The sequence below is a fragment of the Acomys minous genome, assembly GCF_964271855.1.
Source record: "Acomys minous genome assembly, chromosome: 1".
Classification (NCBI taxonomy): domain Eukaryota; kingdom Metazoa; phylum Chordata; class Mammalia; order Rodentia; family Muridae; genus Acomys; species Acomys minous.
This window is the reverse complement of record NC_140483.1, coordinates 14,478,858-14,539,805: the sequence shown is the minus strand read 5'-3', so window position 1 is coordinate 14,539,805 and position 60,948 is coordinate 14,478,858. Positions and strand designations below refer to the sequence as shown.

General features: G+C 49.9%; 1 protein-coding gene across 1 annotated transcript; it reads right to left on the bottom strand.

Moving 5' to 3' along the window:
• Nucleotides 1-1,204: 1,204 nt before the first annotated feature.
• On the bottom strand, nt 1,205-56,019 carry STUM (stum, mechanosensory transduction mediator homolog). Its single transcript, XM_084793218.1, has 3 exons — nt 55,648-56,019; nt 11,883-12,062; nt 1,205-7,479 (listed from the first exon to the last, which is right to left on the bottom strand). Exons 1-3 carry the CDS (start codon nt 55,847-55,849, stop codon nt 7,445-7,447), a joined length of 417 nt encoding a protein of 138 aa, XP_084649344.1. The 5' UTR covers nt 55,850-56,019; the 3' UTR covers nt 1,205-7,444.
• Between the last annotated feature and the right edge of the window lie 4,929 nt (nt 56,020-60,948).

Below are 60,948 nucleotides of genomic sequence, written 5' to 3'. Positions count from 1 at the left end.
AACAGTAGCAAAATTACAGTTATGAAGTACCAATGAAAATAATTCTATGGTTGGGGTCACCACAACATGAGGAACTGTATTAAAGGGTCGCAGCATTAGGAAGGTTAAGGCTATCCCATGGGTGTGGGAAGCTCAGAGGCTAAGTAGCTCCCCCAAGCATTGGTCTTTTGCTAACCCAAATGGGTTCCATTTTATTAGATTTTTTTTTCTGCCTATCCAAAACTTTCTAGATTCTTCGTATTTATTTGTATGTGTTCTGGAGTTTCTCTTGCTGTCAATTTGTAGTCTTATAGGATTGTAATCAGTTAGGATAGAGAAATTATTTTAATTTTTCCTGTATTTGTTGAGAGTTGCTTTGTGTTCTAATACAGGAAGATGTTCCATTGGCTGCTGAGAAGAATGTGTATTCTGCAGCATTTGAGTGGAGTGCTTGTAGAGCTCTGTTAAGTCCACTTGATGTACAATGTCATTTAATGTGAGAATTTCTGTTTATTTCTTGTGGGGATGACCTAGGTGAAAGTGTGGTATTGAAGACACCCAGTACTATCATGCTAAGATTAATCTGAGTTTCCCATCACATAGAATTTGTTTTATGAAACTGTGCGCACCTGTTTTCAGGGTGGATACATTTAGAATCATAATGTCCCCTTGATGGATTCTTGTTCTGGTTTGAAGTCTATTTTGCCACATTTTAGAACACTTTCTGGATTCTCCTGCGTTCATCTGTAATGTATTTATTTCGCTTCATCAGTACATTTGGTAAGCTCCCTAGGTCAGCCAGTGAAGATGTTGGCTGGGCTGTAGACAGCACCTGCCATCCCCTCCTCGTTTCAGAAGATCCCTCACGATGGCCAACAGCTGCAGGCGGGCTAAGTTCTGATTGCTCAAACCCAGATGGTCACTTAGGGTCGGACAGCGTCATTTCAACATGCACCTCACAGCCGTTTTCCACATCAGTGCCCCCTGTGCACCATTCGGGCCCTGGCTGGCGCATCTTCCAGAGTATACATCCCTGCTGGCTACAAGGGATCCAGTGAGCAGAGAGAACTCTGGATCAGTCCCTCAGGAAAGAGGGAGGTGTCCTTCCGAGTGGAAAGGCCAGTGGCCGAGGTTGTCGGAAGGAGAGGGGGATGGACACATTTAGGGAGGTTGGAAATCTGTCTGATTATAGACATGGAAGAAAAGGAATTTGAGAAGCCACCAGAAATGTCACAAGAATGTTTATTACATAGAAAAGAGGAAAAAAGAAGAAAGGATTGCCAAAAGTATATTTCCAAGGATTAAAAAAAAACCAAAAAAACAAAAACTCACGAACTGGAATGCCAGAGAAATGCCATGCTTTGTAGCTGTATAACAGGGGCACGCGTGTATGTACACATATGTATATAGAGATATGTACACAGGCTTTGTTGTGGGGTGCTGTTCCTCATCACATGTACAGCAGCACTGCTAGAAGGAAGGGGCTCAAAGCTGGAGGTAGGCTGGAGAGGCAGGAGCCCAGCTCTGCTCCTGTGGAGGCCAGAGGACTCTGGGACAAGGCTTGGGGTTCAAGCCTGAGGACACTGGGAAAGTTTAGCCAAAGTCAAACCGGGGCCCCAACTTCAGTGTCAGCCAGGCAAGTCTAGAATCTTCCCTAGGGCTGAGATATTCCAAATAGTCTCCAAGAATAGTTGCAATTGTTGGAATGGGCTGGCGATGCCTCCCTGGCTGGACTGGGGCATGTGGGCCCCTGTGAGTTTGGAGTGAGGAAAGAAAGCCCTGGGTATTCTCAGAGAACATGAAACTGTACAGCAATTAAACAAAGAAAAGAGACCCAAACAAAGCCAATGGCAACACCAAAACAGTAATTCACAACACACTTGCCAGTAATTCAGTGGTACAGTCAGTGTCTTCCTTTTATGTGTTGTTGAAAACAAAACAGCACCCTGTGCAACAGTATCCAATGGTGCCTGGAGGGGGCCAGCCATAGTGCCACAGGAGCCTGCAGACATTTGTCACATGTCCCACCATCACCTGTCTCTGCTCGAAACTTTCCTTCTCATTTACTCCTTGCTGGGTCCTGGGCTGGGGCAGGCAGTGTAGAAGCTCAGAAATAGAAGCCCTGCCCAACGCCCCAGAAAAACATCAATAAGAGGTCGCCGTCCCTCCCACCTCACTCCCCCATAAGAGGATCGCTCGGGGCCCCTGGAGCGTCAGCAGATCTGAACTTGGTGCGGTGGGGATACTGACCCCACAGACCTCAGGAGAGATGGCAACCGGTGTGCATTGTGGGCAGAGTTGGGGAGGGGTAATTGACTGCTGGGAAGACAGCGACCCACCCTAGGGTGGGGCTTTTCAGGGACATAGTTTACCAAGAGTCTAACCCCATAAACTCATTTAACTTTGGTGAAATAATTTCTTTAGTCTTTGATGACCTAGCTGGGGCAAAGAGGCACTTCTCTGTGTCTCCCCCCAGGAAAGGTCACTCGCCTTGGGGGATTGTGGCATGCTGGACCAGTGTTTTACCTGGAAGACTCTGGGCTCTCCCAGCTCTGGGGCTGACAGCCCATGAGGTCATTGTACCTCCCTTGCCTGGTTGGGCCTGGGCTTTCCAAACTACCTTGGCTTTGGCAGGACTCAGGGGAAATGACTAACTGGCTTTATTTCTATACTGTAGATGGTTAAATGGAGGACAAGGCAGCTGAAGGAGCATGGGTGAAACTAGACCATAGTCACCCTGAGACACGGAGAGCACTCAGGACCGCTCTGGTTGGGATTCCTTCTTCCGTGGTGGATCATGGGATTGAGGCTGGGTGATGCTCCGAGTGGAAGGACACATTGCCTCGGGGAACCCAATAATATTCAGGAGCTCTCAAAAGAGGATAGGAAGAAAGGCGAGGAAGAAGGTAGGCTCTGAGCCTCTCGCCCACCACTCAGCTGACCTCTTCACAACACGCTGTCACTGCCACTGTCCAAGACAACTTCTGCATCCTCTACAACCTGGGCACAGAACTCTCGGGAAGGTGCCTATGCTACTGGTCCTTGCTGTCGTTGGTGGAGGCTAGGTACTGCAGGGATGTAGCCGGGGGCGGCAGGGGCATCTTTCGTCTGAGCTCAGGACCCGAGCATTTTAGAACTGAAGGAACGCTTAGAGTAAGTCCCTCACAGCAGGGGCAGCGAACCCCACCCGCAAGCCCACAGATGGCGCCCTGGCTTCCTGCTTCCGCTAGGGGGAAACCTTGGTCTGCGTCAGGTGCTCTGGCGTCAGAGATGCTGTGACAGTTTCTCCTCCAAACCCAAAGGCCTCTCAAACCACCTATGAGCTGTGACTAATGAGGTTGGGGGGTCCCTTTGATCCCCACATCGGAGCTTGGTGTGAGAAAGACCTGCCGGGGCCATTACCACTACAGAGCACGGCAGCACTCTGTACCTGGCCCCAGCTTTCCTTGGTCATTAGCCATGAAGCACATCTCTAAGGCCTGGGTGGCTTATTCCTACCCTACATCGGCTGGAGGCCTGTCTTAAAGGTCACCACCCACCCAGGCAGGAAGAGACTAGCTAAAGAAGGGGACTTAGAGTAAAACGGTTGTGTTTTGCATCTTAAGGTAGAAGGAATACTCTCACCCTCACTTTCCACGTTCTGGGACCCTTAGGACTTTGGGAGATTTTCCTGGTCTTGGGGTTCCAGCGCACTGTATAATAGCCTTTGACCCGGCATTTGGGGTGTATGAATGACTTTTCTTTTGCATGTCTTGATTTTTTCTGTCCAGGAGACAGTCTAGCCATGTGGCTCTTTTTCTTTTCATGTTTCTTTTTTCTTTCTTTCTTTCTTTCTTTCTTTCTTTCTTTCTTTCTTTCTTTCTGTGTCTCCTTTAGCTGAGTTCTCCCACCCCCAACCTCCGCTCAGCCCCCAGCATCCTATGCCCCATGATTTTATCACACATCAGTGCAGCCTTGGTCCTGTGAGGGAATACAGGAACTGGATCCCACGAGCCAGGCAGCTCTCAGCACCAACTCTGTCTCTAGCTGCCATCTGCTTCCACCCTCTCTAAGGGATTTGCAGAAGCCAGCGGCATGGCTTTGAGGGCAGGTGATCTGAAGGGTCCAGGAAGGCAGCTGGGGAAACACTGCCCCATAGATTCGCTATTCCTCCCTATAACTTCTGAGGGGTGTGTATCTCAGGGAGAAAACGCCACATTCTGTATGAAAGCTTAAACACACACACACACACACACACACACACACACACACACACACACACACACACACACACGCCGCTCTGGGCAGCACCAGGACCAGGCCTATTGCAGGGGCTGTTGGCTGGGCCTGGACACAGGTCTGGGGCCATGGAGGCAGGGAGCAAACCATACCCACGTCACTTCCTTAGCTTCTCTCCAGTGCATCTGGAGACTAGGCCCAGGCAAGGGCAGCAGATTTGTCAATCTGAGGCTGGGGCACAGATAGGACCATCATGGCCTCCCGGCCACAGTCCGAGGTCTCCAGTGGTCTGCACAACACACTGAACACTACTGATTAGTTTCGGCCTGACCAAACCTAGAATCACCTGGAAAAAGTCTTAAGGAGGAGTTACTTAGATCAGCTTGGCCTGTGCGCGTGTCTGTGGAGGAACTGTCTCGATTCTTAACTGAAGTGGGACTATCCACCCACCCTGAATGTGGGCGGCACGGTTTCATGGGCTGGATCCTGGACCTTATTAAGTTCACATGGAGCTAGCTGAGGCACAAAACGAACACACAAAAAATAAAGACAAACCCAGCGTGGATGCATTGGTTTCTCTCTGCTGTTGACTGTGACTGTGGTACGACTTATCGGCTTCAAGTCCCTGCCATTCTGACGCCTCTGCTGCAACTGACTACATATAACCCGGATTATAAACCAAAACCAAAACCAAACCAGAAAACCATTCCTCTTTCCACCTGCCTGTTGCTTTTTTGTCAGGCTATTTTGTCACAGCAACAGAAATGACACTGGGACACTCAGGCCTCATTCTTGCTCCAGGCTCTCACTTTGGTGGAACGAATGACCACCCTGATCACGATGCTACATTAGGTCTTGGCAGTGTCACATTCGCCAGGATACTCTCTGGCCCCTGGCACTCACAGCCAGGAAACATCCTTCACAAGGTTGGAACAGCAGCCCTGAACTATGGTCATTCAGGCAGCTTTGTCACTTAACGGGTCCTGTAGCCACTAAGCACTTCCTGGGCTGATGGCCTTGCTTTCTAGATAGCGGATGTTTAGTAAATAAGCTCTGGTCACCTGGATCCAGCGACCAGCGTGGGCTACAAGGAGTGAGCTAGCCACTGTCCAGCATCTGAGAATGATTGTGTTAAAGTCATGCCTCACCCAGGGGTTGCTGTTTGGAGATAGTGACAACCCTCAGACTCACTATTCCGGAGGCTCCTAAAGTCTACCCACGCCAGCCACCTGGAGCGAGGGCGAGGGGGTGCCAAGGAGACAGCTCTCCAAGCTCACAAACCCCTGTATTAAGCCATCCCACACTGGAACTCATGGTGACACTTGTCACTCAGGAAAAAAAAAATCCCACTCGAGTCTGGCTCGTGTCACTAAACAAGCAATACAAATTGCTATCTCCTTTCAACTCCCCCAGCCCAAGCCCGGGAAATAGACTTCTCCCTCACTGTGGGGGCCGCTCCTGCCAAGGCCTGTCATCGCTGCCTATGTGGGATAAATGGCTGTGGGCTGGCAGCATGGGAGGGCACACTGACCCATCATTCCCCTCCGCCACGGCTGTCTGGTGTAGCTTTGATACCCGATGTAACCTCTTGAAGAGCAGTAATCATCCAGAGCGATGGCTTTGTGGAGAGAACTAAGCCAGGACCCATATCCCAAGACAGGGCCACGTGAACACACAGAAGCAACAGAAGGAAACACAGGAAGAGACAGGCCCCTGGCAGGTGTTCAAAGAGCGAAACTCAGTCCCACACAGCCATGGAAGAAACTAATGGGTGGGCACAGGGTAGGACAGGCAAGCTAGCCCACAGTCAGAGAGGCAGGATGAGCACTTCCCAGAACTCCATGTCTTCATGACGTCAAGGGCTAGCCAGGTTGGGGGGACTGCTCCCAAGGAAATGGGAGCTGCTTCCCAAGAGCCTCCATCCACCAAGAAGACAGGCAGCGAACAGCTTAGCCCCGGTCACAAAAGGGACTGATGGCTCGAGGCCACTGAGCTCTGGGCCTGTCCCACATGCAAACAGCCACCACATCACTGTCATTTTGGATCGCCTTTTTCTTAGTTTCAGATCGGTGCCCTCCCACCTTCTGTTGGTTTCTCTCTCTAGTGAGAACCTAGCTCTATGCTATCGCCCCCCCCCCACCCAAGTTTGCTGCCTAAAGGGGCACAGAAGTCCACGTGTCATGCCAACAAGTTCAGCCTCGCAGTCCATCTTCTTGAGGCATGTGTGAATTTCTGGTTGAAGTCCCCAACCCCAGGATGTTACTCTGCAGTTCTCACCCTTCAAACGCAGGCCAGTCTCCAATGTCCCCCCAGGACTCGCTCAGGTAAGGATATTTACACTTCGTGGTCCCAAGGCATCTGGCTATTCACAGGATTCTCTAGAGACCTGCACGAGTGTTTGCAGGTGGGTGGGCAGCCCAGGCTCAGCTGGGGTATTAGGAAATCGCAATGAATGGGTTCCAGCATCTTCCTCAGAACAAGCCATCTGGATTCAGAAACATGTGGATGTCGGGAAAAGGAGAGGGTACCAGAAACAGTAGTAAAGCTAAACCAAGAAGGCTGCCGGCCTGCGGCCATTCACCACCCGGTCTGGTCATTTGACATATAAACATCTGGCTTCTAGCAGAGGTGGAGCCGGCACCACCCTCAGGTTGGGTCGCAAAGGTCACATGCACACGCAGCAGCTAGAAGGCTGGCATGTCAGCAGACACCTGTGGGGACCCAAGTACCTTTCCACACTGGGCTATCACCTGGCCACCTCGCAATCCCCAGCCTGATACTGGCCCCTGGGAGAACGCAGAGCAGATACAGGGAGCCACATGGTTGAGCAGGGGGTGAGGACCGAGAGGAAGTGGTCCATGAAGTCCTGATGCCTGGGAGAGTGCCTGATCACCTGCACAGGGCCTACAGCAGCCCAGCCTGACAGGTCTAGGTGCCTGCTCAGTGGGCAGTTGGCAAAGCACGCCCGGCATCCCTAGCACTTGATCAATATCCCGCCTCTAGCCCAGTCCTGACCTTCTGGGCCTGTTCCTCCCATGCACCTCTGGAACAGGGAGAGAAGTTGGCCACGGAGCCTGCTGAGAGGAGCAGGTGTGTTTTTCAAAATAAATAATATATATTTTTTAAATACTCCCTTTCCACTCCAATCTGAGAAATGGCAAAAGAGAACACGTGGAGGTCCTTGTCCCCGGAGCCACCTGGTACGGCCCTCACGGGACCCTGGACTTGCCCCGCAGGTCCTGTAGGCTCACAGCTGCTGTGGGATACCCTGATCCTTGTACCCTGTGAGGAAGGAGGAGAGGAGAGGTAGTTAGGGGGACACTCCCTTTAGGATGTATCCAACATGACCCCAGAACACAATATACTCGTGAGACCTTGTTAATACTATGAGGACCTTATTTGTACAGTGAACAGCAGCAATCGACTATTTAGAGGCAAGGCTATACAGGATGAAAGAAGGAGGGATGGGGGATGAAGGGAGGGAGGGAGGGAGGGGGGAGGAAGGATGGATGAATGAGGCTGGCCACACAGGAAGGGAGTAAGTGTCTGACATATGTTCAACCAGCTGGCTAGCTGGGACAGGAACGGGACTGGAGGACAGAGTCTTCAGAACATCGTTGCTAATCATCATCAGAGATGAAACGCAGGCCCTCACACACACTGATTATGCGCACCTCTGGTTGTACCCTCATCCCTCCCTGGGAAAGTCGGAGCACTGATGCCAGCGAATCTGCTGATCCGATTGGGTGAGATTATAGTGCTGAGCTAACAGGTGAGGGTGTGCTGTGCTGTACACCTCTGTAGCTCTGTAACTCTGCCGGCCAGTTACTAAGGAATGCCAGGGACCCCAGCTGGGTCTCTCTCTGTGCAGTAGGCCACCTGTCAATCCTGAGTGCTAACAACTCAGTGCTGGTTAGGGCCTTAGGAGCCATAGAAGAGATGAGAGCGAGCAAAGACAGTGCAGACGCTAGAGATCCATTATGCTAGATGCTCTCCTTTGCAGAGAAAACTAAAAATTCAAGTAACAATGAACCAACTAATTGGGCGGGGTGTCTGTAGAGGAGAGAGGGTGTACATCTGCCAACAGACTCACCTTGGGAGACTGCAGCAGCAGAGAGTCAAGGCAGCAGAAGGAAGAGGAGAAAGAGAAACAGTCTGAACACAGAAGGCAAAGCACTGGGAATGTAAAACACAGCAGGGGGAGGGGCTGTACCGAAGACACTGCAAAGGCAGGGCTTCGGCCAAGTGGCAGGGGTGGCTGGTTAGTGACCAGCCACATGGCCAGCAGCCAGCTGCACCTGTACCACACAGTCCTGCCCCTGTCTTCCCGGTGCTCCCTTCAGCCATGCCCACACCCTACACACACCCACCCACCCACTCACCCCTGCCTTCATTCTTTCTTCACTAGTCCCCACTCCCAGCCCACACTCTCAGGTGCATTATGGATTTTATTTATTTTATTTGTTTGTTTGTTTGTTTGTTTGTTTGAGACAGGGTTTCTCCGTGTAGCCTTGATTGTCCTAGACTTGCTTTGTAGATCAGGCTGGCCTTGAACTCACAGAGGTCCACCAGCCTCTGCCTCCCAAGGCACTCTGGATTATTTAGAAGAAGGATGGGTAGAGAGACAAAGCGGAAGTGACCGACAAATTAAAGACGCTGTAGTGACCTGCCGTGGTCCCAGACCGGCTCTGTCTGGACTTTGTGGTTTGTTCTTTCTATGGACTGGCCCCACACTTACAAAGCCTGATGCTTTGGGAAATACCTAAGGGTGGAAAACATCTTGTAGGCATCTTGGATCAACTGGTAATGACTGCCTGGAATCTTGTGCTGAGACAGATGTCACAAATGATTACCAATGTCTGCTATGGGTGCAGCAATAGAAAGAGCAGTCAGGAGAGCTACCAGGCAAGTACTGACCAGTGACCAAGACAAGCTGCTATGACTATTTCTGCCCGTGATTAACACAGATGAAGACGCTTCTATGTTCATCCAAGTGTTTGGCTGTTCTCTGAAGTTTTTATTTGGTACTGTGTTTGCTGGTGGCAACACAAAGGTGACATGTGAGACCCAATCTGTATTTCTATGTCAGTGATGTCAGGGGAACAAGACTCTACCCAGATGTTCCTGGGACAAAGTCAGTTACAGCTGGCCCAAGACACCTCCTTAGACATGGCTGCTCAGAGCAACCCCAGCCCATCTCCTGAGAGCGAGGCACTCATTCATCTTCTGAGGGTGAGTGCTGTTTTTTGTTTGTTTGTTTGTTTGTTTTTTAAGTGAATAGGTGGTGGCTGTTGAGATCATTGGTTGTACCTGGAAGTCTGGGAAGAGGAGGCAGGCACTGATTTTCTTCTGCAGCCTCCCCAAAATCATGGTGACAAATGTGGTGCCAGGACTGAATCCCTAGATACATCCCAGACAACCAGGGCTGACCAACCCACAAGGGAGCCAAGAGGGCAAGAAAAGAAGGGCTGGGCTGGAGGCCCTGACAGCTATCCATCTTTTTTTTTTTAAAGATGTATTTATTATTTATACAGCACTCTGCCTGCCACAAGAAGGTACCAGATCTGATTACAGATGGTTGTGAGCCTCCATGTGGTTCCTGGGAATTGAACTCAGGACCTCTGGAAGAGCAGTCAGTGCTCTTAACCTCTGCTATATCTCGAGCCTGACATCTATACATCTTGCAGTCAAATCACCACTCCCACACCATCCCATGGAGTTCTGGCCATGTCAGCATCCTGGGAGACAGGGCATGGACCCCCATCTACACATCTTGGCATCTGTGTTATCTGATCTAGGGCTAACAGGGGTGCTCTTGAGCTTAAGGCTTTGGTCTAGATCCCTTGGTCCTGGGGATTAAAGACCAGAATCAAGCACAGAAGATTCCTGACCTACAGTGGCTCAGCTCCTGACATTTCAAGTTGAAGATGTGCTCCTTGGGGTCCTGAGCTCATCTTTTTACACGGTAGTCCTGGCACGTCGTGGCTTCATGGAGAGGGAGGTAAAAAACATGAGGATTCCAGGAAGCTGTGGAAATCTGATTTGGCATCAACACACTTATTGAGACCTGGGAATGAGTGGCTTTTGTCCTGCCATGACGTGCTGTCTGGTCACAACTCACAGCAACAAGGCCAACCAACCCTGGATTGAACCCCTTAAAACTCAGCATAATGCAACTTTTTTTTTTCTTGATAAGCTGATTTATCCTAGGTATTTGTTACAGTAACAGAAATCTGAATAACACTCTTCCTAAGGTCAAACACTGCTGACCTTGATACAAGTCTGATGAGTAGACAGGCCAATAGTGTGAGGATGCTATAGCTTTCCAGGCCTTCTAGCATCACTGTACCTTTTAGGATCTGGCTGGGAATGGAATCGGGAGCCTACAGATGTCCCACACATGCCTGGGGAGGTGGCCTAGTGGCCCCTAGAAAATCTCACTATCTTTGGGACTCACAGTGACTAGTGGCACAGATGGTGGCACATCTCTCCTAACAGCAATGTCCTGATCCTCCCCAACAGTGTGAGTGCACCCCAATGGAGGGGGTCATCAGATGTAGGGTGACAGCTTGCTCTGACAGCTCCTCTCAGGAGACAGGTGCTCCTTCTCCCCCTGACTTGCTGCCATTTGCTGGATTGGCTCTACCTATAGGACATCCCAACAGTCCACCCCACTGACTTCCTCTCTGAATTCCGGGAAGACCTTCTGTCAGGTCTGATACCCCCGCCACCCACGCTAAGTCCCACCAACTAAGTAAGTTCCAGATCTTTCTAGACTATTCTAGATCCTTCTATGGCCTCTGTATCTTGGCTTTTCCTCCTGCCTCTAGGGTCCTCACCTGATACAGCTTGCCTTTACGCTGCCAGTTCAACCTGGAAGCCCAGTGAGGAGGAGTAGGTGGGGATAGCATACAAAAAACAAAGCGACTGAGGAGGTGTGCCCCCCCTTATCGAGGCCCTCCACCCAGTGAGGTAGGAACAGGAATGGAGGCACAGGGAAACAGCTGTTCAAGACAGGTGATGTCTTATTTAAGATTCTGCCAGGTTATTTTAAAAACAATCATTTTGTCTTTGGTGGGTGTGACTGTAACTTTACGTACTTCCACAAAAACATTGTTGTGCCTAAACTGATCTTGTGTTAATGGTGGTGGGTCATGAATGCCTTTGATGGTAGTGAGAATTAACTTGTAAGGCTTTGGCACCAACCACAGAGCATAGCTTAACCCAGAGAAGATTCCTGCAGGTCTACACATGAAACAGTTACGCAGCTTCTTGTGGGTGAAGCCCGTGTGTGTGGCCCTTGCTCTTCCTCTGGGAACTGTGATGGAGACACACAACCATGGGTCAGAATGAGGAGGCTGACCACATTCTGAGTACACCAGCTTGCCTAGTTTCACTGGGATGGCTGCTTCCTTGACAAATGCAGTGAGTGGTGCCCTAGCTGGAGAGGGTCCCTCCCTTGGAGACCAGCCCTGCAGGGATGGCACGGTAGAGAGAGGGCTCTGGACCAGGTGGCCATGATAGTAGGTCAGAGGAAGAGGTGTGGCCTTGGAAACTGTGTCCAAGGACTCAGGTGTCTTTGGGGTGAGTGGTCCTTCGTTTCTTCCCAGGCCCATTCACAGCTCTGGTACCCTTGGCCAGGCCCCACCCGGCTCTGCCCTCAGAGCACACCAGCAGTTACTCACTGGCGAGGATGACCATGTCCATGCCCCAGAAGATGCTCATGATCCAGCCCACCATAACTATGGCCGTGAGCACCTGAATGAGAGCCGCAGCGATATTCAGCCAGAAGACGCAGCACACATGCCTGTCTGGGAGGTCAGTGCGTGCCCCGCACAGCACGGTGAAGGCTGAGACGAACGTACCTGGGAGGGGCCAGAAAGGACAGCTTCAGAAGACGCTGCAAGACCCAGGCCACCCCTACTGCTCAGCCTCCAGTGCTGGGAGAGCAGCAGGGAGGTCCTACACCCTGTCCCAGGGGCAGCTCCCCCCCTCCCCCCCCAGTCCTAACCACAGCTTCTCTCCAAAGTGAAGAGATTAGGATCGCACCTGGACGAGGTGTGATGCAAGGCTGCCAGCATCCTGCATTGAGCCTATAGCTTCTGTAGAAGACAAGTCATGGACTGACCCAGAAGCCAACCTCAGAGGTGGAATTTCAGAGAGCTGCATAGCTAGGATGTAATCTCAGCCCGTGTGCTGATTGCTAGGGGACCCTGGACCTGTGGAGTGCAGGAGGGCAGCCAGGACAGTCTCAAAGTATCCCCTGGTGTTTCCATGATCACTCCAACCAACTGGGGAGGGGTGCAAAAGGAAGAGCCACTTGAAGGATGCTCCCTTCTTTTCTCTTTTCCCAGTTCCCTCCTCCCCTCTCCCTTTCCACCTCGGTCTTATGCCTGTTGGAGATGTTGCTGTGTTTAATGTGTTCTGCTTGACTGTAGCTCTTCTCCAATGTGAGCTCTGAGCCCCACGAGGCCTCTGCCAGGTTGCTGTTCTCCCTGTGACTATTTCCTAGGCTCTCATAACAATCACCACAAAACTCAGGGCCTTCCAGAACACCACTGCATCCTTTCTCTGCTTTGGGGGTCAGTGACGTCTGAATGGGGCTTCCGGGTTAGCATAGGGAGAGCATTTCCTGTTGCCTCAGCTTCAAGACCCTGCCTGTGGTCCTTGAGCCATGGAGTTGGCGGCACAGCACTGGATCCTTGGTCTCTTCTCTCTCTTCCTATCCCTGAGGCCTGCTCCTCCTGCCTGCCTTGTGTGAGGACACACTTGCATAATCTCATCCCTGAAGACCCCCTGCTTCATGATGTCTCAGAGTCCCTGTCATCAGTAAGCTTACAGAGTCACAAGTGTGGGCCTTGAGACACGAAAACATCTTGGGGCAGATATTCAGCCTCCACTCTGACTTATGTATACAGACTCGGGAATTAAGAACATTGACCAGCCAGGGCGGTGGTGGCGCACGCTTTTAATCCCAGTACTCGGGAGGCAGAGGCAGGCGGATCACTGTGAGTTCAAGGCCAGCCTGGTCTACAAAGTGAGCCCAGGACAGTCAGGGCTAACACAGAGAGACCCTGTCTTGGGAAGAAAAAAAGAAAAAAAACCCACAACAACCAAAACAAACAAACAAACGAAAACAAAAAAACACAAAAAACAAAGAATGTTGACCAAGGTCACAACCACAAGCTGACCCCACACTGGCTCCAGAGACCAGTGACCTGTCAAAAGCAGGCCAGGATCTAAAGTGGGACTTGTGGGAACTTGGCCCATGGATTGGGGCCATTCTCATGACCCCCGTTCTCTCTGTTTCTACGCCCATGGATACTGGGCATGCCTATTCACTTCCCACTAAACTTGGTTTCCAGCCCAGCTTGCTGGCTTCTTACTCAGCTTGGGACACAGGCTTTCCTGTGTTCGCCCTAAGAGTCCAGCTACTGATTTCTCATCCTGACCTTCCTCGAGCTCCTCCTCATCTGAACTGCCATCTTGAATGAACGGCCCCACCCCATCCTTGCATCTCCTTTACTTTCAGATCACCAACAAGGGCACAGGACGTCTCTCGCACGGCAGGTGGTCTGGGGACCAAAGCAGCAACCTTCGTGGAGTATTTTCAGCCCCTACACCACCACCTCCAGCATGTATTACAGACAAGGTGCCCAGGCTCCTCAACACAGCTGAATGCCTGAAGTACCCAGGACTCTGCATTACCAAACTCCTCTACAAGATCCTAAGGACTGATAGCCAGGAAGCTGGCCTTGCACGGAGCAAACCAGGCCTCTAAGTCAGAGCATGGCAGTGCTATGGGAGCTGCGAAACCAAGCTCCTGTCTTCACAGAGTGGACAGTCTAGCAAGGGCACACAGCAGCTTTCTTTTCTGGGTGCTGAGGTGGGGTTAACCCTTGCAAGCCTGTGTAGGCATTAACACAGCCTTACCCTTGGAGCCTGCAGTGCTGTGGGGACACACCCTGGAAAGATTAAGGGCTTATGCAGAACTGCCAAAGGGAAGTGACCTGGAGTATGAGACCCACTTTATCTAATGGGGACAGGAGGGTGGAGCAGCAGTGGTGACACAGGTAAATGGCTGAGGTGAAGATGAGGAGCTAGGCCATTGTGGAGGACTCTGAAGGCTGGGGTATGGTTCTGCCTAACCTGCAGAAAGCAGAGCCCCAGGGAGCTTTGAGCGGGGAGGGGTGGGGGGTGGGGTGGGGGATGTGATGGGAAAGGAGCCTTGAGGAAGTGAGTCTCTCGGCAGGTGCTGGTGGTTCGGGCATCACTGGAAGGAGAATAAAACCTCTGAGAAGTGACAGGGACACAGGGGACTTGAGGTGACACACGGCACCATCCTTTACTGCGGCTGGAGCATCGTGTGTGGGGAACAGGAGATGAACACGAGCTGACAGCGTTACACAAGAGAACCCTGCAGATGTAAAAAGATGGTGGGAGAGGAAGCCGAATGCGTGGGGGAAAATATTAAGTGAAAATAACCCAGATGCCACTGCTGCAGAGCTACAGTGTGCTGAGCACACGCGGCCCTCTCTCTACCCACGCTGCTTTTCTTTACATTTATTTATTTATTAGAGGAAGACACACGTGCTACCGCATGTGTATAGAGATCAGAGGACAATGTGCAAGAATCAATTTCCTCCATCTACCATGTGAAATCCAGGGACCAGACTCAGGCCAGCAGCCTTCATGACAGGCACGGCCACAAGCACACAGATTTGCAAGCATGTATGTGTACACAAGCACGCAGGCTGGCAATCATGTATGCGTACACGATGATGCAGACTTGCAAGCACATGTGAACACAAGCACGCAGACTTGCAAGCATGGATGTGTACACATGCAGCTCCTCAACATACACTGAAATGGGAAAGACTTTCTTTTTTCAGACAGTCTCATATAACCAGGCTGCCCCCCTGAAACCCTGCCCCTCCTGTCACTACCTCACAAGTGCCGGAATTACAGGCATGTGCTACCATGTCCAGCTGAAGACCTCATCCATCATGATATTCATACATCCACTAGTCACTGCCCCATCGTCAGTCACTGGGCTTTTGCTGACCCCCTACCCCTGTAGCTGTGGCCTTGACCCTCTACTTTCGTAATTGTGGCCTCCTTTCTCTCTTCCTGCCAAGGAAACCTTCTCTAAAGAGGGGATTCTCCCCCACAGGGTATGTCCTATAGCCCAGGCTACCAACTTGAAATCGCTGCCTCAATCTCCCAAATGCTGGGATTACAGACTTGTCCCATCATGCCCAGCTCAGAGATTCTTCAAGTTAGGCATCTGTTCATGATCCGACAAAAGGTGGGCGGGGGGCGGGGGGTGGGGGGGGACTGCCAAACTGACAGTCCACGGTTTCCAGGCATGCCTGTAGTTGATGTGGAAAGACTCGACATAATTGTGGGTAGGGCCATTCCCTGAGCGTAAGGTTCCAGACTGAATAAAACAGAGGGCAGAGCACTAGGCAAGTATGCGTTCGTTCCCCACTCTGCTTCTGACTACACATGCAATGCTGACCAGTTGCCTCAGGTTCCTGATGCCTTGACTTCACTGTGGTGGACTACACTGTGGCCTATGAGCTGATTAAGTCCTTTTTCTCTTGAGTTGCTTTGGTCAGCATATTTGATCACAGCAGCAGAAACAAAGACAGAGACAGAATCCAACATAGTTTGCACATGAGAATTCTTAATGGAGGCTCTTGGAGAGCCTTGGAGAGTCCCAAGGATGACTCTAGGAATTGTTTATTTTAAAGCACAAAACAAAGGCTGGGGTGTAGCTCAGTATCATGCGTGAAACCCTGGCTTCCATCCTCAGCACCAAAAATAAACAGAAAACAGACATTCCCCCAGCTGACACAGAAGGACCACTAGGTGTGAGAACAGGCTCTCTGAGCAGTGCAAAGATTTGCCTCACAGATACAACAATCAGAAAACCACCCAACCAGAGGTGGTGGGAGGTGGCTCAGTGGGTAAGAGCATTTGCTGTGTAAGCAAGAGGACCTGGGTTTGAATCCCCAGCAGCTCCTAACGCCTGTGATTCCAGAGTTGGGGGGGGGGGGCTTAGGGGTAACACGGATGAAGACAAGGAGATCCCAACAGCTCTCTGGCCAGACAGCCTAGAAACACTGAGCTTCAGGTTCAGTGAGAGACCCAGTTTCAAAAAAATAAGATGGAGAACCATAGAAGATGCCTATCATTTTCCTCTGGCCTCCATATGTACAAGCACCTGCACATATATTTGTGTATACACACACACACACAGAGGAGGAGGAAGAGGAGGAGAAGGAAGAGGAGGAGGAGGAGGAGGAGGAGGAGGAGGAAGAAGAAGGAGGAGGAGGAGGAGGAGACCCAACCTTATCAGTAATTCAAGTACGTACCCATGGGTCTGGCCTCTTGAACATGATGCAGGGCAAGGCTGCTCTGGGCCCCAGTCTCTGGACATGCTGCTTCTGGAGGTGACCACAGCACCAACTGGCACAGAGACATGATGGTGACACACTACCAGCTAGCACTGAAATGCATGTTACATGGCATCTAGCACGTAGGCATGGGTGTATGTTCGATGCATTCTACTGTGGCTGTGACAGAGATGGGCAGGCAGGAGCAGCCTGGGGAAGGTCTTTGCACAGAGTCACAGCAAATACGTGCCATGACCGTGACGTGTTAGTTTGCTGCCACAGTCTGCCAGGTTACACTTCCACCTGATGAGGTGCCCAACTTCCCCAAGGAACTCAGGTTGGAGGTCTGAGCCAGGCAATGGGAGGAGAAAGAGCCTTCTCCTCCCCTCCCCCACCCTGTGGAATCCCCAAAGGGCTTGCCTGCAGTGGAACTCAAGGCAGAGTTCCTAGAACTTGCCATTCATTCCCTCCCCCACTTCTGTCGGGAACAAGAAGGGAAGCAGGCAGAAGTGAGCCATGTAGTCACCCCTCTCCTGGGGGGGGGGGGGGAACTGCTTGTAAGATAAAGCGGGGCACTTGTCAGGTTCAGCTTCTTGTGTGCATCACAAGGGAGCTGTAGAAGGGGACAGGTTTGGGTTGAGAAGGCTCTTGCTGACCTTGGAACTTGGAGAAGGGCTAACACTGGAAAACACACCCCTGGGAATGAGGCTGTAAGTCAGGCCTGGCCCTAGATGTGCTCACAGCTGGCTCTGAGGTCATTAACTTGTATTTATTGGTGGTATCAATGCTAGCTAAATACCTCCATCGCAGCCATCCATCTTCAGGGCCTGACTCTGAAAATGAGCTTCAAGGAACTGGAAGAAAGTGGCATAGGAGCCACTCCAACATTACTGCATAGCCATTGGGAGTTCAAGCCATATACCAAAAAAAAAAAAAAAAAAAAAAAACCAGGCCCTTCTCAGAAGGATGGCCTGGTTCACGGCACAAAGTGGTAAAGAGACATTGCATTAGGGCCTCACCCAACCCTAGGAAGCACCAGTCCTCAAGGGACATAGAATTTTGAGGTCACAAACATTTCTGTACAAAAACCCTAGGGACACTGTGCAGTGCAGCCTTGAAACAAACAGCCTCAGGCTAGCCTCAGGGGTTAAGAGCACCGGCTGTTGTTCCAGAGTTCCTGAGTTCAATTCCCAGCAACCACATGGTGGCTCATAACCATCTATGATAAGATCTGGTGCCCTGTTCTGACCTGCAACATTGCATACATAATAAATAAATCTTTAAACAAACAAACAAAAACAGAAAGAAAATAGCATCATTCTCTCTGACCACAACCTGTTGGCTTCTCAGCACGGTCACCCTGGAGCACAGTCTGAGAAGAAAGCTGTGCTAGATAGGGCAGAGAGGCAGACCTGTAGGATCCACCTGGGGTTGGCAAGTGGCTTCGTAGTAGGATGCCTGCTTAGCATATAGTCAAGACCCTGGGTCCCAAGGCCAGCACCAGCCTAGAGGCCCAGCTGTGTCTTCCTTTGGAACCACAATGAGTCCTTCACATAGAGAGCACCTCATAGGCCCAGCCTGGGTCCACAGCATCACACCCTGTCTGGAAAGGAACTTGAAAGACCATGCCATAGAAAGCTAGTGTGTGTCATGAGGAAAGCATGACCGTGCCTCACACTGTTGTCACCCTGACACCCTCAAAGTCCTTCAGAACAAATTCGCCCGTGTGTTTGATACCTACACCCTGGACAGGTGGTAGGAAGGGCCTATGGATGACTTTCAGTTGTGAACAAAAGCATAAATGTCCTCATAAAGATATCACCAGCACATTGGTATCATTTCACTGGCATCATTCGCCTCAATGTACCTATTGGGACTCTTTCCTGAAGTCAGCAGCTCCTACTGGCCTTCCTTCTGAAGATGAGGAGGAATGAGACCATCCCCCACCCCACCCTTCTCAATGCCTCCTCCTTGGCTTGAGGTTGATTGTCCCGCTGGAGGCCAAGTCAGCTAGAACCAACCGGTCATTAATTTTAATGACATTGGGCATTGCATCAGCTACCCTGGGCTTAACAAATCTCTGCCTTCAACCTCCCTTCCTGCTCCATCTCCAGACTTGGAGGGACTTTGGGGACCTGGGAAGCTGCAGAGCTGAGCCGCCACACACCTGAGGTCTCCCTGAGGGTCTCTCCGGGATGGTAGTGGAAGTTTAGCCACACAGAATGCCTTAGTCCTGTGGCTCTGAGTCTCGCTCCTCACAGAGCCTGGGCCCCATCTGGCATGGCCCTCACTGAGGTCAGTCAGATAGGGGAGAGAGTGGGGGATGGGAGACCGGCAGTGACATTTGCTGAAGAGGGCGAGGCAGCTTCCATTGCCTAAGAATTTATAACCTGGCCAGATGACTTTTCCACGGATGGAGAGGCAGTGAGATTAAAAGCAGAGAGGGGCCCTACCCAAGCTGGCAGCTGCCAGGAGCCTTTCTGGGACCAAGGACGTGAAGGATGCTGATGAAGGCCAGAGGCAGCTCTCCAGGGGCACTATAGATGGTGAAAACGGAGCTAGGTCTGCCTTTTCCTTAATGGTGTCATTGACACCAGGGCTAGGCTGAGATGTCTGGGCTCATGGCTGAGATCCATCCAGTGACCTGACGAGTAACATTTATGAAATGCCTATTAAGTGTTCAGGTCAACTCACCCTTTGCTTATCAACTCTAGAGAGAGCAGAGGCCCTGGGTCCCCACCAAGTGTGTAAAAGTGAGGGTTATCAAACACCAAGGGGAGTTGAAGGTTAGGTGTGGCTACTCACTAGGCGTGCCAGAAGGTGTCTGAAATTGTGGTCATACACTCCAAGAGGACAGGACAGTGTGGCCAGAAGCCTTTCCTCTGGCCACAGTGGAGCCCTCAGAGGATGGCTGGCACACATGTCATAGCAGAACATCGCAGACTTCAACATCAGACCTGGAAATTGCATTCCTGGGTGCGAAATCGCTTCCCATGGATGAGAGCTGGTGTCCTGTCCCCAAGGTCACATGTTGAGACCTTGAACTCCAACATGAGGGTTTCATAATAAAAAATAAAAATAAAAATAAAGCAGGGGCCTTTAGGTACCCATGATGGAACCAGGCCCTTTCAGGGGGCAGAGAGACCCACACAAGCTCCCAGTGCCCTTTGGGTCTCCCCTCTACGAACAAAAACAGAAGGGGATCCTCATGAGCTCCTAGCCACACCAGCTGGTTACTTACTCTCTGACTTCCAGTCACCAGAGCTGTGAGAGACAAATGGCGGTGATTTACAGCTGCCCAAACCAGCACTGCCTTTTTCTAAAAAACCACACTCAGATCATGGATTCAGCTAGCATTTATATAGCACCTCTGGGGACCAAGAAAAGGGCAGAATTGTGGATGCCACTCCAGAAGGCCAGCATCCTAGCTATCAGGAGTCTCACAGGGTAGCGAGAGAGAGCCCCCAGGATGCAATGCTGCCGGGCCTGTTGCTGGAGAGGCAGGGGCAGGGGAGGCAGGATGGCCCAGTGAGCACAGCAGGAATCTGGCACTGGAAGGCCAGGGTCCAAATCCCACCGGTGGGCTGTGAGACATCAGAGTTTCTCACCTATGTGAGGAAATTGCCAGAGTCTGCAGCACGGACAGGAAGAAGATAAGGGTATATGTGACATGACACACTCAGGACACAGACTAATGAGGACTGATGCGTTAAGTGTAATGAAAGTGACCAATGGGGGACAGTCCTCCCTAGTAGCCTGGGCTGGAGCAAAATTTTGGCAAGTGAGCTTGAAAACTATAAATAGGAAAATGAAATTTAAACAGCCTGGCCTCGCAATAGCCGATGACACTATTCCTCATTCCACTTAAAAAATGTGTGTATGTGTGTGTGTGTGTGTGTGTGTGTGTGTGTGTGTGTGTGTGTGTGTGTGTTCGGTTTGTATAATGAATGTCTGTATGTGGGTATCATGGGGTGTGCTCACCTGTTGGTGCATGTGTGGGCTGGAGGTTGACCTTGGCTGTCTCCCTCAATCACCCGCCATCATCTTTTCCTTTGGCAGGGCATCTCTCTGAATCTGGAGCTCATTACTTCAGCAGACTGGTTAGCTAGTAGCCCCCAGAGCCCATCTGTCTTTGCCCAACACTAGGACTGAAGGCATGTGTGGCCGCACCTGGCTTTTCTGTGAGTGTGATGCTGAGGAAACAACAAACACAGCTCCTCCCTCACACTCACACAACAAGCGTTTTGCCCACATGCTATCTTCCCAGCCCCTTTACCCTTTAAATTTTTTACTTCAAGTGCTAACTTTGCTATGTCAGTTTCATGGAGCCCGAGGCTTGGTTTCCTCCATATGTCGAAGTTTTATGCAGCCAGGGAAAGTCTGATCATGACCACTCAGAGAGATGGGAACACGCTTTACAGTGAGATTTCAAAAATAGTACGCATACTGTGCGGGGAGCTTATTTTAAAAATATTTATGTGTGTGGACAAGGATAGGCACATATTAAACAAAATGAAAAATTGTCTACCATGGCAGAACTGCCGGTGGCTTTTTTTTTTCTTTTTCTTTTTTTCAAAAACAAATACTCTTTAGTTAAAAAAAAAAAACAACATACAAGCACTTGTTGAGATTCAACTTTACAAAGATATCCCCCGATGGCAGGCATCATCCTGCCTACAGAAAGGATGATGTAACTGTCAAGCAAGTGAGGGGGACAGAGGAAACACAGAGAGCTGTCAGAAAGTGACTGGGGCCGTGGAAGTAGCCCAAGGCTACTGTTAAGAACCTAGAGCCTCTAGGAACATGCCCGCCCTGGGTCACCCAAGTCATGAAACTTGGGCATCCAGTGCTGATATAAGAAAGACTCTGGGGGTTCTGAAGACTCCATTCACTTAACAATGGAAGGGAGGGATTCAGCTGAGCCAGCTCCCCAGCCTCCTGAGGACCAGGCAGATGGAGAGAGGGCAAGCGGTGCAGAGTGTGGCCCAGGCTCAGGTGTTCCTTGTCTGATGGTTCCCTACAGGCCTGTCACCATCCTCCCAGGCACCACGCCCTACAGGGTAGCCCATGTGTATACCCCAGTGCCAAGGGTAGTTTTCTGCCGGGGCTTATAGGAAAGATGAAGGAATAGCTTTTCCCACAGGAGGATGACACCGAGGCTCATAACACTGGAGCATTCCATATTATAGGAGAGGGTTCCCCCACTGGGGCCCTTATTTTGAACATAACCAACTGAAATGGTCTTAATTTTTCAGTGAATTACTGGGAAAGCCCAGAAAGGCAGAGTGGGGTGGTGGTTATGAGCTTCATTGCTGACATCAGCACTCACTGGCTGTGTGAGCCTGGCCAAGCCCCTGCACCTGCAGGCCCCACTCTGCCAAATCTTTTTTGTTGTTGTTGTTTGTTTGTTTTTCAAGACAGGGTCTCTCTGTGTAGCCTTGGCTGTCCTGGACTCACTTTGTAGACCAGGCTGGCCTCGAATTCACACCAATCCACCTGTCTCTGCCTCGGAGTGCTAGGATTAAAGGCGTTCACCACCACTCTGCCAAATATTAAAGGGCCAGTTTCCTCCCTGAAGAGAGGGGCAGATAGAGCAAGGAACTTCGTAGGGATCACATACTTAAAGTGCCCGAGCACAACACAAGCTTTTCACAAGGCCAACATCCCTCATGGTGACAAAACAACTGCAGCAGCTCCAGTTTTCACATCTAAATGCCACCTGTCCAAAGAAGGATGAACATTTCTGTCCTAGCATTCCAACCAGGAGTCCCCGAGAGTCACCCAGACTGGACTCTGGAAGTCACGCAGACCACAGACCAACCATTAGCACAAACAGAATGTGATTGTGGAGTAATAAAGCCTGTCCTACAAGGTAGATGTGGCTCAGCTTTACCCACAATGCCCTGGCTGCACAAAGGAAGCATGGGTCCCTGAAAGAAACCTAAGGCATCTTGGGTATAGAAAGGGGCTAAGTGATGCTGTGTATCAGCGAAGCTCAGGATCAGAGGGGAAGCAAGCAGTTTTGTTTCCTTCAACTTTTGTTTTTCCATGTAAGGGACTGTTATCTTAAAACACGGCCCCAGATTCATTGGCACTTCTTATCAACAGCCAGTCTTGGTAAGTCAGTTATCAGCCACGAACATGGATGCTCCTCCTAGCACTGCCTTCTGGCTGTTGCCAACAGGAAGGGGTGGAAAGGGGCTATTTTCCTGGATCAGGAAGCTGGTGCCTTTTACCACCCTGCTGCCCTGCTGTGAAGATGCCATACTAGCCTACATGAGCTATGCTTGGAAAGGTCTTGTGACAACCCAAGTCAGTACTGGCCAGCAGAACTGGATCAGAGGATCCATAACATAACTTCATGATGATTGTACCCCTGCCACCAAATCATCCTGCGACAGGGACCAGATATCCCCACTGGGCCCTGGGCGCACGCCTATAATCCCAACACCGGGGAAGCAGAGGCAGGTGGATCGCTGTGAGTTCAAGGCCAGCCTGGTCTACAAAACGACTCCAGGACAACCAAGGCTACACAGAGAAACCCTGTCTCGAAAAACAAAGCAAAAAACAAAAACAAAAACAAGTTTCTGACACCCAGAATTTGGTGAAGATGTTGTTCGCACCATGGAATTTAGAGGTGGTTTAGCACGGCAGCTATGGATCGTTCTATTGGGCGTCTTTAGGCAGATGCTGGGAGGAAGGAAGGAAGAGAGCAGGAAGTGGGTCAGGTCATGTGACATCTGACTGGCATCCTGGAGGCCTTCTGTGCTCCACATTTGGACCCAGATATGTTTCCTCTCACCTCCCTCCTAGAGCCCTGCCCAGCGGAGAGGCACAGCCTTACCTCCCTCTGCCTCTGTCCCGGCCAAGTGTGGCTTCTGCCTCAGGAGTCCCTCACCTGGCTGGCAGTTCCTGGTGCCTTCCCGGAACTCCACATTACTTCAGTTTCACCCCTGCAGGTAGCTTATCTAACTGCCTAGCAGTCTCCGAGAGGCAGCCAGCCCCACTCCCCTAGAGGGTCGTGTAAATCTTTGTTGGTACCACCACGGTGTCCTCACCACCCAGCCTAGCACAGAACAGCAGTCCCGTGTCTGGAGCTGGTGGCCCCAGTTGTGATGACGTGTGCGTCATGGGTTAAAGCAAGGAAACAAGGGGGTGGGAAGTTTATGTTGGTTTGTGGCTTCAGAGGTTTGAGTCCACAGCTCCCTGTTGTGGGCTCATGATAAAGCAGAGCATCAGGGTGGGGAGGGGCAGGGAGCAGGCTGCTCCTCTCACGGTATCTGGGAAGCTGATGGGCAGAGACAAAGTTCCCTTCCAGGGAATACCCCAGTGGCACAACTCCTCCAATCAGCACCCCCACCTCCACCCACACCCACACTCACACCCACACCCCAGGTTTCCACCACCTTCCAAAAACATCATTGTCATAGAACACTGTCCCGCCGTGCCATGGCCATTACAATCTTGAAAACAGAGTGGCTGTGATGACTCACTGAGACTGTCCCAGAGTTGGGCCTGCCACCACTCTCCATAACAGGGCTGGCATCAGATCACTCCCTCCTGCACCTCCCCCAGCCGCACAGGAGCTTGGGAGGCACTGGAGCAAACAGGGTGGAAGGACCTGAAGGAACTGCTCCATCCATGCAGCTTGCAGGAGGCTGTCGTCCATGCCACTGGGACTCGCCAGTGTTACAGCTGTTCCAAAGGCCCCTGTGTCCTTGCAAGTAACACCTCACCCACGCTCCTGCATGGAAGCCTAATGGAGATACCCACTGCTTCACAAACCAGACTTGACAGCATTACTGCTTTAGCCTGTCACCAGTGCGCTGTCTAGGGTGAAGATATTTGGTCACATGTCCTTAGGAAACGTCACACAAAGGCCACCAAGTAATGAGTCCACAGAGTAAATCAATTCCTCAAAATCGAGTGAAGACTAACAACAATCAAACCTTGCATGTCTAAACCTCCCGTATCTGAGCCTCCCATGCCTGAGCCTTCCAGGGCATTTTAGGTGGAGACATTACCAGCCAACCCAGCATTCCCCTCCCCAGCCATCCCTTACATCAGTGAGCTGGTGTCTCATGCTGTCTTTTTTCAGCTTGTTACCAAGACATTTCATATGTCATTTGAGATTAGGACCAGAACCTTTCCTTTCAAAGAACTGGCAAGTAGGACGTATGCTTCAGATGCAGACCCTAAAGCAATGCACTGGGATGGGCCAGCGGGAACATACTAGTCAAGTGATGCTACCCAGGATGTGCAGAAAGCACAGGTGTGTGTCCACTGGCATAGGAAACCCAGGTCTGGGGCCAACAGGATGGGTCAGCAGGTAAAGTGGTTATCGTACAAGGCTGCTCACCTGAGTTCTCACCACATTCCAGAACCCATGGAAGAGTAGAAGAGAGAGTCAACTTCACAAAATTGTCCTCTGACTCCATATAAGTGCTGTGACACGCACATACCACACACACACAGAAGGGGGGGGGAGTGCACTTGGTAGTGCAGGCCATAATCCTAGTTATCTGAGAAGCCAAGGTAAGGATATGACGCTTTCCAAGTCAGCCTAAGCTACAGAGTTCAAGGCCCACCCGGATAACTTAGTGAGACACTGTCTCAAAATAAATAAATAAATAAGTAATTGGCTGGCGATGTAGCTCAGTTGAGTGGTTTGCCTAGTGTGCACAGGCCCTGCACTCACTCCACAGCAGGAGGGTTGTTAGGGAGCAGGGACCTGATCCACAGCTGTAGCACCTACTTCCTGCCACTGTGTATAAGATTCTCTTTCAAAAATGCAACTTCATTTTCATTTAAGTCCCTTTTTTTTTTTTATTGCTTGGGAGAGAGCTCACAAAAGAGAAGACCCTGATGCTGGAGGGACAGCTGAGCAAGACTCAGGTCAAGACACGCAGCCTTCAAGGACCAGCCCTATACACATCTGCCCAGAAGTACAGCAGCAGTCGGGGATGCAGGCTCTTCCCATGGCCCTCACTTCCTATGGGACACTCCTTCCCAGTGGAGCTCTGGACAGGCAGAGGGAAGACAGGCTTCATTACCCTGTCTAGGTAGCACCTGTGACCGTGAGAAGCTGAGGAGAGGCATATGCCTTGACTTCAAAGGCAGGGTCCCCAGGCCTGATTCTATACTCACTTGAGTAAAGCAGCCTCCTCTGCCACCCCAAGGCAGAGCAGGTGGGATCCCCAACACTCATCAGACAGAGCTGCTTTTTTGAAGGAGATTAAATTGTTAGGAAAGCAATTGCTAGGAAGGCTATTGTTTGTAAAGATGCCTGAGAAAGGGACTTGGTAAGAGAGCGCTCAGGAGGCTTACACAAAGCCTTGGGTTCCACCAAAAGGAAGAAAGACATTTGAGGAAGCACATGAGAGCAAGATGCTGACACATACTAAAAATGCTCAGACATGCTGATAAGCTGGTAAAAAGTCATGACCTCACTGCCCAAGACCCAGCTCTGGTCCCTTTGTTCCCTGGGACCAGTGCCCCCACAGGACTCCTTGTTAGCTGAATGGCATAGCCTCAACTCTGGAGAACAGATAAGCTGCTTTTGAGAAAAGGCTTCTGGGAACCATGGGTGCTATGCAAAAGTGACCCACCCTGGGCAACGTTGGATGGCAGGGGATGGGGGGATGGTTTGGAATTTTATACTCAATCCTTGCCACCCCTGCTCGCCTCTGTGTAGCCTGTGTACTCCGTGGCATTTCCTCCAGAGTGCTGGCCTGTGGTGATGGACCACAGATCACATTGGAGAGACCCAGACAAGGGCTGAAGCCTTCAAAAGCAATGGCTAATCCTACCACAGATGGAGCTGCCTACTGGCCTCCTGCCCTTTGTGGCTGTTCTTACTCCACTGGTGACAAACTGCCCTGGAATTCCAGAGGCACCCTCAGTGTCCCCCCTGGAAGCTAAAGAAGTTTTTCGTTAAGATTGTCTAACCAGTCAGGCTTGATGGTGCACATATTTAATTCCAGCACTCAGGGGGCAGAGACAGCCAGATCTCTTGTAAGTTGGAGGCCAGTCTGGTCTACATAGTAATTCCAGGATTATATGGAGAAACCCTGCTTTAAAAACAAACAAACAAACAAACAAACAAAGGCTGAGAGATGGCTTAGTGGTTAAGAGCGCTGCCTACTCTTCCAGAGGTCCTGAGTTCAATTCCCAGCAACCACATGGTGGTTCATAACCATCTATAATGTGATCTGATGCCCTCTTCGGGCCTACAGGTGCACATGCAGGCAGAACACTGTATACATAATAATAAATAAATCTTTTTTTTTTTTTAATCAAAGAAAGGAAAGAAAGAGAAAAGAAGATTGTTTGGGAAAAGCAATTCTTGGTATGTGCCTGTTAGTGTGTGTGTGTGTGTGCCTGTGTGTATATGTATGTATTTGTGTGTGTTAACATTGATAGTATGAAACTATGGGCTGGCTCAGAACTGGCTGAGATAGTTCTGTCCATGAAACTTCCTGGGCTTCATTCCCAGGATTCCCTGAGACCGGGAGCCCTGTTTTTGATGCCTGGTTTGCTTTCTGTCCTATTTACTGAGGTCACTTTTGCCCCTGGCTGAAAATCGATCCCAGAAAGTGACACTCCATCTCCTGCACGGGCTGTAAGAATGACCTGCTTGGTTTTGAGCCTGACTTTGCCACTCACTCCCTCGGACAAGTCACGTAACCTCTCTGTGTGGCCTTGGACAAGTTACCATTTTGCCCTTTTTCCTGAAAGTGAGAGCCGTACCCCATACCTCCTCGTGAGATAAAAGCAATAAAGGAGGCACTGGCTGCCTAGCCGAGCAGGTGGCATCCAGCAAGCATGAAGCTACTGCTACCCAAGAAACAGAGTGCATCCTGCTTCCCTTTATAGTCCAGACAGGAACGCAACACATTTCAACAAGAGCTCATGAGGAAAACAACTCTCGGGAGCATCACCAACAAGGCACACAGAACTGCATCTACACCTGCAGTTGCTGGATTCTGCCACCCTGTTCTCAGGCAACTGCCAACGGCTGCAGTATGTGCGTATGTGGGAGAGGGGCAGCTGTAGTTCAAGGGTGACACACATGCTGTTTTGGAAGAGCAAAGTGTTCTGGAGGTGGTTAGCAGTGATGCACTTATGCCACAAAGCTGTGCATGAAGTTGGGCCAGGAGTGGTGGCAAGAACCTTTAATTCCAGCACTTGGGAGGCAGAGACAGGCGGATCACTGTGAGTTCCAGGCTAGCCTGGTCTACAAAAGTGAATCCAGGATAGCCAGGACTGTTACACAAAGAAACTCAGCCTCAAAAAACCAAAACAACAACAACAAAACATGTTGAAGTCGGGACCAGTGAGATGACTCAATAGGTAAAAGAGCTTGCTACGTAAGCCTGGGGCTTGACTTCAGTCTCTGAAACACACATAAAGGTGGAACGAGAAAACTGACCCAGCAAAGTTATCCTCTGATACACACACAGACACACACACACACACACACACAGACACACACACACACACACACACTGTTTAAATAGTTAAGAAGATAAAGCCAATGTTATATCCATCAATTTAGCACAACCTTTAAAAACCACCCAGCTAATCTCCAATACTCCAAAGGCCCGAGTGTTAAAGGGTCGGTTAGTCCTCAACTTGTTGCTCCCAGAAGGTAGTGGAACCTTTAAAGTATGGGGCTCCATGTCACTAGAGGCATGCCTTTGAAGGGGATTGGGGGACTGCCATCTGCTTGCTCTTATTTTTTACTTCCTGACCAAAAGTAACTAATTTGGTTCTGTAGCAGGCTCCTGCCACAAGTGTTGTGCCCCATACCCAAAGCCATGGGCCAACTGACCGAGGCCTGCAATTGTTAACCCTAAAAGGACCATTCCTCTGTTCAAGCCAGTTTTATCTAGAAAGCTAGCCTATGGATGCCAGTTTTATCTAGAAAGCTAGCCTATGGATGCCCATCAACTCCTTGCTCATTGGCTACTTCAAATAGAGGCGGGTCTTCTCATAAAACATGTATGACCTCCATCAGACAGCATTTCTCCTGGGGTAGAGGTTCATCTCAGGGCAACTTACCGCACAGATATGAGGGGCAAGCTGACTACAGAGGCCCCGCCCCTGAGAAGGGTTTGCATAAACACTAAAACCAGGCCTGTCAGTGACCAAGCCTTGGAGCCCAGAATTCCTGCCCCAGCCGTTCTCCCTACCCCTCCTGCCCCCCCCCCCCAGCTGTGTCCCACAGACACATGGACTCGCCCAGCTCCTGGAGTTTCTAGCTAGCAGCTCCACAGATTCCTATCTCCCTTTCTTCTGAGACCTGCAGAAAGACAACCATCAGTCTACCTGAGGGGCCATCCCTGGAAGAACAGCCGCTTTCCTGCCCACTAAGCCCTTGGAAGCATCACTGGCCAGAAGGGGGAGGCTCTGTCATGATATTGTCCCAAATGCAGAACTCAATAGAAAGAAGGGACATAAAGGGATTCATTCAACAGGCCGAGGGGGTTCTCTTCCCAGCAATCTAAACAAGCAAGGAAGAGGTGGAGATCATACCCTAGACGGGAGTCAGCCCGGCCAGAAGCCAAAGCAGGCCCTGGAGAGAACTGGCTGAGATGTTTCCTATTAGGGCAAGAAGCAGCAGATGAGAGGGCGGAGCATGTAGCCAGCACAATTCCCTTTAAACGCTTTCAGTCCTAAGGAGCCACTGGGGCTCCGATGACGCTTAAAAGGGTGGGGACACAAGAGGCTGGCCACAGCACTCAGTTGCTGTAGAAATGGCTGGTGTCTTTTTGCTTTGTTTTGTTAGTTTTGTTTTGTTTTTAATATTGTTTCTCTCTCTCTCTCTCTCTCTCTCTCTCTCTCTCTCTCTCTCTTTTTCCCCCCTCTTAGACTCTGGGGAATCTGGTCCTCTGGCCGACACCGAAGGTTCTCTCGTGTCTCCCTGGCAGGCGCTGTAGAAGCAAGGGCTGGCCGCCTGCCAGCCCTCTCTCACTGTCTCTATCCAAGCTCTCCCTGGCCACTCAGCCACCCCATCCTGCTCTCCCCCACCCAGCGATGAGCCAGGAGCTGTCCAGCCTAGAGTCTGGTGTGTGTCTCCTGCCTGAACTGCTACTCCACCAGCTCTGGGTGCTGCAACGGGGTCGGGGTGGGGGTTGGGGGTGGGTGGACCTGGTGGACCTGGTGGAGCCTCAGTTCAGACCAATCTGTCTTTCTGGCACCCTTAACCTTCAGCTTTGGGGTGGTTCCCACTTCTCCTAGCATTCTGTGTTCTCCATCTTAACCGACTGACAGAGTGCCAGGGTAGCATGACAATTCTCATCTTTGCTAGGGTCACTCTGAGCTGGACCACTCCATTCAAGCCTTAGGATGGACCTTTGAGGTCAGCATAATTTGCAAGGGAGAGGGTATTGGACAAAATCCCAGGGCTGGCTCCTAGTGCCAGGCTGCCAGGTTTCCTGGGCTTGTGCCTCTGTGTTCCCTCCTGCCAGCTTGGGAATTGGTGATAGCACTCACTTCAGAGCGTTGGTGTGAGGAATGACACAATACACAGAGCCACTGGGCAGTCTGACAACCTATAGTGGGGATCCCAGATACTTGACCCAGCATGCAAGGTCACCCTGATGCTGTACACTATCTAGGCACTGTTCAAAACTGTCACTCGGTGGGATGGATTGTCCACTCATACTCTATTTGCTTGTCCCCCACAGTTGGCTTGCTCACTGAGACAGCTAACTTCCACACCCACTGGGAGTCAGGAGTCCTGTCACAGCCCCAGCTCAGACGCAGCCCAGGACATTCAGAAGCTCTGGATCTTCAATAGATGTTACAGGGCTCCAGGCCAAAAGATGCTAACTAATATGACTAGTTCCCTGGGAAATTCATCATCCCTGCCTCTGAACCTCAGGGTCCACATCTATGAAATGAGAGGCTTAGAATGGTCCCATGGGTCCCTTCAGCATGAGTGGTTGTGACCATGGTCCAGTCTTGCTGGATCCGCACCATGACACTCACGACCTTCCTGCTCATGCCTTGGCAGAGCCCCCCCACCCCCCCACCCCCAGCACACTGAGATCTTTGCTCAGAACTTAGGATATCTTTTCTGAGACCAAACAGTCAGACTACCTGGGTGCCAGGAAGACACTCCCTAGGCCAGCTCAGGGTCTCTGGAAACTCAGGAGGTCTCCCTGGCCCGCCAAAATGCCAAGGAGCCTACACAAGCCATGAGCATCTGCAGCCCTGAGTATCCATGGTGAAATGTTACCCACTGTCCTCTCCCTCCTTAGCAGCTTCCTAAGAATATCCTTGTAGCCCCAAAATGTGGCGAAGCACCTTCAACACTTAGCACATGCCTATCAAAATTGTTAAATAAATGAAATAGATTTGGGTGGGTGGGCGAGTGGGGAAACGGACTGAAAAACATTCTAAGAATCTCAAGGAGCGCTCATCTTTGCAAGTTCAAATGACTTTTCAGTGGCCTTGACCTGAGAAAACCTGTGCTGTGACTTTTGCTCAGTGAAGCAAGGTAACACCATGGGTTTAGTGAGTGGCACAGTGACAGGTCTCTGGTGCAGTGGAAATCGTCATTATGTCCCTTACCCTGTTTTCATCTATTGTGTCTGTCTTGCTGCTGCTGTCTGTCTGTACACTCCAGCACACACAAGGCAGCTCAGGTGTAAAGAAGCATAGGCTTCCAGGACATGAAATGAAGAGGCTAGCCATAAAGGGGTAGCCTGGTGCACACAGCCAGGATTGACAATGTGACGCTAAGAAATAATCTCAATTTTCTCTAACTTCTGCCTTGATTCAAGCGTCTCTTTTCACTGTGAGGGCAGGCTGGACTTGTACCCAAACAGAAGTTTATGCGCTGCCATGCAGCGGTGACCACATTCTCAAACCCACTACAGTTGTCATTACTCCAGGGGCTGGACGTCACGCTTAACGCCATCATACACAACACTCCCACTGACGACTGACTGTCAGTATCACTGGGGTGTTTTGAGAAGTCAACCTATTAGATACATTTTTTTAATGTATTTTAAAAAAACAACAATGGTGTTATTCTGAGGAGTCAACTGTAAAAAGGGTCTGATGGCACAAACTGGGGCTAAGAAACTGACTTTGGGTCCCTAAGTGCTTCTTCTACATGCCACCCGACTCTTCAGGCTCAACGGCCCTTTGACTGGACCTTGGGTCTCCAGGCTGGGAAAAACGGGGGCTGGAAGAGAGGCAGGCATAGTGATGTCCACAGAGGAAAGGAATCCCCTGTGTGAGGGAAGGAGGGAGGGACTTTCCTGTGTGAAGGAGGGAAAGAGGGAGGGAGGGACGGAGGGAGGAAGGGAAAGAAGGAGGGAGGGAGGGAGGGAGGGAGGGAGGAAAAGAGGGAGGGAGGGAGGGAGGAAAAGAGGGAGGGAGGGAGGGAGGGAGGGAGGGAGGAAAGGAGGGAGGGAGGGAGGGCAGAGTATGGCCTGGCTCAGTGCCCACCCTGGTGCCCTAGACTTCACCCCACAGCCCTTACATCTGTCTGTGGTTCTGAGTTTGCCCACCTGGTGGAGGAGCTGTTCCCGTACTCTGGCTCCTGCCCTGTACATTTCTTTTTTAATTTTACATGGCGCTTGCGGGCATCGAGCATTTTCGGGTGTTCTGACACTGCCAGTGCGCTTTGGATGAGCCCTGTTGCTAAGAAACAAATCCCAGATGTATCTTTAAACACTGCTCCAGAAAAGCACATTCCGCCCCCCCCCCTCAGCCCCACGGCGTCTTTTCTTGGGCCCTGTTTAGTTTACTCAAACAGCTACTTGCCAAAGGCCACATTTTTAACCTCAAGGAAAATCCAACAAATGCTCCGTTTACTTACTGGAACTACTTTCAGAGCACGGAGCGGCTCGGGCTCAGGCTCGGGGTAGAGAGGAAGATACCATCTCAGCCACAGCGAGCAGCAGCCATCAAGCAGGGACTTGGGGCGCAGGACCTCCTAGGAGGACAAGTGAGCAGTGTAGGCCAGCACAGCCTCGAGCTGCAAGGAGGCCGTGCAGGGAACAGAGAGCCATGGTTCTGTCTTGCAGGCAGCTTCTTGCTTTTTCTAAGACACCCAACCTTAATCACTCCTTACCAAGCAGTCCCGTGTTCAACTTGACTTAAACCACATTGACTTACACCCTCAGCCCCACAAAAGGCTTGGGTCTTCCGGGATGATTGTACCAGACACAAGGGCTCCCATGTGGGCCCCCACCTACCCACGCCGTCCTGGACCCAGACATAAACAAGAGCTACAAAGGCAGGCTGCTCTCAGAAGGGATCACTGTGCGACCTCCTTTCCCCAAGCCCAAGCTTTAGGGTCACCTTCCACAGAGGTCTCCCTCCCAAAGTGCTTTCCAAACTGTGCAACCCGCAGCGCAGCCCGCTGTAGTCCTGCACTGGCTATACCAGCATCTTTGATGGTGGGAACTTTGCCTGACTTCCCAGGGGATTCTGATGTACCGGAGGTCAGGGGTCAGCAGTATAGGATTACACATTAGCTGTAGCCCTCCAAACTAAGTACGTGCTTCAAGCCAAGCAGGGCACCAAGCTCCTCAGAGACCTTCCCTCTGCTGGACCAGCCGTGGTCCTTCTACTGAGTCACACAGCATCCGGCCCCATGGAGCTAGACCAGGGAAGCTGGGGTGACTTTTCCACAGTGAAATTTCATGGGACACTAAACACATTTAATCTGTGTGCAAAGTACTATTCTAGGACTACATATGCAACAATTCAGCTAACTCTCCTTAAGAGAGTCCAAAGAAATAAATAGCATTATCCCCATTTTGCGCATCAAGAAACTGAGGCACACCTGAAGTAGAAATAGTATAAAGCCTAAAACTTTCAGACTTCTAGAAGATTCATGAGACAAGCTTTGAGACCTGGAGGCAGGAAAAATGACTAAAGTAGAAAAAGTTTTAAAAAAGAAAAGAAATAACAAAAGAGGTAGGTAGGTCTCTTGGCCATGGACACCGTGGCAGAGTGCAACCCAGTGGGTGTTATTTCAGCTAAAAGGAAAATCCCCGCTGGGCGTGGTGGCGCACACCTTTAATTCCAGCACTTGGGAGGCAGATTGATGTGAGTTCGAGGCCAGCCTGGTCTACAAAGTGAGTCCAGGACAGCCAAGGCTACACAGAGAAACCCTGTTTTGAAAAAATCAAACCCCCTCCCAAAAAAAGAAAATACCCATAAAAAGATCATGAGGACTGGGAAAGGACACACATGATTGTTTGCTGGCCGCCGATGTGCCTTCACCAGGGAGCCAGCTAAGGATGTTCCCTAACAGACTCCTCTGTGGAGCAATCGGGTTGTTTTGTTTATGCTTCTTGCTTCTCAGAAAATGAACCAGCTGGCTCTCTTCCCCAAAGCACTTCACACTTTACAGTCCAGGGCTCCTCCCCCATAGCTCAGCCCAAACAGCGGTCATCAGAGAGGGCAGCGGACAACAAGGCCCTGTGCAGAGCGCCATTTCCCTCATTCACTAGGATCTTCTCCCTCCTGGCCACCCACCAGTCCCAGCCAAGCTGCCAGCTATGGATGCCTTAAAACATTCTCAATTAAATGTGTTTTGCGGGAAGAGGCAGTGTACTCTTTCCCACCTCCACCCTGGACGGAGTGGTGAGCCGCGTCCCTGCAGCTGTCCCTGCCAAATTACTCTGGGCTATTTTAGAGCACATACAAAGTGCCTGGGAAGTCCCCGAAGCAACACAAGTTGCCAGCTTGACAGTCAGACAGGTGGGGTAACCAGGAAGAGAAGCCACCTCTCCCTGAGCCTAGAGTATGACCCACAGTCCAGAGCAGCCCAGAAATAAGCCCTGTCCGGGCTTCACTCACTGTTATGGAAGCACAAATCCTACCTGACATCTCTCATTCATCATTTTTTGTTAAAAAAAAAAAAACAAAAAAAAACCTCAACAAATCACGTGTCACCAGTAGCTGCCAGATGTCTGGGCCATCTGCACAGGCGATAGTGGCAGGCCTTTCCCACAGGTGGGAAGAGTGAGACCGTGTGTCACAGGATGATGTGATATACCTTTCTAATGTGTGCAAGCTTCTCAATACACACTTGTCCTAAATGCACATAGAACAATGGCACATATGCTCACACCTGCACACATCTGGCACACATGTGTGGTGGTGACCTCATGCTTGGCCAGACACGACATTCCCCACCTCCTCTTCCGGATGGTCCTTTTTGTGTTTCTGGCACTACAAAAACAATAGCAGTCAACACAATGACTTTCTAGTAATTCATAATTCCTTATGATTCATAACTCTGAATGAATCAAACCCCTTGGCAATGCCCAGGTGCTCAATTAGGCAGCACTGGGCCAAATCCTGACCTGCTCTCTTGAGAGCCCTGGTAGGGACTGTGCTACCACTCACCTACTCTCAGCTCCTATGGCCTTTCAACCCCTTTCTTCTTGGCCCCTCTTCCCTCCACGTCTTTGTATAGTCCACTCCTGGGGATACGCTTCCTCTGTGAGTCAACAATGACGGCTGGCACCATTGCTAAGAGATGATGCCACCCAGTACCACTGGTATAGCTAGAGTTCTTAAAGGAAAAGTCTCAGTTCTGGCAGCCCCACCAGGCTGGGCTTGGCCACCCATCTAGTATGCCAATTAAAGGCATGGACAATATAAACAAACAAACAAACAAACAGAGAAGAGGTAGTTTACCCAATGTGGCCACACTGAGAAGAGAGACAGATATAGGGGTCTAGTGACCCAAATCTATCTTTGATGTTTAAATATAGGAGGAGTTGGAGCAAGAGGCAGGAAGATGCTTAATTAAGCAGTCCTGGTTAAGGTGTGGTCCTGCCATCATCCTTGAACAAGTGTTCCAAGGTAGTCCAATGACATCCTTACATTGCTGGTTCTCAGGAGATACCAGCTGCTACCTCACCTCAGCAGATAAAAACCCCTGGTATGAGCTGGGGGCCTATACCAGGAGGCTTTGCTCTTCCTGGACTCTTCCTGAGTTTAAGACATGACCTCTCTGAGGCTTTAGCCCTGAAGAGTGATGAGACCAGTTAGGTGGCCAGGCACTCACTGAGCGATTATGTCATCCACAATGGTCAAGCAGGAGCCTGAACCACAGTACAGGAGACACAATAAGCCAAGGCACTGCTGCCAGGCTCCACTCTGCTTTCAGTCACTCTGTGGGACCATGTGAGGGCTCAGTGATTCTGAGCGCCTGTTTCCCTGGGACCATCTACCTCTGAGACAAACTTGCTTTTCCTTAACCCTTGGCCTCCGGCTGAAGAACTATTTCTTAGTCAGTGCTTCCTTGTTTGTTTAAGAGCTTGGTTTTCCCTTGTCTTCATTTACAAGTCTTCCACACTTTCGCAGTACGACACACTCCATGGAACTCCGAGCAAGTTAAAAGAGAAAACGAAAGCCGGGCGTGGTGGCTCACGCCTTTAATCCCAGCACTCAGGAGGCAGAGGCAGGTGGATCGCTGTGAGTTCGAGGCCAACCTGGTCTACAAAGCGGGTCCAGGACAGCCAAGGCTACACAGAGAGAGACCCTGTCTCGAAAAACCAAAAATAAATAAATAAATAAAATAAAATAAAATAAAAGAGAAAACGAGCCCTTACTCACTAGGTGGCTCCAGGATGTCTAGTCCCCAAAGGCTTTTTGAAGCCTAGTGGTTTCAGGTAGAGGACATGGGTCATTCTGACCTGGACAGGTCAAGCAGCCAGCAAGAAAGCCTGTAAACTTTCATCTTATTTCTCTAAGCTGAGTAGGTGCAGAAGGCGCTGGTGGTGTTTATGGACACCCAGGACCCTGCTGTGCCATGGATTCTTGGAATGTATTTGTAGCATTTGAGGGAAACAGTCATGGGGTGGCTGCCAAATTCACCACCTACTCCCCCCCCCCAAAAACACTGTATATCAGCCTCATCCTTCAATGTGCAAAGCTCCCCACAAAAATCATGTTTATGGAAATTATATCACCATGGCAACTGTAAAGGTCTCACAAGTATTTTTAAAATAGCAAATTAACAAAAAACCCACTTATAAAAAAAAATCAAAAATCTGTTCCTTTATGGGCATTAACGAACACAGGGATTCAAACAAAATATACAATGTGTTTGATGGCAAAAAGTCAGTAAAGAGGGCTCTTGACTCCAGCCTGTGGGGAGCAGGGGGCTGACTCCATGAAAGCAAAGTTCGGCTTTCCTAATAAGACGTTGGACTTTGGATTTTTTTTTTTTCTGGAAAATGACACCAAAGTCTTCTGATGCAGAAGAAATGTGGCTAAGAGACTCAAATTGCTGAAACACTCATTTCTTGCTTTCTATTTTCACATCACTGATATTATTACCTTCCCCACTCTGCAAGACTATTCCATTTTTAACTCATAGGTTTTTAGCAGTTGCATAAGCCTCCGCCACTGTGATTTAGCCTGGCTGAATCTCTATTATAAAACCTGTTCATCTCAGAAGTCTGCACAAATCACACAGGAAGGGGGTGGGGGGAAGCCAGACTCACAAGAACCCAGTCAGAACCTCTTTGCTTTTTAAGTATGCAATTGATGTGGCTAGCAAGGGGGGGGGGGTGCTTTTAAATAGAAGATGCACTAATTTTTGGCGTCTTTTGTAAGATTTAAAACACAATAGGCGTGTTGTGATGACTCGGCACATAACAAGGGATTCCTGCGAGCTAGAACAATGCAAACACTGAACGCTTTTTCTGTGAGTGTGGGGAGGAATATCAAACCTCAGCAACCGAAGCTTTCCTTCACAATGGGTCTCCAGCTCCTCTTAGGTAGAGGGGCAGGCAAGCAAAAATGGTGGGTCCTCAGAGCGGGCAGTGCACTGGACGCAGTGAGGGCTTGCTTCCCTTAGCCTCGCCCCGCCACCAGCAAAGTGAAGAGCAGCAGCCAAGTTGTGTAGCATGAGCACCGGACACAGGCAAATGTTGCACCTTCCAAAATGAGGGCTCCAGACAAAGGAAAGGGTCGGCACTCCCGGGAAGATATAGTAGAACCCCGAATCCTGTTGCTGGGGGTGCTCAAGTCAGGAGCGGGTGGCACAGAACTCTCAGAACCAAGCAACCAGGATCCAGATTGCTACAGGGGAGTGGGGGGTGGGGGAAGCTTGACTGGGGATCCCTATCTGCATCTTCTAAAGGGGCTGTCCCTCCCAGAGTCAGCGTCTTCCCAGCCCACCTAGGACCATGGCATCTCCTGAGCACCAAGAGCCATCTGGAAGCTGGACACCCACGCTGCTTCTCAGACAGCAGGATGCTCAGGCTCCAGAGCCGGCTGTTCCCGCAGCTTCCAGGAGGAAGAAAGTTGAAACCAACTTTCTTCATGAAAAGCAGAGGGAGTGGGAAGTGAGTGCAGCATGAGCCAGGGCTGGCAGCCCAGGGCTCCCTGGTCCAAGTGGGGCGTGTGAGAAGCAAACTCTAAATTGGAGGAGATTGGAGCAGAAAGTAAAAGCTCGCATACCTCGGCCTGAAGGGGTAGCCAGAAGGCTGGGTTGGAGAATGGAGCTGCAGGCTAGAAGCCATGGCCATAGGCAGGCAGCCAGAGGGAATAAAAAAGCCTGTGGTGGTATAAGTAGAAATGGCCCCCGTAGACTTATGTGTGTGAATGCTTGGCCCATAGGAAATGGCACTGTTAGGTGGGGCGGCCCTGTTGGAGGAAGTGTGTCACTGTGGCATGGGCTTTAAGGTCTTAAAAGCTCAACTCTGGCCAGTATGTTTCAGTCCCCTGCTGCTGCCTGCAGAGCAAGATGTAGCACTCTCAGTTCCTTCTCCAGCACCATGTCTGTCTGGGCGCTGCCATGCTTCCCGCCATGATGATAAAGGACTAAACCTCTGAACTGTAAGCCAGCCCTAACCAAATGCTTCCTTTCTAAGAGTTGCTGTGGCCGCGGTGTCTCTTCACAGCAATAGAAATCCTAAGACAAAGCCTCAACTCCAAGCTCTCTGCTCTTCTCCTCCACTTTGCCAGAACCTTCCTTGGAAGAAATGGGGCCAACAAGTGGTATGATACAGGCCCCAGGGAGCGAGCCAGGCATGGTGGCGCACGCCTTTAATCCCAGCACTGGGGAGGCAGAGGCAGGCAGATTGATGTGAGTTTGAGGCCAGCCTGGTCTACAAAGCGAGTCCAGGACAGCCAAGGCAACACAGAGAAACCATGTCTTGAAAAAAAAAACAAAAAACAAAACCAGGCCCCAAGGGACAATCTTCAGGGTCAGAGCAGGTCATAAGAGGGTGGAATCAGGTGAGGGGACAGAGAAGACAGGCTCTTCTCCCCACCTCTGGGAGAGTAGAACTTCTCATGGATTCGGAACCTGACAGCATGAGAAAGGCCAAGGTGAGGGCCTGAGCTGCCACAGGGCTCGCACAAGCCATCTATTCCTGGCCCTGGTTTTATTTCCTTAACTATGTCATCACAAACAAGAAACTAATAACCACCCCCACCCCCACCTCAAGTGGGCACCGTGGGGACAGGCAGGAGCAGCGGGCACCATCACGGCAAGAGTACCTTGCTGCACGGTTGGAACAGGAAGCCAGGAGTCCAGGCCTCAGCCCAAAGGCACACTGCCCCAGGTCATCGTGTCAGCAGGAACGGCTGGAATTCTACTTGGGGCCTCTGCCCTGGGCCACATGCTGGAGGAGACAGAAGCTTCAAAAAGACCAGGCTAACTCACGCGATACATCAGAATTACCTGGAGTTACAGCGGCAGGCAGACCGGATAGCCCCGGAGAGTGAATTCCTGGTTTCAATACATCCTGGCTTCTCTCTCTACCAGGAGCATTTCCCTTCACAGGGGCTGGGGGCAGTCCCAAGAAGCCTCATAAGAACTGACATAAGGAACTGGAAACAACCCACGGGAGACAGACCATCCGCTCCTCCCTCCTCTGCATCCACCTTCCCAGACGACCTCCATCTTGACCGAGGATAGACTTGGCTCTTGAGCCTGAGCAGAAACCACCATAGAGTTCTAGAAGAGCCTGCCGTGTGAACCACAGGGGGAAAGTTCTAGTGAGTTAGTATTGCTATATGGCAAGCCCACGTCTGCTCTGTGCCCTTACCCTCCAACCCAAGTCAGTCTCCAAGCTCTACAGCCTCTTAGGACCTATCAGCCTCAGTCCAGCCATGGATGGCAGACCCAAGACCGCATAGGCCCCTGACCAGGCCAAAACTCTGAGCTCAAGGCATGAGACCCGCCCCCCTTTCTGTAGAAGAATCTAGAAGCCTAGCAATTTGGTCCTAAGATGGTCGTGTTTACTCTTCCTCTTCTAAGTCAAGCCACAGTGCCCTCTAAGCTGCCAAGGCCAAGGCTTATGATGGCTGGGGCTTGGCCTGGTACAGGCATTGACTGGTTTGAGCTGGTTTCTCTGAGACCCACGAATGAAATGGAGGATAACCAAGAAAAGAAAGACTTCCCAATGGCGTTGTGCCACTGACATCTGGTTCAGTTCTGGCTGAAGCATTCGGATTCCTGATTTGTCCCAAAGGAGCTGTCAGACCACCAAAGGGATTCTGGCCTCGTGTGCACTGCCTTTGCATGATGGGAAACTTGGCAGCGCGAGGAGCTCTTGCCGATGGGCAGAAGGGCATCTCACACTCCCAAACAGTGACAGCTCTGAGCTTCATGTGCCCTTAGAGTTTTAATGCTAGGCACCCAGGGAAATCGCCTTTGGGGACCTGGGCAGATGTCACCTCTGTCATGCCACAAGCATGCTAAGAAAGCTGTGGCTGACTTTGGGATGGTATTTGGGATTCGGGATTCAGGTGCGATTTGTCTGAACTGCACGGCTACATCTCGCCCTTAGCTATGTAACGTTTTAAACTTTGTTTTAAAACACTTTCAAACTAGCAGGGGAAAAAAATTCAAGTATTTTCCAGAGAACCCAGAGTCTTCTCTGCCAGACTACCAGCACCTAACATTTCTCTGTATTTGCTTCTTCCCTCCCTCTCTTCTTTTCCCTTTTTCTTCTTTCTTTCATCTTTTCTTTCTTTGTGGGGGGTGGGAGCCTCGAGACCTGAGCATGAACTTGAGCCCCTGATCTTTCTGCCTCTGCCTTCTGAGTGCTGACATGACAAGCACACACCCTCACAATGTTTTAAGGTGGTGCTGAGGATCAGACCCAGGGACTGACGTGGCTAGGCACGTATTCTACCAACAGAGCTGCAATCCCAGCCCTTTTTTTTTTTTTTTTTTTAGCTGCTTGTGAACAGGTTGCTGACTTCACGGCCCTGTATGCCTTCATACATTGCTATGTGATTCCAAAGAACAGAGATCTTCTTTTAAATATTTTGTAGCACAATTATCAAACTCAGGATACTTAATATTAATAGACTGATCAAGTCGACAGCCCATGAGCCCATTTTGTCAGTTTTCCCAGGGTCCATCCTGGCACCCTTCTCTTCTTCAGCACATGATCTAGTCTAAGGCCATATCTGGCTATCACTGTGTAGACCAGGCTAGTCTCAGCACAAAACCTAGTCTAAGGCCACACTTGCCTGTCACTGAGTAGATCAGGCTAGCCTTAGCACAGGATCTAGCCCAAGGCTACTCTTGCTTATCACTATGTAGACCAGGCTAGCCTCAAACTTGTAGCAATCTTCCTGTGGGTACCTCCTTAGTGCTGGGATTACACATGTGTGCCACCTAACTTGGCTTGCTGTCATGTCTTTAAATTTCTTTAGTACTTCCATGACACTTTTCATTATTCAATTTGAGTTTGTCTGTTTTCTTGTGAATAAATTCAGTTTACACAAAACTGGTGTTCCTCAGGAGGTCACATCAGGAAGCACGGGATGTCTACCTATACCTTACTTGGTGACATTAACCTCTAAGCAACTTTATCTCTCACATACTGTAAAACTGATCTATCTAAGAATTTAGCAGCTTTTAGTATACCCACAGGGCTGGGCAAGCATCACCACTCTCATTTCCAGAATACTGGGGACGTTCTGTCACCACCACGCTCATTAGTGGTCAGTCCCCATCTCCCACAAGCTCAGCACCATTCCTTACCATCTGTTTCCCAGGCTTTATTAAGATTGATCATCAGCTCAGGGCTGCAAAGATTGCTCCGTGGTTCAGAACACTGAATGCTCTTCTAGAAGACTCGGGTGCTACTCCCAGCACCCACGTGAGAGTTCACAATAATCTGTAACTTTATTTTCAGGAGACCCAGCATCCTCCTCTGGCCCCTCCAGGCACCAGGCACTCGCATGGAACTCAGATATGCATGCAGAGAAAATACCCATTCACATAATAATACTATTAGTAGTTTGCAATACTTTTTTTTAAAAAAAAGATTGATCAACTCCTCCACTTCCTGAACAGTGGTTAGAAATACAACTTCAGGGAGCTGGAGAGATGGCTGAGAGGTTAAGAGCACTGTCTGCTCTTCCAGAGGTCCTGAGTTCAATTCCCAGCAACCACACGATGGCTCACAGCCATCTGTAATGAGATCTGGTGCCCTCTTCTGGCCTGCAGGTGTACATGCAGGCAGGATATTGTATAAGTAGTAAATAAATAAACCTTTAAAAAAAAATACAACTTCAAAGGACAGAGTTGATGATGGTAATGCCCTCCCTGTGAGTTCCTGACACATCAAACGACATGGTCCTTCTCTCTACACTCCTCTTTTGATAGCCCGCTGTCTCACACCACTCCCTCTGTCACCTTCATCCTACTCAGCCTTGAGAATGCTAACCTACTTCCCTCTAACCCAGGGAGACTGAGGAGTGAGTGGAAACTTGTGTCTCCTGAATAAAAGCATCCTAGGTTCCAAGAGCAAGGGCTCTGTTTTTGTCAGCTTTCCACTACTATAACCAAAAGCCTGAGAAAATGAGGTGAAAGGAGGGAAGGTTTATGTTGGCTCATGTTTGCAGAGGCTCCTGCTCATGGCTGTTTGGCTCTGTCTGTTGCTCTTAGGCCTGAGGCAGGTGAGGCAGCACATAGAGGTGGGAGCCTGAAGTGAATAAAGCTGCTCAGCTCTTGGCAGCCAGGAAGCAAAGAAGCAAGAAGTGGTTAGCGGGGGGGGGGGGGGGGGGGGGGGGCGTCTGGAGAAATGGCTCAGTGGTTAGGAGTACTGCCTGCCCTTCCAAAGGTTCTAAGTTCAATTCCCAGCAACCACATGGTGGCTTATAACCATCTGTGATGTGATATGGTGCCCTCTTCTGGCTTTCAGGAGTACATGCAAGCAGAGCACCGTATACATAATAAATAAATAAATTTTAAAAAGAAAAAAAGAAGTGGCTAGGATCACAGCATCTCATTCAAGGGCATGCTCCCAATGACTTAACTTCCTCCTACCAAGTCCACCTGGGTCCCACCACCTTCTAAAAATATCACAGGTTGGGGGACCGAGCCTCTGACCTTTGAGGCACACTTATTCCAAAGTATAACAGGCCTACAGTCAGAAAGTAAATGTGTCTCAGACACCTATGGGAGCAGAAAGTGCCACAGCAGGTAGAGGACTAGTAGCGCTCAGACTCACACTCAAGGGCATGACTTCACAGGGGAGGATTAAGATGGTCACGAAAGAACCCGAGTCGGAGGCAGAGAATGGCTCGAGTGGGTTGACCCATTGGCGGAAAGAAGAACTGACTCACTGGAGTGGTGAGGTCACCTTCTGGAGGAGGCTGTTAGAGATGGGATTTGGAGGCTGTGCAGGGGCTAGACAGTGAGGCAGAGGCAGAAAACAGATGGTGCTCCTCAGACCTTTGAGAGCCGACACCAGTCATGAACTTAGCTCAGTGAATGATGGAGAACTACAGGGGATTTCAGAGTGGACGATGCAATGATCAGAGGAGAGACATGGGCAGCCATGTGCTTAACCTGCAAAAGCTAATTCTACTAAGATACTGAGGTCATACCACAGACACGCTGAGAGGTGACCAGGAAGTCCTGAGATGCTGTTGGTTCTCCCTCCCACAGCTTGGCCTCATGGGGTCACTCACTCTGCATCACAAAGCTGTACATCTGACCAGAGCTAAAGACAGGGTCGGAGAGAGCAGTTCACTTGTCACGTTCGTGTCTTGTGTTCAGTGCGTGCCAGTGGCACAGTGTCATTCTGCCCCTATTGAGAAAGGGACCCGCTTGGGAACATGTGCCAGCAGCCTTCCAGATAGTGGTTCTGAGTTGTGGTGCTAAGGGAGCTTCACTCTCTGGGCTGGAGACTCGGTCTATGCCTGTCACTGAGTCAGCGAGACATAGGACTGTTACCATTGCTTTGATGCAAGGGCACCTGGATGAAGAACTTTCTAGCACACAAGCTTCCAAACATTTCAACAAGAGACTTACTTAGGTGGCATTGGGTAATAATGTATATAAGCATTTATATTGATAAACTAAATATAGTGACTACAACTAAGTATTGAGATATGGAGGTGTGATGGGGGGTGCCGGCAGCTGTGGCTTAGGCATCCTCTGTTGGTCCAATGGCTATGTGGCTGTCCAGGGTGTTTATACACATTCATTCCCTTAATTTAACATATGTTCAGTGACCCTCCAGGGCAACCCAAGTGGGAAAGCAGTGAGGCTCAGATGATGGATGGTGAAATGGGGATGAGCACTGGGGGGAAAGGAGGACCACTTCCCTCATCCGTAAATGGAAGAGGTTCCACTGTCCTAGGGATGTTGGACTGTTTTATCTGTGAAAGTTTCAGAAATGTTCTCCACTCAAACCAAACTCATCTTTGCTTCAAGGTCAAACTTCTCAGTCAACAAAACTGATAGAGTGCTCAGCTCAAGAGAGACCCCTGGCCATGGCCCGACTCATTCATGTTCAAGGACGACCCTGGACATGGCCCCCACTCATTCAAGGACCAGCCTGATCTTGTGTCTTATTAGCCTTTTCAAGAAAAGTCACTTCTTTATGATCTTTCATACAGCAAATGTATAATTAATCCTATGTTCAGACTCTAAGGAAAATATTGCCCACATTCTATCTGAGAGAAAGCCCTCTGTCAAGGCAGCAACAACAGCATTTGGTTCTCATGGAGATGCTCCCATGCCAAAGATGCTCCTAACTAACCCCAACTAACAGCTTCAAGACACAAAACTGGACTTAGGAGGCTGGGAGTTCTAGACACAAACAGAAATTTCTGATTTCCATAGCAAAATATTCATAGGCAAAGGCTCAGGGGTGTATGTGGTGTGTGTGCATATGTATTCCTCCCCCACCCCCGATTCACCACTTTACTGTTTCCATGGCCTTTTGACTGCTTGTAAAGTTAGCCTCAGGACACAGTCCCTGGGCATGGAGTGTCACACAGATGCCTTCCTCTTGGTGTGTTGAACTAAACCTCGGCATCCCTGGGTTCTTTCTCCTGCTCTGGCATATTGGATGTGGGCAGTCTGGTCAGGTACAGCTATCACTTGCATCTTGCTCTAAAGGCCCAAGTGTTGAAAGTGTGGACCTCTGGGGGCTGGAGAAATGGCTCAGTGGTTAAGAGCACTGACTGCTCTTCCAGAGGTCCTGAGTTCAGTTCCCAGCAACAATATGGTGGCTCACAACCATCTATAATATGATCTGATGTGCACTGTATATATAATTTTTTTAAAAGATTTAAAAAATAAAAATAATTTTAAAAAGAAAGTGTGGTCCTCACCATGACACCATTATAGGCACTGTGAACCTTTAGCCTAGTGAGAGGATCTTACATCACACATGGACCCTGTCCATGATGCTTTGCAGCCACGTGAGTCTGATAGAGAACAGGAAACACCTTGCCCAGCGTCCTCCCTGTCATTCTGAACTTGTTGCATTTTCCCCTTTCCTTCCTTTTCACTTTCCTTTTTTCTTTATTTTGTCATCCCCCCCCCCCTTTACTTGAGATGGAGGTCTCAGGCTGGCCTCAAACTCATGATCCTCCTGTCTCTGTGTCCTAAGGACTGGGGTCACAGGCACAGGCAACCACACCAGGCTTTCTGCTGCCCATTTTCCAAGTCCCCAAGTTTCCCAGGAAAAGCATTCTCTTACTGCAGCCAACTATATCAATAAGCCGCAGCCCCTCCTAAGAGCACACACCCCTCATTCTGTATCTATTGGCCTTTCTTCTTGGGGAGACCATTAACTCCTGAGTGCTTTGCCCATCTACTGCTTCTCTGAGCTCCAACTCCAAAGAACAGAGGTGTCACACACAGTAGGTGCATGGCACAGGTCTGCTGAAAGGCAGTCACAAATGAGCTCCTGTGCTTGTCAGGTTGCCTACGCATCGCTGAAGTGGCCCTGGCAGGATCTACTTTTGGCTGCACTTGGTTTCCAAGTCATCTCTCAGAAGAAACATGAGCACAGCTTACACAACCACGTGGAATTTTGCAGGTGTAAAACACATGCCAGATTTTGTCAGGCTTCAAAAACTCATTACACACCGAAGGAAACACCAAAGCCTCATTGATAATTTAGTGTTGGCTGTATATTAAAACGATAATGCCTGGTATATATTAAGTGAAATATAGTGTTAAGATTAGCCTTTGCCATTTTAAAAAATCTTTTGTAATTTAGGCACCATAAATTGTTGGAGTCCTGTAAAATTCTTATATGGCCCTTAAATGCTCCGTTGAAAACTTCTGAGGGTTGTATAAGTCATAATGAGACTTGAGATTTTATTGACTGCTGTGGGAGCTATTTGAGGGGGTTGGTTTGGCTTAGTTGTTTGTTGGTTTGTTTTGAGAGTTTGAAAACAAAAGTGAAATGACCTAACTTTAAAAAGATTGATCTAGCTGATGTGTTGAGAACAGACTGTAAGAGACACCAATAAGGGGCATACAGTGAAGGCAGGAAGACCATTTAAGAAACCATCACAGAGCTGCAGAGATGGCTCAGTGGTTAAGAGCACTGGCTGCTCCTCCAGGTGGACCCAGGTTCGATTCCCAGCTTCCCCTTGGTGGCTCACAGCTGTCTGTAAATCCAGTCACAGGTGATTTAACACCTTCTTCTGGCTTCTATAGGCACTGCATTCATGGTACCCAGATATACATGCAGGGGAAAAGTTACATACATAAAGTGAAAGAAAAAATTTAAAGAAGCTATCTAAGATGAGTGCTGTGGCTCTCAGGAAACCATCAGGCCAGAGAGATGATGCAGCGGGTAAAAACACTTTCTGTACGAGTGTGAGAACATGAATCTGAACCCCCAAAACTTGTGTAAAAGCCGAGAGCACAGTGGGAGTGCACAGGAGCATCTGTAACCCAGGACTCCTGTGGGGGAGATGAGAAGTGGAGGCAGAACCCTCAGAAGCCCATGGTCCGTGTTGTCTGCTTGTACAGCAGAAAAAACAACAGAGAACATGTTTCCAACAAGGTGGAAGGTGAGGACTGACACCTGAGTGGTTCTCTAATTCTACACACACGCTGTGCGTACAAACACACACAGTACACACACACACACAGCATCCTCACATAATACACACACACAAATGTACACAACAAACACACACTGTATACACACACAGCATCCCCACGCAGTAGACACACATATGTTAATACAAACACACACACACACACACACACAGAATCCCCACATAACAAACACACATATGTGCAAACTCACACTATATACACATACAGATTTCCCACACAATACACACACATAAGTGCATCCAAACACACACTGTACACACACACAATATCACCACATAATAAACACACATATATGCACAACAAATGCACACTGTATACACACACAACATTCCCACACAATACACATACCATATGTGCATATAAACACACACTGTACACACAGACACACAGTATCCTCACATAATACACACACATATGTGCACATAAACACACACTGTATACACACTCACAGCATTCCCACACAGTACACACACATATGTGCATACAAACACACACTGTATATATACACACACACAGCATTCTCACATAATACACACACACACAAATGTACACAAAAAACACACACTGTATACACACACACAACATCCCCACACAGTAGACACACATATGTTAATACAAACACACAAACACACACACAGACACACACACACACACACACACACACACACACACACACACAAGCTAGCACAGTAATTTGGAGAAAGATAGAGGTTTAAGCTAGAAAGTGATAAGAAGTTGCCAGGTGTATATAAAATAGAAAAATAGAAAAAAAAGGTGCCCGGTGTTGGACAGAGTTTGAAAGCAGGATCAGGAGTACTTCCCAGGTATGGAGTACGCACGGAGACGAGTCAAGGATGAGTCCTGGTTTCCAGCCTGAGATGTTCACCGGGATGGAGAAAGGCAGGTTTGGGGGGAAGAGCAGGTGTTTGCTTCTGCAAAGGCCAAGGCAGGATGCCTTGTGGTTTGGGAGGGAGGTGCTGGGTTGGATACAAGCCAGTTGAGGCAGGGACTGATCTAGGGATCTGATCTTGGGAGTCACAGCCATGAAGCTGTGATTTAAGCCAAAGCAGCAAGTGTAGGCAGAAGAGAGACGATCAAAGTCGAGATCAAGGCCCTGGGGGAACGCCCACGTCTAGAGGTTGCAAAAAGGAGCAAAGGCAATGAGGGAACCATGAGGGAGAAGGAACATGAAGGCAAGTGAAGAAAACACTTCAAGGAGAAGAGAGTAAGCACCAAGTCCAAGGCTGATGGGTCCAGGAAGGAGGGGCAGACGACTGGCCCCGGATTTACCAACCTGGAGGAGAATGATGACCCCAGTAAATGCAAGCTAGGTGGGTGACAGAGGTTAAAAACATTACGTGGACTGGAGAGATGGCTCAGAGGTTAAGAGCACTAGCTGCTCTTCCAAAGGTCCTGAGTTCAATTCCCAGCAACCACATGGTGGCTCACAACCATCTATAATGTGATATGGGGTCCTCTTCTGGCCTGCAGGTGTACATGCAGGCAGAGCACTGTATACCTAACAATAAATAAATAAACCTTTAAAAAAAATAAATAAAAACATTACGAAGGCTGAGCATGGTGGCGCGTGCCTTTAATCTCAGCACTTAGGGAGGCAGAGGCAGGCGGATCATTGTGAGTTCGAGGCCAGCCTGGTCTACAAGCGAGTCTAGGACAGGCAAGGCTACACAGAGAAACCCTGTCTCAAAAAACCAACAAAAACAAAAACATTATGAAGAGAGAAGACACACTGGAGACCACAAATCCAGACCGGCACAGTTTCAGAGAGTTTTGCCATAAAAGAGAGCACAGAACTATGAAATGGCCCGAGGCAGACGCACACTCAAGTCTGTCTTTGAAAGATGAGACACAATTTCTGCATGACATATATATACGCTGCTGGGATGAAACCAGAAGACAGAAAAAGAATTGATGATACCAATCCTGCATTTTCCTAATCCCCAACGAGTGTATGTACATTGTTGTTTCCTGTTCTATCACTTTTACATGTCATTTACTGACTTTCTGCTAGGGAACATCGAGATCAGCTTGGTACATTGTCTCAGTCGGGGTTTCTATTACTCCGAAGAAACATCGTGACCAAAAAGCAAATTGAGGAAGAAAGGATTTATTCGGCTTACACTTCCATCATAGTCCATCACTGGAGAAAATCAGGACAGGAACTCAAGCGGGGCAGGAACCTGGAGGCAGGAGCTGATGCAGGGGCCATGGACGAGTGCTGCTTCCTGACTGGCTTGCTTCCCACAGCTTGCGCAGGACCACCAGCCCAGGGATGGCACCACCCACCATGGGCTAGAACCTCCCATATTGATCAGTAACTAAGAAAATGCCTTACAGCTGGATCTCATGGAGGCATTTTCTCCTTCCTCTTTGATGATGCTAATTTGTGTCAAGTTTTCACACAAAAACAGCCAGTACATACATCAACCCTGATCTCTCTTTATTCTTGCTCTGCCTTCATCCCAACCAGCCATCACTGTCTTATTGTCTCAACATGCTACCAATGCAGTTATGTATTGGTCACCCAGTCCCCTCTATTAACCTATCAACTATAAAAAGCATCCCTTCACACACACACACACACACACACACACACACACACACACACACACACACACACACACCCCCACACACACCCCTACACACACACACCCCTTATGTGACCAGGGTACTAATCTCTCTGCCCTATCTGCTCCCTTCCAGCCAGCTTTGGCACACGGTCCAGGACAGTATCAGTGAAAACTAACAACAAAATCTTAGCTGCTCCGACTTAGGTCTCACGGGACATGCCGTGCCCTGCTTTCGATGTGCTGGGATTCAGGCTCTGCTACTGAGACAGGACAGAACCTCACAGCATCTCTTACAGGAACTGTTCAGCACGAACAGATCATCGCTTCTGCTCACAAGCAGTTGGACAAAGCAAATCACGTGGGCAGAGGAAGATGTGCTCTCCACAAGAGGCTTAGATAAGCAACATGGTACCAGGTGAGAGTGTACAGCCTTCTTTTCACAAAGAACAAAGAATTGGGAACAATGATCTTGCCCCTCACCATTACACTTCTCTTCTCGTGTGTTGTCCGGCCTCTCGGGGCTAGTTTCCATTTATATTGTAAAGGTGGGAAGTCTTCACACTATTTCTCCGTGGCTAGTTCAAGTGGTCTGCAGATTTTGTCGATTTTCGATGGTGAGGCCCACAAGGCCGCGTCTACATCATTATAACTAAGCAAATGCTCCCATTCTCGATCAAAAAAAAAAAAAAACCACATCCTGTACCAAGGACACATCGCACACAGGCGTAGAAGATTCTTTTTGAGTTATATCACCTGCATCACTCACAACTGGACCATACTCCAGATGGCCTCGTACTTGGCCTTCTTCTTTCTTGTTGATGGGACGGACATGCTTCACGTGACACATCCCCAGATGAAGGCCTCAAAACTCTTTCCCAGCCATTGTCTGGAATCTCCCTCTTCTGTCTGACCTCAGAAAACTTCTGAACTAACAGGGCAGGTGGCTCCACACTCGGATCTCAGTGCTCCTGCACGGGTTTTTTATTTGCTACAGCTACCACGGGCCTTTTCTTTTTTTCTTTTCTTTTTTTTTCCTCCCTCCTTTCCTCCCTTCCTCTCTTCCTTCCTGTTTTTGTATAGGGTCTTATTTGCTAATGTGGCTCAGCCTTAAATGTGGAATTCCCCTGCACCAGCCTCCAGAGTACAGGGACTACAGGTATAAACCACTACGCTCAGCCCACTAATTACCTTCTGTTTCTCTTGTTTGCATTGATTTTTTTCCCATTAAAATCTTATTTGTGTGTGTGTGTGTGTGTGTGTTTTCCAGTAATAGTTTCTACTGTGTGGAATGTCCTGGTTTCATGTCCCCCTCAGAGAGCATGTCAATGGGGCCCTCCACCTCTCCTACGCTAATGAAAACTGGCTGTCTTCCAGGCTGCTGAATAATTTCATCTGCGGGTTGCTTACAGGTAGTGCTACCAACCAGCTGGATGGGGTCCTATTTACTTAGCCCTTAACACCAGCTAGTGTCAGAGCTCTTGGCTCAGGGCCTGAAACCCTTGGCCCTAAAGACTTTACAGCTCTCAAGCCGGGCTGTGGTGGCGCACGCCTTAAATCCCAGCACTTGGGAGGCAGAGGCAGGTGTTTCTCTAAATTCAAGATCAGCCTGGTCTACAGAGTGAGTCCCAGGACAGCCAAGGCGAACACAGAGAACACAGACTTTACAGCGCTCTGAAACTCTTCGGCAGCCAGCCTGCGGTTGCTCGCCTGTGCCTTTTGTAATCTTTTATCCTTTCTTCTTGTCAGCTCGCACCTTCCCTTGCCTTCTTTCTGCCTTGGCTGCCTCCTTCTGATGCCCTAGCCAGATGCCTTCAAATCTTTCAGCTTCTTCTTCAGCTGCCGAGCAGCCAGCTTCCTTATCATTAAAACCAATTGTGATCTTAACAGATTTTTTAGCAGCACTTAACATTAGGCCCCAGCCCTGGAAAGAGATGAGTCCCCCTCCTCTGTCTCAGTAGGGACCCATTATTTCCTGGAGCTCACATGGTCCTCTTTCATACTCCCTTACTCTGCTGAAAAAGCATCTTCAAGTAACTCCTTTAAGAGGTCTCAGTAGGAGCTATGCTCACCCTTCATCTCAAAACCTCGGGCCTATTTCCCTTATGTACTATATAAAGGTGCTGGGCCAGGTGGCCTCTAAGGCCTACGCTCCAGGAGTATAACGCTGTCAGTACGTGTTCGTTCACAGCGTCTGAGCTCAAGGAGAACAGTTTAAATAGTTGCCGCTCTCCAGGAATTGGCACTTGCCTTAGATGAACTCATATAGATTCTCAAACTGCGACAGAAAGGCATCAATACAAAGACCATGCAAGGTGGAGGCTGACTGGTCACCAATTTGAGCCTTGGACTAAAAGAAAGAAGCTGCAGCTGCCTGAGGTGTTCCCGCTGTGGGTGAGACCTCTGTGGTGCCAGAGTTTAAGCGGTGAGCTATGCCACTGTCAGTAGATTAACGGCCAGCATTAGGGCTGATGAGTAGCTGGTCAGTAGACAAGGCCTCCCTGTCACCTGCTCTGTCTCTCTGAGTCATCAACACTTATAGCTCATCAAGTCACAGCGGGCAATAACTTTTAAGTATGGCAACACAATGGTGACTTGTCCGCCATCAAGACAAGTTTTCAGACCATTTCAGGGCACAACAATGAACTTTCATTACGTCTAAGAATATATATGTATGTATGTATACATGGCATATATATATATGACTTCCATATATTATATTTATAACATGTGTGTGTGTGTGTGTGTGTGTGTGTGTGTGTGTGTGTGACTTCCTTCTTGAAACATGGACCCAGCAATCACCTTTATCAGCAGTTTATCTGAATTAGGATGAGTTAGAATGAAAATGTCTTTCCTCACCATCAATCACCATTTAACAAAACTATTTTTCAGCCTGGATATGGAGCTCAGTGGCACAGCACTTGTCTAGCATGTGCAGGGACCTGGATTCAGTCCCCAACACCACAAAAATAGATAAATAAATACACGTTTTCACTATAGGAAGTGGCTATAAATCATGTCTCCTTCCCATGCGTGCCCCAAGTGGGGAGTATCAATCTATGGCAAGATTTTATTCTCCAAGGAACGCCACACAGACGGAGAGGAGCTTGGAGGTTTTAAAGACTGTGGCGTCTGCAAGGCAGGTACCAATGCTGGCCCCCCTCTTTGTTGGGAAAAAAAAAAGGGAAAGAACTTACAAGAAATGGAATTTCCAGAAGAAAAAGGGGATCTGTGTGTCAGTGGTCTGAGCAGTTTCTAAAGAGTGGGTGCTGTGGGGAGGAATGTGGGGCCTAACTGCCTCTCTCAGAAGCATCCTCTAACCTCTCCAGCCCACCTCAGGAAGAATTAAGTCCTGCTAAAACTCTCTGTCCCTGCTGCCCTCCTAACATTGAGCAAAATCAAGGTGTATATTAACTCTCCTGCCTCTTGTGACCTGCCTCTTGTGAGGCACTGATCTCGGCTGCTTTATCCATCCTCACATCCCCAGTGCTTGGCACATGGTGATGCCAGTGTTGGCCCAATGAATGAGTTGGTTAGAAGAAGCTGCATCTCCTCAAAGAGCAGAAGAATCAGACTGAATGCTCAGATGTTCTGGAGCTTTGAGCAAACCAGGAGGATTAGCACATGTGGACCTGAGCCAAGAGGAAGACTTCCAGGAGCTGAGACCATCCAAACCACTCCCAACTGTGACAGTGGAGGCAGCAGAAAGGCGGGAGGGGCGGGTGAGGAGGGGTGCCTTCAAGGTCTGTGGTCTGTTGAGGCCACCACTGCAGGAGCAGAGGGAGGCAGAAAGATGAGCACTCAAGAAACAGTACAGCCACTGTGCCGGGCACCCCACCCAGAAATGACACAGATGCGTCAAAGCACAGTGTGGCAGCAGACAAGCCTGAAATAATCCCAGGACATGGAGGCCTGAGGCAAGAGGACTGCTTTGAGTTTGTGGCCAGCCTGGGCTACTTAGCTAGTACCAGAATAGCCAGGGATACATGAAAAGATCTTATCTGAAAAGGAAAAAAGAAGTATGGGAGAGACAGACAGACAGACTGAGACATAGAGAGACAGAGACAGAGGCAGAGCAGGACCCATTTCTAGCATGTTTTCCCTGGTCAGCCTTGGGCTTTGACCACTCCCATTTCATCAACCCAGTCTCCTAGAGGACCAGGCATCCCAGACTTACAGATGAAAAGCCCCACCGACCAAGGGCCTGAGATCTCCCACTCCTTGTGAATAGGTGCCAAGGCTTGCACACCCAGAAAACTACGTAGTAGCATCTGAAGTAAGTATGAAAAAAAGAAAAAAGTGCCCGGCTTAACCTGATGAAAATGCACATTTCTATATTTATTGTGCAGTTTGTTTATTTCTTTTTACCTATAAGTTTCTTAGAAAGGGGTGTGTGTGTGTGTGTGTGTGTGTGTGTGTGTGTAAAATTCCCACCATATTCTGATCTACAAACCAAACTATGAAGGAGAGAAAGGTAAGGTTTTACCGGTGAGCTGTCATAGCAGCAGGGCTGAGGGTAGAAATACATCTTGCACTTTGCACCAGGGACATGCCTGGTGCATCATGAGCAGGTGACCCCTGTGACCTCCTCAGGCTGGTTTCCCACAAACTCTGTTTTCTCTCAAGCAGCTTCCCAGTGCAACCCTGCCCACCCGATTCCACAGCTTTTGTTTTCTCAAAAGTCTATGATAAGATGTTGTTATTTCAACGCTCAGAGAGGAAAAAAAAATTCTGTCAACATGCACCTTGCCTTGTGGTCTTGGTATCTTCAGAGAGACAGACGGGTAGACATTTCTGATGCATGGAAATTCACACCCGCTTGTCCTCAAGCAGTAGCTAACATTTAAAGTTGGCCTGATAACATGAAACATGGGGCAGCCTGCTACAGGTATCTCTCAGGGAAGCCCCAATTAAAGGGTCTGACTTTCTACTCAGACAGGACTCTTAGACACAGCATCCCGCAGGGACTTAAGAATCCAGGCAAAACCAACAGGTCTGGTTGAGTGGGTGTGGCCTTCAAAACCACCACAGACGAGGTCCCTGCTGAGCCTGCTAGGAGCAAGGCCATGAGAAAGGCCAGAGGGAAACAGAAGGCCACTTCTAGCTGACCTCTGCTTTTGGGAACTTTGCAACCACACGCGGACAACTAGCTGGCTGGCACTGACAGGCTCCCCGGAAAACGCACATAGGATGCCTGCCTCTCCAGCCCTGCAAGCTGTCAAAGAGGACTCCTCCTTAGTGTGCAGGGTCCACCGGTGGATCAAGTTGGAGGTGTGGGAGGGGCGAGCAGGCAGAGATCGGGAGCTAGAGAGGTCATGAAAGTTCTCCTTCACTCACCCCTAGGCACTATTTGGGGACGGTGCCACTAGGGTGTGTCCAAGCTGACACAGACTTATTGGGGGCACACTCTCTGCGTTCTTATGGGCTCGCTTCTGGTCACATGCAGACCAGATCCACATTCATGAAAACTGAATAATAAAATCACGCACCTTCCCTCAGTGTACAGCGGGGTTTCCGGCAGAAATTCGCACAGAAGGAAAAAAGACTCTGGCTTAAGAACTGTCACCCGTTAGAGGTTCTGCTGTGCTGTGAAAGCATGACCTGGTGCAGTGTGTCTCCAAAACCGGTGTGTCCCCCTTTCCCCAGCTCAACTGACTTCTCAGACTCCCTGGAGCCTGGTCACCTCTACACAGCCACGAGTTCCTCCTGCTTCCTCTCTTCTCGAGTAATGGGATCACAGAAAGATGCGCTTGATGTGGAAGAGCCAGGATTCTACTCTCTTGGATAGAAGCCGAGCTCGGAGCCAGGAAGTCGTTGGGCTCCTGCTCCGTCTCAAAAGATTCTCTGTCAAGTTTGTAGCTCTTCTCTACCTGGCCACCTCTTGCAGGTCGGAGACCCCTAACCTGGTACCTCCTACAGGACGCCCACTCCACAGGCTTCAGCCACCTGCCAACCGTGGGGAGCACAGTCTGAGGCTGGAGGGCACCACCCACAGGTCTCAGCCAGTGTCCAGTCCCTAGCCTGCCCCGACTCTCCATCAGGCAGCCCAGGTCACAGGGGCTGCAGGGATTAAGGGTCGCCACCGCCCGCCACCCCCACCCCCGCCACTTCTTACCCAATCCTGGCACGAAAGTGTTGAGGAAGAGACAGATGACAGCCACAGGGAAGGGCATGTAGGGGATGGCGGCGCGTAGGGGGCCCTTCTTCTCGCGAACCTGCACGACCACCCCGCTAGACGACGACGCCCCCCGGGGATCTGCGGCTGCTACAGCCGCCGCCGCCGCTGCCGTCTCGGCGTCTTTGTGCAAAGGCTCCATGGCTGGGTGCGCTCTCCAGGAACCCTGCAGCCGCCCAGGGCAGGAGGGCAAGCGACGGCCAGCTACGGGTTCCGGACTGCTCGCTCTGCACCCCACTCAGGAGGCCAGCGCGCTCCGGGAGCTGCGAGGCTGGCGGAGAAGCCCGCCCTCCAGCGCTCCACGCCCCCGCCCCCGGGCGGAGGGCGGGAGGGGCAGCGTGACACTCTGTGACAGCCCTCCCTCGCCCCTCCCCTCCAGGCCCCTTCCCCGCCCCCTCCAAACCTCTCTGCAAAGCCCTCGGTTCACTAGCAATGAAGACCCCGGTGAAGGGAGAAAGTGCAATGAGACCGCAAGGATGCTGGTGGTCTAGGTACCTAGGGGATGGGGTCAACCTCACCTTCCCAGCACAGGTGAACTGAGAACCTCACCCAAGGTCCCCGAGAGCTGGGTGTGCACTAGGCTGATACAGCTGGAAAAGCCTCAAGGTTGAGTCTCTCTTCTGGAGTGTGCATTTAACGCTAGGGAGATGGGAGCTAGGGACGCGCAGGAGCCTGAAACCTAGAAACACTCTGCGTTTCGAGTCACGGAGAAAAAGCAACGTGTTTCAAGTCATAGATAATGATAGGACTGGGAAACGAGAATGTAGCTTACAGCTTTATAAACCCATGCACGTCTGCAAAATATCTTCCCTTCACGCACCGGCACACACACACACACACACACACACACACACACACACACACACACACACTTACGCACACGCTGTCTCACGTACAGGTTCACACACAGAGCGGAGAAAATAAATGGAAAGGAATGCTCTCGCTGCCGGTTAGTGGGAACCTTGCCCTGATTAGTGCTGTGGGCCATCTGGGCCATTTATGACTCCCTGGTGGTTAAAATGCAGTGCGACCACAGCGCCCCCTGCCGTTAGCAATGCATCAGTGGGAATAAGCGAAGAGACTTGGCAAGTGTCCAAACCGACCCCCTAAACGACTCTGACCTTTCATCTACCTCCTTGAATTAGTGAACCGATTACAGTAATGTCCTCTAGCTGGGCATGATGCTTCACGCCTCTCAATCCCGGCCCTGAAGAGGTGGAGGCAGGAGGCTCTCTTTCTATCTATCAAGTTCAAGACCAGCCTGAGCAAGACCACACTTCTAAATAGATAAAAATCTTTAAAGTCTAAGCTGTAAGCTGCAGGATTGTAGCCATTACAATGGTAGTACCATAGAGCCAGTGATAAATATGGCGGCTGGGAAGTGCTGAAGGTGTCGAAGGTTCTGTGACTGGGACCTTCCTGTGCAGCCAGCTGTATGGGAGCTATCTATCAATCACTAAGGCCTCTCCCACCAAGTGGTCCACACCAAGATTTAGTGACTAAAAGAAACTAGTTGCAGGTGTGTTTTATTTTAAACATTTATCACAGCATCCTCTGGTGGGCAGCATCTTAAACTCTTAACCACATTTAATGCTTGCCTTAACTTTATAAAGTATTACATAGTACCCTGATTTATAGGTGAAGCAATTAAAGGAGGGAGGGGGAGAGGGAGAGAGAGAGAGAGAGAGAGAGAGAGAGAGAGAGAGAGAGAGAGAGAGAGAGAGAGAGAGAGAGAGAGAGAGAGAGAGAGAGAGAGAGAGAGAGATATTAAGTAACTGCACACGCATCCATGACAAAGTGAATGTAGGTGGTTCCAATCCAGAACTCACGTGCATAAATGTTACTTCATCTAAAGATGCAGAAACTAAGAGACATCCTATGTGCAGTCCTCTGCGGAACACCTGGACCTGGTTTGGGGTCCCTCTGTCATTACTAGACCTGAGGAAAAGGAATCCCTATAGCAAAATAGATTTCCATTTCCCCAGTTTCCTCTGGCTGTCTTTTTCACACCCAGGCAGAGCCACTCTGAGTGCCAATGCTTGGGAGCCTAGGGAAGCAGAGAGCAACCAGTCATGCAATAAAGCTGAGCCCAGAGCTGCTAAGGTGGGCAGGAAGCTGGCTAATGCTGAAGGCAGAGGAATTGGGCCTTTAGTCTATTGTCTGGGGATCACTGACATCTTACTTGGGCCTAGGGCATCGTGGGCATTTATTCCTGCTATGCGATAAGTGACCCTCAAATTGAGCAGCTTGACATGGCCTTTTTTTTTTTTACATGCTCATACTCTGATGACAACATAGCAGAGGCAGGTTTTACACACACACACACACACACACACACACACACACACACACACACACCATCCGTTGTGTCCAGCTGGGAACTCAAATGGCTGACGGCTGGAACTGCTGGGACCACAAGATCCACGTCTAAAAATATTCTCAGGTCAGTGACGTCAATGAAAGAGTTTGAAAGCTGGATCCTCTGGGGTGGGTCCTTCATGTCACCTCTATTGTCCACACGGCCTGGACTTTTTAGCAATAAAACATGGTAGCCAGTTTCTAACAGGGGACCCTTCCTGAGAATGGAGACGGCGGAGCCATAAGAAGTACAACGCCTCCTGCTGCAGAGCTCAGCCAGCATCGTTCTGCAGCCCTCTGTTAGCCCTCTGTTAGGCACCCAACCAGCCACCTACCCAGGCTTAAATACAGGGCAGCCCACCTCTTAGTGGAAGAACGAAGGCCCAGGCTTTAAAACTGGCACCATGGCTATGTCAGCTGGGAAGGCCCCTCAGACAACAGTGAGGAGGCGGCTAGGGAGGATCGGGTCACAAGGCCACAAGGACTGAGGGTAGGATGAGAGGGCTCGGCCCTATAAGAGCAGAGAACGGGAGAGGCTGCTCCCGGGCTGTAATTAGGCACAATTAGCAGACAGAAAGGAGCTGCTGTGTTTGAGGGACACGCTGCTCACTTCTCTATTTGCTGTGATCAAAAAAGCCACTTTGAGGAGGTAGGCTGTATTTTGACTTATAGTTTGAGGAAAAACAACGCACAGCCCATCACCACTGAGGGAAGGCATGGCGGGAGGCCCATGAAGCGGCTTGTTGCCCTGGTTAGCTCCTGAGAGCTGCTGGTAAATGAGTCCCCCAAAGCCTTTTCCAGAGGACCACACAGCCCCAGCCCTCTTCCCCACTCTCCTCAGAGTCTTCCCCCACCACCCCCTGCCCCATTTCCCCACCAGCTTTTAGCTTTTGCTCCTTTTCTATAACAACCAACCTCACTCCGCCAATTACTTGCTGGCCCACTTAGCTCCTAATAAATCTATTAAGCTGTAATCAATGCTCTGAGTATCCTTAAGACCTGATTAAACCTGGTGGTGATTAAGCCTGAGAGTCTCTGTAATTGCCACAGAAAGCCTGAACAATAAGTCAGTTTGATTGGCAGAGGGGATGGGGAGGTGGGTGGGGAAGGGGTCATCTAGGCAGGCCCTGCCGTCCTTCTCCTCCTCCACAAAGGCTGAGGAACAAGATCCCAGGAGCCTCAGAGGAAGCAGTCTTTGAGGTGGGCAAGACGCCGGCAGCACTCCAGCCTCATCATTGGTGAGGATGTCTGTATTTCACATCTTGCGTAATCAGTTTCTCTTCTCTCTCCACTCCCAAGATCTCTTCCCTACCAGAGACACACAACTAGGGCAGGGATTTCTGGGAGATGTCAGTCTCAGAACTGCTCTGGAAATTCCCTGTGATGTGGGGCCATTTCAGACAGTAGCAGAAGGGGACTTGAGGCTCCAGTGACCTGACCATAGGGGGCGTGTGTGGAGAGGGGTTACAAGGAAGCGTAGATAATGAATGTACCCCGGAAAGTCAAGATCAGCCCCCTCACCAAAGCATCACATAGAACTGGAACGAGGATATGTTACAGAGCCAGAGGCACCTCCCGTCCATCTCCCTCTCCTCTGAGCATCCTTAAGATCAAGCCTGGCTTCTGCAGTTGTACCATCTGGAGCCCCAACTCCCCCAACCTGTGGCTGGCAGAGGCTGGAACACCCCCAGGCAAGTATCAGTGTGAACTTAATTTGCTCAATCATCCAGGTTCCAACCAATACAATATCCTGATGCCCCACAATTCACTAACTCTCTTCTTAAAAGTAGGAATCCTAGAACTGATGACTCCCTCCAAACTGAGAAGAGCTGGGGGAATGGAGAGAAAGAGAGAGAGAGAGAGAGAGAGAGAGAGAGGGGGGGGGGGATGGGAGCAGTAAGAAATGACAACAAAGATAGATATTGCTTGCCTTGGGCCTTGAAGGTCATCTTTGCCACACTGCAAGGGTGGTGTGTTAGTCAGGTTTCTAGAACTGTAACAAAACATTTGAGATGTTCAGTTTGTAAGTAGGTTTATTTTGGCCCACGACTTCAGAGGGTCCAGTCCCTCCTCCGTGGGCCCTGACATTTCACCTCATGATAGGAGCATGTGGTGGGACAAGCTGTCTAAAGAGAAGAGAAGGTGGAGTCCCACAGTCCTCTTTAAGAATATCACCGGTAACCTAACATCTCCTAAAGGGTCTTCCTCTTTAAAGGTTCCACTACCATCCCATGGTGCCAAGCTAGGGGCCAAGCCTTTGGCACATGGGCACTTAGAGAACACTCTAAATCCAACAGACAGTGGGTCATGTGCAATCATGCTCGCCACCATGGCATTTAACTAAGCAAGCAATAGCCTACAAAACAAAGCAAGGAAGAGCTGGGGCTATAACTCAGCTGGCAGAGTGCTTGCCTAGCATGCGTAAAGCCCAAGATTTGACCCCAGCACCAGATAAACCCAGAAAAATAGCATATACCCATAATCCCAGCCCTCGGGGAGGCAGAAACAGGTGGAAGACTGTGAGTTGGAGGCCAGCCTGGTCTACAAAGGACAGCCAGGGATACAAAGACAAACCCTGTCTCGAAAAACCAAAAAAACAAAAACAAAAACAAAACCACACAAACAAAAAAACAAAACCAGCCAAGACAACAGGTGCTATACTTTTCCACACCCACAAGTCACCAAGGATGGGTCAGCACAGACTATTATCTTCTTGGTGAGCTACCTTCAAGTCTGCCCCTGCAGCCCCCTTGATGGCCTGGCCCCTCCACCCCCAGCTAGCACCCCCCCCCCGCCACCCCCACCCCAACCAGCAGCTGCCCAGCTCAGTGCTCCAGCCTTCTGCTTCACGAGGCAGCACACTGGCCCCAGCTGCTTTGGCAC

Coding starts and splice junctions, on each gene's coding strand:
- STUM (XM_084793218.1), bottom strand. CDS start 55,849: ATGGAGCCTTTGCACAAAGACGCCGAGACGGCAGCGGCGGCGGCGGCT. Junction 12,063..55,647: donor CACTTTCGTGCCAGGATTGG/GTAAGAAGTGGC, acceptor GGCCCCTCCCAG/GTACGTTCGTCTCAGCCTTC. Junction 7,480..11,882: donor GGACATGGTCATCCTCGCCA/GTGAGTAACTGC, acceptor CCTTCCTCACAG/GGTACAAGGATCAGGGTATC.